The sequence below is a fragment of the Arachis ipaensis genome, chromosome B07 (genome assembly GCF_000816755.2).
Source record: "Arachis ipaensis cultivar K30076 chromosome B07, Araip1.1, whole genome shotgun sequence".
NCBI classification, from domain to species: domain Eukaryota; kingdom Viridiplantae; phylum Streptophyta; class Magnoliopsida; order Fabales; family Fabaceae; genus Arachis; species Arachis ipaensis.
The window spans coordinates 22,335,943-22,408,031 of NC_029791.2; the positions used below are offsets into that span (position 1 = coordinate 22,335,943).

Sequence of the window (72,089 nt, forward strand, 5' to 3'; positions counted from 1 at the left end):
ACTTCATCTCAAGCGCTTGACGTATCAATGATACCTCACCTCTATGTTCTTTGATCTGGAATGAAATGTCAGATTCTTGTTGAGATGGATACCACTCTGACTGTCACAAAATAACACAAACTTCTCTTGCTTGATACCTAACTCTTGTAGAAATTTCTTCATCCACAAGAGTTCTTTAGAAGCTTCAACAACAGCAATGTATTCTGCCTCTGTAGTAGACAAAGTAACACATTCTGAAGTCGAGATTGCCACGACACAGCTCCCCCTGCAAAAGTCATCATATAACCAGAAGTAGACTGATAAACAACTATTTTATGGTTTATCTCGTGCTCAATTGAGTGAATTTTATCAATCTTTACCCACTTATTCATACTATTTGTATGTTTTATATTTTCCTTTCCGATTTTGTGCTATGATTGAAAACATGCTCCCTTGACCTTAATTTCATTAATATTAATTCTCCCTTTATACCATTCGATGCCGTGATATGTGTATTAAGTGTTTTCAGAGATTACAGGGAAGGAATGGCTTGGAGGATGGAAAGGAAGCATGCAAAAGTGGAAGGAATACAAGAAGTTGAAGGAACTGCAAAGCTGTCAGCTTGACCTTCTCGCACTAAAACGGTCATAACTTGAGCTACATAGGTCCAATTGAGGCGGTTCTAGTTGCGTTGGAAAGCTAACGTCCGGGGCTTCGATTTGATATATAATTCGCTATAGTGGCCATAACTCTAGGCGACGCGAACGTGTGCTCCACGCGAACGCGTCGCAGTGGCGAAAATCAGCGTGGCAGATTTCTTCTCCAGCGATTTTTGGGCTGTTTTCGACCCATTTTTCGACCCAGAAAACACATATTATAGGCTATAAAGTGGGAAAATCCATTCATTCATATTCATCAATTCATAATTCATAATTTTAGGATTAGATGTAGTTTTTAGAGAGAGAGGTTCTCTCCTCTCTCTTAGGTTTTAGGATTAGGATTCCTCTTAAAAGAATTAGGATTTCTTATTATTTCAACTTAATTATTTCAACTTCTTCTCAGGTTCAATATTCCTTTTATATTTTTATTTATTCTAATGCTTTTATTCATATCTGACTCATGTTACCAATTTGGCTTATGAATTCTTCGTATTTAGATTTGAATGTTTTATTTAATATAAATTGAGGTATTTCAGATTTGATTTTGCTTTGCTTTATTTATATGAATGCTTTTAATTTAATTTAGATTTTTCTCTTTTGGCTTTGGTTGATTAATTGGTAACTCTTGAGTTATCAAACTCATCGTGATTGATAATTGTTATTTTTGCTAATTGAATTGAATTCCACTAACTCTAGTCCTTTCTTAGGAATTGACTAGGACTTGAGGATCTAACTAATTAGTCCACTTGACTTTCCCTTGCTTTAGTAAAGGTTAACTAAGTGGGATTAAAACTCAATTCTCATCACCATTGATAAGGATAACTAGGATAGGACTTCCAATTTTCATACCTTGCCAAGAGTTTCATTAGATATTAATTTATTAATTCCTGCAATTTATTTTTCCTTTTTCAAACCTTTCAAAACCCAAAATTCTACCTTTTCCATAGCTAATAATAAGTCATACCTCCCTGCAATTCCTTGAGAAGACGACCCGAGGTTTAAATACTCGGTTATCAATTTTATTGGGTTTGCTTAAGTGACAAACAAAACTTTTGTACGAAAGGATTCTCTGTTGGTTTAGAAACTATACTTACAACACGAATATATTTGTGAATTTCTTTACCGATAGGAAATTAGTTAGTCGAAATGGCGCCGTTGCCGGAGAACTGCAAACGTGTGCCTTATTATTGGTTATTGTAAATATTTGCTTTTTGCTTGTTTATTTATTTTTATTTTTGTTTTTATTTTTTTCTTTTTCGTAAATTAAGAGGTTATTGGTTTTTATTTAGTTATTAATTTTTTTTTTCAAAAATTTGTTCTTGGTGTTTATCTTGATCTTCAAGTTGTTCTTCGTGTTCATCTTGACCTTCAAGTTATTCTTAGTTGTTTTTTTTTCGTTTTGATTTAAAAATTTTAAGTTTAGTGTCATTTTATTATTTTTCTCTTTCCTCATTTAATTCAAAAAATATATTTTCTCTTTATTTTAATTGAATTTTTGAAATTTGCAAAAAAAAATTTCAGATTTTTATTTTAAAATTTTTATCTTATCTTATCTTAGTTTTAAATTTCAAAATTCAAATCTTTTTAAAAAATCATATCTTTTTTTAAAATCTTATCTTATCTTATTTCAAAAATCAAATTTTTAAAATTTAAAATTCAAAATTTAAATTTCAATAACCTTTTAATTTAAATTTGTTTTTATTTTCGTTTTTTATTTCCATTTGCTACTATGAATTCTCACCCCTCTCGCTTTGAGTTTGGTTCTAAATTTGTTGAAATGAGTGGAAACTATAACAGGAATATGCATCAAGGTCTAAGCAATCAAAGAAGGATGGAACCAAGAGGATCTGATCAACCCTTTTGGCAACAACACCCTCCAAGATATCATGGGCAAGGACCACTCTACAATGCATACCAAGCTGATAGATATGGTGGACCATCTTGTAGTTACCAACAAGCCCCACCCTGTGCTTATAGACCATCCTCTCAACGTAGCTTTGAACCACCACACTCACAAGTTTCTTTTCACCATTCACCACCGTATGACCCTTATCCACCACAATCCCAATCCAATTACTCCCAAGAACCACCACATTCTTATTATGAACCATCTCTCCCAACCAATGAACCCTCATATCTGCCCCAATCTCCAATGGATGACAAACTTCGAGTTCTTCTTCAAGGACAAGCAAAGATGCAAAGAGATGTACTGGAACTCGCGACTGCCTTAACCGAGTTAGTGAATAAATTAGCTTCCCAACATCTGAACACTCAAAGTACTCCCATGGCTACATATGGAGAATCAAAAGAAGAGCGTAGCATGAAGGAGACACTAGAAACTTCGGTGGACAATGAGGAACATGGCTTTGTATTGGAACACGTGGAGAAAGCCATAATAGTTGCAGAGGAAGAAGTGGTTGAAGACTTAGGAGATGCAGAACCTCCATGGGAAAGTCCAATCATAGAACCTCCTTCAAAGATGTTCGAAATTGATGTTGAAGAGGGTGTACAACCTCCAAGGCATATCATGGCTAAAGACTTTGAAGAGGTTGATCAAGAGATGGAGATTAAAGAAGAAGAAGCACAACCTCCCATGCCCTTAGTGAGCAATGAAGAGGAGATTGAATTGGAAGAAAGCTACCAAGAGGAAGAGGTTAAAATTGAAGAAGCTTACAATGAGGTGGAAGTTGTCCAAGAAGAGCACAAGGGAGTGGAGCATAAAATCACCTTGCCAAAGTTGCTGGAGACCACTCCCCCAAAGCCATCACCATCCATCCCTTCATTCAAGTGGGTAAATCTCTCATCTCTAAGCTTAATCAGCTCACTTGAATATGCTTTACTTGAGACAGATGGTCAGCTTAGAGCTCTTTATGGCTTTAAGAGTAAGAGGGAGATGGTTAGTGGTAGGAATCGTCATGCAAGATTCAATATGGTGGAAAGCTCAAAGTTTAAATGCAAAGGTTGGTGTAAAGCTCAACTGAATGGGTATAGGAAGTTGTTTGGCCGCTTTAGTGAGAATTCAGATTGCTTGTCACCCGTATGGAATCATGATGATCAACAAGAAGATGGGTGCAAAAGCAAGGTTTGGGACCCCGAAATTCATTCTGGCAATCAACACTCTTGGGGTCTTGTCACTTGCTTTAACTTGCTTGAAGGCTTTCTGCGCCTAGTTTGGGATTCCGGAGGCCATTGGAATTACAAACATTGGTGGGATTCAAGGATCAGTACAAGCATAAGCCACCATAACAAAAGACTCCCCAAATGTCCAACTTAAGGACTTTAACTAAAAGTGCTAGGTGGGAGACAACCCACCATGGTATGATCGTTCCTTTTTCAATTTTAATTTTATTTCGTTTTGTATGTTTTTAAGTTTTATTCTATTTTATTGAACCTGGAATTATTCATAACATCCATATCAGCATTGCATTTTGCATTTTGCATTTTTCATGCATAAAAAAAATCGCATACGACGCGCGAGCGTCGCTGACGCATACGCGTCACCTGTGCATACGACAAAATAAGGGATTGAACAGAAAGTCACGCGGGAGCGTGGCTGGAAGCGTGCCTTTGGCACCAACGCATCCACGCGAACGCGCCCCTGACGCGTCCGCGTCGTTTGCGAAAATAGCTCTCCACGCGTGCGTGTCACCCACGCGCACGCATGACCATAAAAATCGATGTCAATGGTGTTTAGTCAGAGAGTTGAGCTGCCCTTGAGCTGGAATTGCGCTGGAAGCACAAAGTGACCCACGCGTACGCGTCCCTGACGCGCGCGTCCTTTTGCTTCCAAGACCACTCACGTGTATGCGTGGGCGACGCTTACGCGTCACATAGTAAATGCAATTTTCGCGCGCACGCGTACCCTGCGCGCGCGCGTCGCTTTCCGTTTTCAATTTCCTTCCCTTTTCTTCTATCTTCTCTACTTCTTTCTTTTCCGTACCCTCTTCTTCTTCATTCCTTTACACTCTCATCCATACTCTCTTTCATTCTATCTTCTTTATTGCATTTACATATTTTCATTTATTGCATTTTTTCATTTTGTGCATATTTTTATTTTCTTTTCTAAAATTATTATTTTTCTATTCGTGTTAAAAATTTAATTGGGTAATTATTTTTTGTGGATTATTAAAGGAATTGTTTGACAATTATATATTACCTTTTAAAGGGTTGCTTGCATGTTCAATTTAATACTTTCAATAGCTTATTTACCATGCTTGCTATGTGTTTGTGAAAAAGTCCGTATGGCATTGTGCACTATTTTTCGATTTCTTTCTATCTACTACTCTAAATGCTTGCTTTTCACAAAACTAGTTTTATATTTTATTACTTAAATATAATTGTTATTACAAACTTGTTGTTAGTTTGAAAGACTTGGTAATCTAACTTGGACATTGAATGCTTGATCTATGCTACTCATGCCTTTGCCAGCATGCCAATAAACGTCTTGCATTTAATTGTCATTACATGCACTTGCTATATTTCCATTGATGAACTTTTCACATGTAGTCATGACCATGTGTTAACGTCATTCTTCTTTATTATGCATTGATTACCACCTTTCCTGCTCTCTTCCTTGCTCTAACCCTTAACTTTAAAAGTTACTTTCTTTTTTTCCTTTTTAGGATGGCCACCAAGAAGGGTAAAGAGAAAGCTACTCTCAAACCACCGGCAAGAAAAGGAACAAAAAGAGCCCCAGCTGAGGAACCACAACCCCCATCCACTTGTACATCTTAGCATGCACCGAGGACGGTGCAATCTTTAAGTGTGGGGAGGTCGATATCGATCTCCATGGGTTAGTTACTCTTCTATCTCAACACCAATGGTTTATTTTCCTTGATAGTTGTTGCATTTACATGTTTGATTACATATTTGTTTGATTTTTTTGTGCATATCTTACCACCACTTGGTTAAAGTAATATTTTTTTTCAAGAAACTTTTTAAAGTATTTCACTAATTTGAATAAAATTTAATGTTAAACTTGTTTGAAGAAATATTATACTGGAACATGGTTTAGAGCTCGAACATACAAAACCAGTGAGATTTTTGAGCCTATTTGATTGGTTGCATTTTATCAACCAAAATTCTATTTTAGTGTGTATTTTTGTCTCTAAAATTGTGATCTTTGTCTTGCTTGATTCTATATTTCTATTATTTGATGTATGCATACACTTACATGATTGAGGCCTTTGTTTCACTGAGCTTACATACCCATATGGCCTTACCCTTTCATTATTCTTTGCAAACCAATATTGAGCCTATTATACCCCTTTGTTCTTTACTTTAGCACATCATTAACTCTAAGCGGAAAACAATAATGTCCTTAATTTGAATCCTTGGTTAGCTTAGACTAGTGAGAGTGCTCATGAATTAAGTGTGGAGAAGTGAATTTGGAAACATTTGGTTTGAGAATTGAGTATGTTAGAATTTTCTGAAAATGTGAAAGAAATGTTTAGGACATGATTCATGCATCCAATAATTTAATCATATGCATTGAGAAAAATAAAAGAAAAGAAAATATATATATATATATATAAAAGAAGTGAGAAAAAGAAAAGAAAAAAGAGCAATTAAGCAAAAAGGGGACAAAATGCCCCAAAGTAAGTGGTGAAAGCAATGCATATGTACTGTACTTGAAATTAGAATTCATGAATATGTGAAAAACATGGTTAATGGATAGTTAGATGTGGTATTATGATTACATGGATTGTCTAAAGTTAGGTGGAAAGTTTAAGTTAATTAAGGATTCAGATTTTAGTCCACTTGGCCAAATACAATCCTACCTTGACCCTAACCCCATTACAACCCTTAAAAGACCTCTTGATATGTGTATCTGTGCATTAAATTTATGTTGATTGTTAGATGAAGAGCAAGCCTTAGAAAGCAAGGTTAGTAGAGAATTGAGAGAATCGAACCTAAAACACTTGAGTGATTAGAGTGCATACACTTCCAGTGAGGGATCGATGCTCAATTCTTTGTTCCCGGCTTTCATGAGCTATTTTCTTCTACAAGCCTATTTGTACTTCATTTTTATGATTTGAATTAGTGAAATCCAATTCATATTTATTCTTGGAGAATTTATTTACTTTTAAACCAAGTAGGAAAAAGCATTCTGCATGTAGTTGGATTCATATAGATAGGTTGCATTTCATACATTCTACCATTCCTCTTCACTCCTTTATAGCTTCTCTTGAGCTTAGCATGAGGACATGCTAATGTTTAAGTGTGGAGAAGTTGATAAACCACTATTTTATGGTTTATCTTGTGCTCAATTGAGTGAATTTTATCAATCTTTACCCACTTATTCATACTATTTGCATGTTTTATATTTTCCTTCCCGATTTTGTGCTATGATTGAAAACATGCCCCTTTGACCTTAATTTTATTAATATTAATTCTTCCTTTATACCATTCGATGCCGTGATATGTGTATTAAGTGTTTTCAGAGATTACAGGGCAGGAATGGCTTGGAGGATGGAAAGGAAGCATGCAAAAGTGGAAAGAATACAAGAAGTTGAAGGAACTGCAAAGCTGTCAGCCTGACCCTCTCGCACTAAAACGGTCATAACTTGAGCTACATAGGTCCAATTGAGGCGGTTCTAGTTGCGTTGGAAATCTAACGTCCGGGGCTTCGATTTGATATATAATTCGCTATAGTGGCCATACCGCTAGGCGACGCGAACGCGTACTCCACGCGGACGCATCGTAGTGGCAAAAATCAGCGTGGCAGATTTCTTCTCCAGCGATTTCTGGGCTGTTTTCGACCCAGTTTTTGACCCATAAAACACAGATTAGAGGCTATAAAGTGGGGGAATCCATTCATTCATATTCATCAATTCATAATTCATAATTTTAGGATTAGATGTAGTTTTTAGAGAGAGAGGTTCTCTCCTCTTTCTTAGGTTTTAGGATTAGGATTCCTCTTAAAAGAATTAGGATTTCTTATTATTTCAACTTAATTATTTCAACTTCTTCTCAGGTTCAATATTCCTTTTATATTTTTATTTATTCTAATGCTTTTATTCGTATCTGACTCATGTTACCAATTTGGCTTATGAATTCTTCGTATTTAGATTTGAATGTTTTATTTAATATAAATTGAGGTATTTCAGATTTGACTTTGCTTTGCTTTATTTATATGAATGCTTTTAATTTAATTTAGATTTTTCCCTTTTGACTTTGGTTGATTAATTGGTAACTCTTGAGTTATCAAACTCATCGTGATTGATAATTGTTATTTTTGCTAATTGAATTGAATTCCACTAACTCTAGTCCTTTCTTAGGAATTGACTAGGACTTGAGGATCTAACTAATTAGTCCACTTGACTTTCCCTTGCTTTAGTAAAGGTTAACTAAGTGGGATTAAAACTCAATTCTCATCACCATTGATAAGGATAACTAGGATAGGACTTCCAATTTTCATACCTTGCCAAGAGTTTCATTAGATATTAATTTATTAATTCCTGCAATTTATTTTTCCTTGTTCAAACCTTTCAAAACCCAAAATTCTACCTTTTCCATAGCTAATAATAAGTCATACCTCCCTGCAATTCCTTGAGAAGACGACCCGAGATTTAAATACTCGGTTATCAATTTTATTGGGTTTGCTTAAGTGACAAACAAAACTTTTGTACGAAAGGATTCTCTGTTGGTTTAGAAACTATACTTACAATGCGAATATATTTGTGAATTTCTTTACCGATAGAAAATCAGTTCGTCATAGACTTTCTTGAATCAAGATCCCCAGCCATATCCGCATCTGTGTAACCATCCAACACAGGTTGGCCACTCCCAAAGCATAAACAAAATCTGGAAGTACCATTAAGGTATCTGAGAATCCACTTCACTGCTTGCTAGTGTTCCTTGCCAAGATTAGAGAGAAACCGACTAACAACTCCAACTGCATGAGCAATATCCGGCCTGGTGCAAACCATAGCATACATCAAACTTCCAACTGCAGATGCATATGAAATCTTCTTCATTTCTTCTTTCTCTTTCTCACTTGTAGGACATTACTGCGAACTCAGCTTGAAATGACTAGCAAGTGGAGTACTAACAGGTTTGGAATTACTCATGCTAAACCTCTCTAAAACCTTCTCAATATACTTCTGCTGTGACAACCACAATTTCCCATTCTTCCTGTCACGAGTGATACTCATACCAAGGATTTTCTTTGTTGGACCCAAATCCTTCATAGCAAAGGATTTGTTTAAGTCTTTCTTAAGACTTTCAATCTTCTTAGTGTCATGACCAAGAATCAACATGTCATCAACATAAAGCAAGAGAATTATAAAATCACCATCAGAGAATTTCTTAACATATACGCAATGATCAGAAGAAGTCTTACTATACCCATGACCTTCCATGACGGAATGAAACTTTGTGTACCACTGCCTTGGTGCTTGCTTCAAACCATATAAGCTCTTCTTCAACTTGCATACAAGGTGCTCCTTTCCTTTAACCTCGAAAGTCTCTGGTTGCTCCATATAGATTTCTTTATCTATGTCACCGTGAAGGAATGTAGTCTTCACATCAAGCTGCTCAACCTCTAAATTCAAGCTAGCCGCCAATCCAAGCACAACTTGAATAGAGGACATCTTCACAATTGGAGAGAAAATCTCTTCAAAATCAATACCTTTCTTTTGCTCAAAGCCTTTCACAACTAATCGAGCTTTGTACCTTGGCCATGAGACATTTTCATCCGCTTTCAATTTGAACACCCATTTATTCTTGAATGCTCTCTTACCCTTCGGCAACTTCACCAATTCAAAAGTATGATTCTCATGCAAGGATTTCATTTCTTCTTGCATGGCCTTCAACCAATCTTCCTTATGCTCATCAGACATAGCTTCCTGGTAGCTCTCTGGCTCCCCAGTCTCAATGTTCATCACATACTCATGAGGAGAGTATTTCTGATAAGGATGACGCTCTCTAGTAGATCTTCTCAATTCAGGTTCAACTGGTGGTTCAAGTGGAACTTCAACATCTGGCACCTCAGGTTGAGGTGTAGGTTCATCATGCAAATCATCACCATCATTATCAACTTGTACATCTCCCACATCAACAGGAGGTCTAGTGGAAGGACCAGGTTCATCATCAGCAGAACGTCTAACAGTTATTGTTGGCTTATCTGTCTTCTCAAGGTCTTCAATAGTTTGGTCTTAAAGAAAAATCACATCTCGACTTCTAATTATCTTCTTGCTCACCGAATCCCATAATCTATAATCAAAGTCTTCGTGACCATAACCCATGAAGATACACTGCTTTGACTTTCTATCCAATTTGGACCTTTCATCTCTTGGAATGTAAATAAAAGCCCTACAGCCAAACACTCATAAGTGACTAGAGGAGACATCTTTCCCTCTCCAAACTTTCTCTGGAACATCACCATTAAGTGGAACTGAAGGAGAAAGGTTGATCAAATCCACTGCAGTCTTCATTGCTTCACCCCAAAAGGATTTAGGCAACTTTGCATGAGAGAGCATACACCTGACTCTATCATTGATAGTGCGATTCATTCTCTCTGCAACTCTATTATGTTGAGAAGTCTTAGGAACTGTCTTCTCAAGTTTGATCCCATGTCCTTTATAATACTCTTCAAATGGACCCCTGTATTCACCACCATTATCTGCTCGAACACATTTCAATTTCCTTCCTGTTTCTCTTTCAACACTTGCAGAAAGTGTTTGAAGATACCGAGCACCTGGTCTTTAGATTTCAAAACAAAAGTCCACACTTTTCGAGAATAATCATCAATAAAAGTAACAAAATATGATGCACCACCTAGTGTCTTAGGATCCATAGTGCAAACATCAGTGTGAACTAAATCTAAAACATGTGATCTCCTATGAGGTCCAGAATTACGAAATGATACTCTAGCATGCTTTCCAAGAAAACAATGAGTGCAAGTATTTAAAGTCGTACCTTTCACGGGAAGTGAGTGCTTCTTGGCTAAGACGCTTAGTCCTTTCTCACTCAAGTGACCAAGACGTATATGCCACAAATCAGAAGAGGAATCATTAGCTACATTCACATCTTTTTTGCACAACTTTGCTTGCAACCGGTAGAAAGTAGTGAGATTATTGTCTTCTCTAGCAACAATGAGAGCCCCTTTGGTAATCTTGCATTTTTCACTACCAAAGGAAGTGCAATACCCCTCTTGATCCAATGCCTTCACTGAAATAAGATTGAACCGCATATCTGGCGCATGCCTAACATTCTTCAACTGAAACTTGCATCCCATGTTGGTTTCAAGCCACAAATCACCCATACCAATGATATCACACACTCCTTTATCTCCCAATTTGATCTTGCCAAAATTTTCAGCAGTATAGGAAGTAAAAAATTCATGCCTCGGAGTGATATGACATGAGCCACCAGAGTCCATAATCCAAGTGGAATAATCACAGACAAGATTCACATAATTTTTATCATATGTGATAAGAACATCTTCATAAACAATAGCAACAGTCTTTTTATCACTATCTTTACCTTTGTCTTCGTTTCTTTCCCTTGATTGTTCTCTTTTCAAGAACCTACAATACCTCTTGATATGCCCCGTCTTTCCACAATGGTGACAAATGAACTCTTTTCTTGGCTTGTACTTTCCTCTTGACTTGCTTCAACTCTCTGACTCGTCAGAACTGTGAGGTTTTCTACTTTGACTTCTCCTCCATGACTCTGAAATAAGTGCTTCTGACTGTGAGGAGGCATTAGTCAAACCTCGCTCTCTTCTTCTGTCTTCTTCATTCAACATGCTCTCTTTAACCATTGCTAACGTTAACTTCCCATTTGGAGCTGAGTTAGTCAGTGTCACAACCAGATTTGGTTTTAGATTGTGAAATATTGCTGCATTTTTTGTCTTCCATATAGCCCAGATCATGTGCCCCATGCTGCTCCATCTGTCATCCCCCTCTTCTTTGCTCCCTTCCTTGATAATACTTTCTGCTTGCATTAGCTCTTCCCATCCTGAAGGACGAATGCTACTTTCAACTGGATCATTTATCTTCATTCTTGCTGGTATCGTGAAAAGATATTATCATTCCACTTTTAATAATATAACTTAAATTTGATAAAGTTTTTGTTATAAATGTGATTTTTATTTTGAAAAAAAAGGTATTTTCTAAATAAAAATGACATTATCAATTTGAGAGTATCATAATAAAAAATGCTATTTGTTTTATTTGATGGAACTAGTTAGTAGTTAGCAGTGACCTGGTTGAAGATTTTTCTTTCTGTTTTTTTTAATGCTCAAAAGGGGGATTTAGTAATAGTTTCCTTCTTTCTACTGTGCTTAACTGCTTATCCATTTTTTTAGTACATAAATTTTCTTTTGGGATAACTGAGGCAACTCTATTGCCAACCAGTGTGTGGTTTTGACCCTGTTTGGGTAGCAATACAAGCAAATTTATATAATGTTGGGCAGTTGCAATTTTTAACACATATTCTGATCTGTATTGTTTGGGTGGGTGCTAAAAAGTCTTGTTTTCTTAAGCAGCAACATGCAACTGAGAAAACAACATTAGAGAATAAGGTTGATGTGATGTAAAAAGAAGTAGATGAACTAAAATCGCTTGTTAAGATGATGCTGTAACAAAAAAGGTCAAGAGTGGACCTTGACATGTTAGCTGCTTAATTAGGAAGCACTTTAGGCAATCCGAACAATGATGCGCATGAAGAGGTATTATTTGTTGTTAAAGTTTCTATATGTTATCATATCTTAAATAACGGTTGATTATTATGATGTTGATTCAATTGTTTTGTGTATCTAAATAGAAGAATGTTATAATATATATGTTTGTCCTCTCTCTCTCAAACATTTTTATTTAACATTATTAGTATTAAAGATGTGTAGTTTTATATTTGATTTATTTATTTTTTTTGTTTACAGGAAAACTATGTTGAAGGAAAAATCGAACTTGATTAAGGTCAAATTTTTAAAAGCAAATGTTATAGAGTAAAAGTCATGAACTTGTGGACATGATGACTATTTGCTACTTAGCTATTTCAACTCTCTTTTGTTATTATATTTTTTGCAAACTTAGATGATATTGTGGATCTTACAACAATTTTTATAAGTTAAATTTGATGGGAAATGTTCAATTATTTTTCTTTAGTGACTTGATTCAAATAGTTTAGATTATTTATTGACACTAAATAATTAAAAAAAAAACTGAAATTAATTTCATTCATGAGAAAACTATTGTAAACGAAAAATTATATATTACAAAAAAATCGTTTTCAATAGTTACAAAAGACAATGGTGTTAAAACCATTGTCAAAGATGACTACATAATAAAACCGTTGTCAAAACACGACTCCAACAGTAACGTTTTAAAACCGTTGCCGAAAACGATATCAACTGTAACGTTTTAAAACCGTTGTCATAGATGGCTATAAACTGGCAACGGTTAAAAAACCGTTGCCAAAACCTGGCACCAACGGTAACGGTTTAAAACCGTTGGCTATGTGAATAATAAAACGACAACAGTTTAAAACCGTTGCCTATCCAGTTACGGTTTTAAACCGTTGTCATGTTAATAGGAATGGTTCGAAACCGTTGCTTATTGAGTAACGGATCAAAACCGTTGTTTAAAATTTTTCGTCAAAACCGTTGTCTTAGGCACTAACTGTGGCAACGGTTTTTCTGTTACCGTTGCCTTAGGTAAAAAACCGTTGCCTTTGAGCATTGGTAACGGCCGCATATACCACAGGTCAAAAACCGTTGCCAAAGCGTTGCCTAAAGTTTTGGGAACGGTTTTTCAATCTACGGCAACGGTTTTTGACCGTTGCGAAAAGCCTTGTTTGTTGTAGTGTTCCCAACTATCAGGCAAAGAGCTCAACAACAACAAGGCTTGCAACTCATCATTCAAAGTAATTTCATTATTTGTCAGTTGGTTCACCGTATCCTGAAAAATTCTCAAGTGCTCCGACATTGATTTACCTTCAACATACTTCATATTGACAAACTTTCTAATCAAGAATGCTTTGTTTTGCACATTCTTCCTCTCATATAACTCCTTCAATTTCTTCCACATCTTTTCAGCATTCGTTTCGGTGTCAACTTGTGAATACACACTAAGATCAAACCATTGCCTAATCAATACAACTGCCTTCCGATTAAGCTTCTTCCATTCAGCATCGGATTTAGTACCTTTGGATTTAGCCCCCTCCACAGGATCATACAAGTCCTTGATATACAACATATCTTCCATGAGGGTATTCCAAATTGAATAATTTTGGGAATTCAATTTGACCATATTTGGTCCATGAGTATTTTCCTCCATTTAATCAGCACAGAGATAAACAACCAGAGCTCTTATACTACTTTGTTGGGAAAACTCAACAAAGGTTCAAAACAAGAACCTGTCTAACAGCGAAAGCACCAAAAATAGTTTTTTCACAACCTGTGTGATTAAATAGGCAATACCAAAGATACTCCAAGCAGCAAATATAATGGCAAAAATTAAATAATCAAACACCAGAATTTTAACGTGGGAAAACCCGCAAAAGAGGGACAAAAAACCCACGGAAAATTTTTCACTATCAGAATAATGAGTACACAAATAGTCTTTCTAGTAACACTAGGGCATCTCAACAATCAACAAAATACATCATCAAAACTGATGGAATCAACATAAACCCTCTACAAAGTGGGTATCTCAAATCAGGCAAAAGAGAAGGCAATACAACTAGCAAGTTATATCCTAACGTTCATCTCTACACCAGGAATAACATACTGAAATTTCATAAGAAATGGAGCAAGTTTACCGATTCAATCGGATCAAAGATGGCTTGCCCTTTTCCCCCAAATTCTTCTCCTCTTTGACGCCATGCTCTTTGTTTCCTTCTTTCTTTCTTTTTCAAAAGTGAGAGTTACAATTCTCACTTTCTCTCTCCCCGTGGTTATTTGGCCACATCTTTTTTTATTTTTTTTGTTTTAAAATTGTGGGCCCCACTTAGTTGGAGACCCACCAACAGTTTTTTGATACTATCTAGCTACATTTTTAACTATAGGTTATCCCTCATTAGCAGTCTTTTGGTATTTAGTTTAATGATATGAACAACTTTCTAGCATCTAATCAACTAGCTTGTGTTGCCTTGTTTATCTTTCCAAAATATAATTCATTTTGAGTTACCGTTGGATGGAGTAGATGGCCAAATTTATTTTGCATCTTTTCATGCATGCTAATTTTTAGGGTGTGATAGTTTGAATCAGTCATTTGACTTCCTAATATGTGAATGTATATTGAGTTTTTTTTTTCTTTTTGTTGGGTTAAAACAATCTATATGCTTTTGTTGTCAGACATATTATTGAATACGGGGCACATTTATGGCATAAGAGTCTAGAACACTTGAGATAAAAAAACGTTTAAAATGGCACTTGGTATGGCTAGGGTGACACGATGTGTATTGCATAGGTGGTTCTAGTGATGGGAGTAAAGCACTCTTTGAGTTGCATCCCCCTCCTGTTGTGTCCATCATGCCAACTGATGAAAGTTGCATGGAGAATAGATGAATCAATCTTGAATCTTGACCAAGAGGTTAATCCAATTGTGACGGCGACTAAGACAGTTCACACGAGGACTACAATGATATTTGACTAAGTGAAAAATATGTTAGTCTACATATGTGAAGAGGATCTACCTTTTTTAACTATTGTGATCTTATTTTCGTCAACCCCCTTTAGAGTTGGATGAGAGTTTCTAATGTTAAAAGAGTTATATCATCTAGTTATATCTTTGTCAAACAGATTGTTTAAACTCAGTCATGCTCCCAAAGAGAAGAAGGGTGTGATTCCAAGCTGTTCAAGTTTATTGACCTCTTGCTATAAAATTAGTTAGTTCCAATAAAATGCTGAATTAGCATTATTGCTGCCAATCCATGACCAAGGACTCATGAAAGCTTGAATGCAAGTTGCAAGCCTGTACAGAAGACGATTTTCCTTAACTGAATTGAAATAGAAAAAATCACAATATTTCTCTTCTTTATATAACAATAACGCCTGGCTCAATTCAACAACAATGAAAGAAGCTCAAATATGAGAACTTGCTCATGAAATATGAAAAATATAAAGGGGCATATATAACTCACCACTTTGGGAGGAGGTGGAAGCAAGTGCTAGAAAAAACAACGAATCTTACAAGAACAAGAAGTACAAGCCAAACCCTAAACCTCAATCCTTATGCGAAGAAGAGTGCGGTGCAATAGAACAAAATTGAGGAACACAAGCTCCATGAAGCTAGTGGCAGATGTTGCCCAATATTGTAATGTCGTATAGTGAACCTTTACATACATGCAAAAATAAATAAAAATTCACCAAATCACAAATCGAAACAAAACAATCATCATCATCATACGTTAATTGTAAAATGCACAGAATTAAAATTGCAAATATGTAGAACCTTGAAGATTAACTTGTGCCATGAGAATCCTCTTGATAATTGCGTCAACTTGGAGAGTAGAAGTGTAAGGAGAGTCATGGCACCGAGGAGAATTCCAGAAGAAGCACTCTGTCTGAAACGAATTCACGTGAATTCGATGGAATGAGAAAAAAACGAGATTCGTGAGAATTTGGGTGAAATCGAGAAATTGAATAGAAACAAGTCAGTACCTGGTGTAGAAGAGGGAAGATGAAGAAGCAGCAGGGTCACTAAGGTCTTCCATGATGTTGTCTGAAAAAGGTTTTTCGGTAGCAACCTTATTTAAAATGAGGGCTTCATTGCCAAACTGTCAAATTTTACCATGAGACAATTTTAAATTATTGAAAAATTTGTTATATTTTAATGTAATTTTAATAAATTATTTATAGATTAAATATAAATCATTAGATCTTTTATCAATCTCATCTAATACTTTAATTTTATGGTGCATTAGAATTTTGTGGTCTTAATAGATTTGCATTTGTGAAAAAATATATATAGTTAAAATGTGAAAACATGAAAGTGCGATCTATTGTGTGTTGAAATCTTTTTCTCTTAATTGTTTGCTTTGGATTTTATTATTCCGTTTCTTTATCTTCTCAAGCTTGATAAGAATATTTGAAGACTTCAAAAGGATATTCGTAGGCATTATTACAAGACTTTTATCGGACTCACTCGTGTGAAATTTTGTGTATCAATGTCGTACTACTACCCACTTCAAATGTTTGTTCTTGATTCTACGCCAGTTGGGTTCTCCCATTGACTCGCTAACACATTACCATCAAGAGCTTTGGCCGGTGACAACCAAGGATATACATGTGCCATAAAAAATGTGGAGAGTAACTCCATCCTATAATGTATTTTTTAACGATAAATAATAATCCTTACACAACAACAAAGACAAAAATAATAGTAAATCCCTCCAGTATTTTATCTCATTGTAAATTGGTATCATTTTTTCCATTTGAGGAATGAAAATGAAGGGAATGTTTGATAACATGAAAATATAGGCCTAGAACAATAGTTTAAAACTTAAAAAATGTTGATAAATCATAAAGCCAGTGATGGAGTAAAGCAAAGTAATAACCTGCATATTTTCACTAAAATAATCATCTGATATATTATTGTTTATTACAAAAACGAAAAGGAATCCATCACAGATGTACATATGTTTTTTATTTGTTTGGTTTTTGGATCTAACAAAACAAGTACTTTTGGCCCAAGATAACCAGGACAATTGCCCTAACATGGATCTTAAAGGCTAAAGCCATAACCTAATATACGGATCATACAAAAGGTGGAGGAACCTAAGAGGGAAACACCCTCCAAATCAAACTTATGAATTCAAGTCCAAAAAAACCCTTATGAATTGGATCCAAACCCAAGAAAAGAAAAGAAAAGAAACTATGTTTCAATTGCACGAATTGCATTTCGTGTGGTTGAGTCCCTCCCCCCACCCCACCCCTTCCCTCTTCTCTCTTCTCAAACTAGAAAAAAAAAAGAGAAAACTAAAGAACACAAAAAGAAAAAAAAAAGAAAACTATGTTTGGTGTGAGAAGGAGAAGCAGCTCAAATTAGTATTTGGAATGTATACTACGAATTTCTGATATGTAAGCTTAGGAAGTAGGAACATGACAATGACGAGGCAGAGGCAGAGGCAAAGGGAAAGGTTGATTCTCCCTGCCTTTGTTTACTTAGGACGTACCTTGTTATTATAACAACAGGGACAAACAGCTTAATCCACAAGATTCCACTACCTAACCCTTTTTTTTGTTTCAATCTCAAGTCAGAACTCATTATTCAATTCATTTTGACAACCTCCACCACCAATTGATTGTTGACACAAAAACTATATTAGCCAATTTAATTTATGCATAATATTTTTTTAAGATTATAAATGAAATAACCACTTAGATTATGTCTAATTTTGAAAGCAAATTTGGGCCGTTAATAGGGGTGGCAAGCGGGGAAACCGCCCTGCTGCGCCAGAAGCTCGCCCGCTCAATCTAGTGAGGCGGTCCTATAATCTCACTCCGTCCCGCCTAACTGCGGGGTGGCGGGCTAGCGGGCTAAGCCCGCCAAAGCGCCTTTTTTTATTATTAACTACTAAATAATATATATAATTTCACAACCATATTAATAAATTTATAATTTCTAAAGGCATAAAAAATTATATTTTTTATATTCACAAACATTAAAGTCTTTGTAATTATAAATATTCTCTCCAAAGTAAAATAAACATAATTCAAAACATAATTATAAATATTGTCTTCAAAGCAACATAAACATAAATCCAAAACACTCAATTTTCATCTTCATATTCTTGTAAGTTGGGTTGGGAGATGTTGGGTTTTGGCAAAAAAATTACAAAAATACCCCCTTACAAGAAAAAAACTAAGCTCGGCGGGGAAACCCGCTAAGACCTGCGGTTTAAGCGGTGCGGATTAGGCGGGCTTTTACTCTTTGGCGGTCCCAATTTCCCAGCCCAATCCACCTTTTTTGGCGGGTTACGCGGGCCGGCCCGACGGGTTTAGCCCCGTTTGCCATCTCTAGCCGTTAAGGATGACCTTAAATTACGTTCGGCACGAGCGATATATCCCGTTTTGTGTGTGTGGGGGTGGTAATGATTGTTGATCCATTCATCCAGAGACAGAAGGCAAACGATCTAACGGTGAGGGTTGCAAAAGGTATATATACGAACATACTATGAGGGAGAGGGAGAGTGATGTGCACTATGTAGCACGTGGATGCATCCAGAGATCACGTGCACCAATAATTTTCATTTTTCAGGTCTGCGGTCCAACCAGCCAACCTATCATAGTTGTAAAAATCAGACTAGACCAACTGGTTCTACCAAAAAATCAGTGAATTAGATCTCCAACCGGTCCGGTTTAAAGATCGTTTAAAGTAAAAAAATCGGTCAAGTCGATAAAACTGGTAGAAAATTGGTCCAATTAAACCGTTTAAAAAAAATTCTAAAATTAATGAAGATGTAGTTTGAATCAGGGTACTCCTTGTAGTGCATGCTCCCTTGCCATTAAGCTACGGTATCCATTGTTATTTTATATGCTAATTAATTATATTTTTTATTAATTACAATATAATTATTTTTTTATGATTATATGATATTTATTAATATTATTTTAATAAATACATATAGTATATAACATACTAGAGTCAGACCACATAAGAATGATATGTATTTTAAATTTTAATTTTAGGTTTTTACTATTTTTTATTTTTTATTTATATAGGATCAGTTTTACTAGTTCAACTAATGACTCATCGATTGAACCAATGAACCAATAGAATAACTGATTTAATTACCGGTTCAATTCTTACAACTATACAATCCATAGTTGTAAGAACCGAAACGAACTGGTCAGTTCAACCAGAAAACCAGTGAACCGGTCATATAGCTGGTCTGGTTGAATTATCTAACTGTATAAAAAAAAGAACCGGTGAGAATCAATTTGGACTGGCCAATTTTAGCAAAATTGGTCAATCAGCGGTTTAAATAATCCGACCAATTTTGCTGATATTTTTTAAAAGAAAGAAAACCTTAATCTCTTTTCCAGCCTTACTCTCTCTCTCTCTTAAGTCTCAATTTCACTCGAGATCAGTTTGAATTGACTTTTAAAAACAATATTTATTTTTCTCATTTTTTTTTAAAAAAATTTTAACAGACAAAAATTATTTTATATTTGAATAGGTCTTTTAAAAAGAGTTTTTAAGTATTAAAAACATCTTTTGTTTCTGTTTGCTTTTAGGCATTATTAGTTTAAAAAAAAACAAATGATTTATTATTTTATTAAAAGTATTTTTTTCCTTTAATTGTTATGAGGTTGTTACTAATTATAATATTTTTTAGAACATTTATCCATTTTGGTTTTCAAAGAATTTTGAACCAGACATTCTAGTCCCAACTAAAATTAATTACTCGATTGGTCTCTAACAATTAACTTCGTCAGTCACTTAGATTCTTTGCTCGTCAACTCTAATGGAAGACAAAACAGTCCCTGAAAACTCTAACAGGGGACAAAATGGTCCCTGATATCCTCTGTTTGGAAACGACACTATTCTCTCCCAATTTTCATCATATCTCGCATGACACTAACAGTCTAACACTGTAACTTTAAGCTACACAATGCGCACTCTACAACTTCAATGTTTACTAGAAGAAAAATCCTCAACTTGTTCTCAACCTATTCATACTCAGGAAACTAATGACTATGTCTCTCAAGTACTTGTCGTCTTCAATGGATCCCATGAATTTAGACAGCTAGTCTAATGTGTTAAGATTTGTAATCGTCGTCGCCATCTCCCTCCTCCTCTGCCCTATCATCATGATTACACTGTCCACCACTCCGAGCACTTTCTTCAACTTTTTCTCTGAACTAATGTTCAGTAATCGCTTCAGTTTTCATATGAGCGACAACGCGCAACATTGCTCATTGTATTTATAGCTTGGATATGAGGTCGAAGTTGTCTGCCAACTTGGACTCCAGAAAATAATGAATGAAGCACTCGGGATCTATTTCAAATGAGAATTTACATATAATATCAAAGAAAAATCTTCTCATAATATTCTAATGTCCAACAATCTATTGCTTGTCGGAGAGTGGAGAAAGGTAGTTGTGAAACTTGGTCTTGAGGATGTGGTGGACATTGTCGGAGGTTGGAGGTGATGTTGTTATCGAGAACGTGGAAGTGGTTGCTTCTGATGGGTAAAGTGCGGAGGAGGTGGTATACCAGTTACAGAGATTTAGGGAGTGTGTGGTCCATGATATGTTGAGGTAGGTGTGATGTGCGTGGCAGTTACACCATGGCTTGATCTTGGAGTTGAAGAGGAGGAAAGAAAATATGAAAAAGAATATTGTGAAGATGAAGAAGAAGAGTATGAATGTTAGGGTTATACGAGATATGATGAAAATTAGGAAAGAACAGTATCGTTTTCAAACAAAGGGGTTAGGGATCATTTTGTCTCCAGTTAGAGTTGTCAGGGATTATTTTGTCTTCCGTTAGAGTTGACGGAGTTAAGGACCTAACTGACCGACGGAATTAATTGTTAGAGACTAATCAAGTAATTAATTTTAGTTGAAAACTAAAGTGTCTGATTCGAAATTCTTTGAGAACCAAAATGGGTAAATATTCTATTTTTTAACTGTCTCAGTTAATTTTCTCAATTTTCTCAATACCACGGTATACAAATACAAATATAATATCGAGTACTATTAGGTCTCGCAATGAGTAGGGTAAGGTAGAGTTTGAATTCTATTTTAATCCTACTCGCGGGTTAAAAATTTTATTAAAATTCTACCCTACTCTATTCGCGGGTTGAGAATCTCTCAATCCTAACTCTACCCGCACCTTAAAATTCTAAACCCTACCCTATCTTACCCTACCCGCAGAAATATCAAATTTTTTCAAAGTAAATATAAAATTCAATCATTTCAAATTTTATACATATTAATAACATAAAAAATAAAAAATTAATGCTCTAAATTACTAAATTAACTAACTAATTTAGTAGTTGATCACTTATTGTAAGTCATTACATAAGGGAGGTTGTGGGTTCAACTCTCACTTCCTTCACTATATACCTATTTTTTAATAAAATATGTGTTATATATGAGATGCGGGTAGGGTAGGGTAGGGTACACCCTAAACCCGTACCCTACCCTACCCGCAGGCATACCGGACCGTACCCTACCCTACCCGCAGCGGATCGGGTAGCCTACCCTACCCGAGCGGGTTAGACCGGGTTGGGTACCCGCAGGTAGGGTATGAATTGCCAGCCCTATTGTTTAGAGTTAATTTGTGTTATGTGATTGTTGTTTTGAAATGTGAATTATTGTTTGATGCAGTTATTTTAGAAATATGCATATATATTTGTTTAGAGAAAAATTCAAAATAGCTCCTGACAATTATCTCGAAAGACATCGAGGCTCTTGAAAAAAAAAACTCAACCCAACCCCTGACAATTACCTCGAAAGGACAACAAGGTTCTTGTGCCAAAAAAAGTCAATGTTATTTTTTTTGGTACAGGGACTAATCAGTCCCAAAAAAAAATATCAGGACCAGATTGGGTGTTTTTTTTCTTTGGGGCCTCGTTGTCCTTTCGAAGTAATTGTTAGGGGTCGGGTGGGGTATTCACTCTATTGTTTATGATGTTATTGTTTATCTGCGTTTAAACAGGTTTTATTGATTATTTTATATTTTTTATCTATAACAATATATAATGGCAATACATAGGTTCGGTGTCCAAGATTTCATTTCAATATTACCCTTTCTAATTAACTTCTCCACTTAACGTCAGTTATTCATCTCTTTAAAATTCCCATAAATTTCTTTCACCTTATTATAGCAACTTTGCACTTCTTTCTAATATTACCCTTTCGAATTAACTTCTTTCTCTACTTAACGTAAGTTATTCATCTCTTCAAAACTCCCATCAATTTCTCTCACCTTATTATATTCATGTTATTAGAGCAACTTTGCACTTGCTCCACTTGGCCACCTTCACGTCACTTTCACCCGTTATTGTTTAACTCTTATCCGTTTCTCTCTTCTCATCTCATCTCTGACGGATAGAAATTTTTTTATTTTATTTACTTTTAATCCAATTTATTTTTTCTTAAAGATATCACAAATAAAAATAGACACATATCCAAAATTACTGACCTTCAATATTTTACTTGAGATATTCTATCTAAATTAATTGTTATCTATAACAATATATATATCTATAACAATATATTTTACTTGAGATAGATAATTTTAAATTATTATTTATACTATAACAGAATAACAGTATACAAAAAAGATATGAAAGTTTAATGTTCAATTTTTTTAATATAATGATTATTTTGCATTAGTTACTACTTTCAACGTATAACATCCACTCATATCTTTTCTTCTAATATATTCAGTTTAGTTAACAAAATAACAATATATTCAATTTTGCAGTAGTTTACTTATCTAATCTATATTTTCAGTCATTCCTCTACTTTTTTAATTTATTCCCAATTTTTATAAAGCAGTACCATGTCTCTTTTTTTTTTTATATCAATTTAATGTAGGAAAAAATAATTTTTTTTGTCTTATTAATTTGATGCAGAAAAAAAAACATTTTCTTTTTATTTGATATGTGTTTTTATATTTTTTATACGTCTTTACCTATCAATGATTGAATGAAAGAGTCCCTTAAATATTTTGTTAACTTATTTTTTTTAAATTGCTTTGCAATAATTTTTTTTTATTTTCTAAAATATTGATTATGTAGAGTATTATGTTTGAAATTTGAATACATAAATATTTGCTTTGAAACTAAATTAAATTGTTAATTTTGTCTATCACAATATTATTTGTATTACATATTAGCTAAGTTATTTGACTGGTATATATACTGGGCGCAAAAAAGTTCACACCTATCAAGAATTCATTAAAAATATTAATATGTTAATTTCATAAACTATCTAAGCTATTAATGATGTAAAGTACTGAATTTGATATTTAATTATATAGAGTACTAGGTTTGACATTTATTAATTTTCTAAATTGCAAAAAAAGTGTTCTATCATGAAACATAATATTAAAACTTTAAAGTGAGTCATGTTCTATAAACTATGTACAATTACTCTCACTGTAATAGTATTAAGGGATGCTATGTAAAACAAGATATCTAAATTCTACAAAGTTTAATTGAACTAATTGAATTCGTTCCTGTAATAAAGAATCAATTTAATTGAATAATCTTGAATCGTTTATGTAGTTATTTTTATAGTCAATAAATGTGACCGTTTTTCAAGACTAAAAAAATTATTGATAAGGAAATGTACGATGAATTACGAAAATTTTTTTCTAGATACATTATTTTTATATTCTCCTATTTTATTTATTAATTATTCTTATAGTTTGATATTCAAAAACAAAAAAGATAAGTATTCTCGTTATTTAAAAATGAAAAAAAAAATAAACATTCTTATTTCTTTTGTTTTTTCACTACTTCCAGAAAAATGAAGACCTCTTTAGATTGAGAGCTATATTTTGGCCTATTACTTAAAAAGGTCCGATTTTCTAATTTGCATCCAAAATTACATCGTTTTGACGACAGAAAGAAAAAAAAAAGAATAAAGTATATTTTTTGTCTCTGAAGTTTGACAAAGGTTTCAAAAATATCCCTAAGTTTTATTTTGTTTCAATTTTATCCCAAAAATTTTCGATTTGCATCAAATATACCCTTGGTGGCTAATTTTTCAAAAAATTTAAGACCAATTCAACAATAATTTCACAAAAACAACCCTCAACACAAGCAAATCAAACATAATTTTCATGCATTATTGTTAGATTGATCTTAATTTTTTTGAAAATTTAGCTGTCCATAGTATATTTGATGCAAATCAAAAACTTTTGGAACAAAATTGAAACAAAATAAAATTTAGGAATATTTTTAAAACTTTTGCTAAACGAACAAAAATCACCAACCCATCAACACACGGTAACCCACCAGTCCCCATTCCCAGTTGCAATGCCTCAAACAGAGGCTGAGAAATCGCGGCGAGAACGGAGGAAAGAATCCCGTTTGGCAAAGAATGCATCCAAACACCAATCATGGCTTCTCCACCAGGTACCTTTCTATTCTCATTCTTTTTTCTTTTCTGAAACATAAATGAATATTTATGCCTTATTTCTCACTTGAACAATGTAACCTTTTTTTTCACGATTATTGTTTATGTATAGAAATCTCGAGCTATCAAAAGAAGTAAAGATGATTCGGATAGGAAAACTAAGACAAACTTGGAGCAACCAGTTAGTACTAGTTTTGAGGAAAAAGAGGGTTTAGGGTTTGATTCGGATTCTGAGAAACATGTGAGAGCTGAAGAGAGTGTTGTATCAGTGGCAATTTGTGGCTCTGATACTAAGAAAATGAAGAAGTTGAAGAAGGGTTCTAAGGGATGTTCCAGGAAGAAGAGTGGCAAAGAGTTTTTTGGGCTGGATGCTGATATAGCTGCGAAGAAGGATCTTGAGTTGGAAAGGAAGCTTTCCAAGAAGCTTAAGGTGAAGGAAGGGAAATTAAGGGGTTTGGATGATGGGTTGAACATATTGCTCGAAGGAATGTTGCCTGCTATGGATTTATTTGGAGAAGAGGATACTCATGGTGCTAGTGAATTGCCGAAGAAAAGGTTGAAGAAGAGCTTGTTGAGTAAGAAGCATAAGGAGGAAATATTGCCAAATGAAGGGATGGAAGTAGAGACAATAGATGGAGCGTTTGAGCTCATGAGAACTTCTGATCAAGATGGAGCATTAGGAGATGTTGCTGATTGTGGAACTGTGAGGAAGAAGCATAAGAAGAGAAAGTTGTTGAGACAAGAGCAAGAAGACAATGTGGTGGATGATGATTTGTGCATATCGAATACTGTAGAATCCATGGCAATGGAGGTGGCATCAGAGCATGTTTCTGCTGAAGTTCCAGCAAAGAAAGAAAAGGGAAAATATATTGCACCTCACTTGAGAGCTCGTGCTGGAAATGAATCTGAAGAGCATACTCAGATACGAAGACGTATACGAGGTATGGAGGACAGGCTTTAGTTTTGGCTTCACATGTCTAACTGTATACCATGTATTGATTTTCTTCTAAATTGAGCTCTTTTGTAGGACTTCTTAATAGGCTTTCTGAATCTAATGTTGAATCAATTACTGGAGAATTGTCAACAATCTTTCAGGTTCGCTGCACCATTAGTTGTATTGAAAATGAATGCTTAACTGTCTCTTTGTGGTGCGTTATCGAAAGAAACTTTGTTATGTCATTTTGAAATGGGAAAACAAAGAGTTGCAAAGAGAGGGAACTTGGGTAGACACTAGGAAATCTTACCAATTGTCTCTTTTAAAAAAAAAAAAAATATCTTACTGCATTTTTTAAAATGAAGATTCAATGATTAATCTCGAAGAGCAATACAATGTACTCGTTCTTTTCAAATTTGGAATATTTAAAGGTAAAGGGTCAAATGACCTTCTGCTAACTCTAGCATGAAGGTTGAAATTCTGGTAAAAAATTTTTCTTATAAGTAGAATATGTTGTTGCTGCTTCTGTTGGCTTTTTTTTTTAAAAAAAAGGTCTTGGTGATTTTCTCTATTTAAAGAATGGATGTCCACTGTCAAAGCATCTGAACTGCTTCTTTGTCCCTTGTGTATGCTTCAAATTACACCATATTGTACTAATGCACAGTGTAGTTGCTACCCAATCATTTAACTTGTTTATTTAGTTTTTGTTTGCTTGACAAGTTGTTTCTATGAAATCTAACCACATAAGAAGTTGTACTATTCTATAAAGTTTTGATGCAATTCTCTTCCAGTCTGTTGCACGTAGTGTAGCTTCACACATTATGATTGAGGAGGCTTTGGCATCATGCTCAGGTGGGCCACGGGGCAATGAACAGTTAAGCATTTGAGCCTTTCTATTTTAGTTACCTTCCCTGTTGAATTGCTATTTGGTGGATTTGTTGTTTCTGTATTTAAAATAATTTGATTGGGAAGCATTGTATTATCGATGAAAAATTTTCAAAATGATGATAATAGCCATTAAAATTAAGATCCTGAACCAAATTCAGTTTTAGCCTTAAATGAAGAGATAAATATTATTAAGCCATTAAAATTAATTGTACAGGGCTTCAGTCAATTACTCAAATTTAGTTATAGCCCTACTGCTAGAGTACCCAGCACAGAAGTGGGAAAAAGGCAGATAATTTTTTTTGTAGAGCTTAGAAGAAATATATGATTGAAAGGAAAAGGTTGTGCACAAATCGGTGTTGGTTTAGGACAAATTATTTTCATATTTTGAGTTTAGAATCATATATTTTTCTATTTTAAATATTATAATACTAGTTCATAATGTCGTGTTCAGTCCTTGAGTATGTCAGATCCCTCCTCTTTGATCTTACATTGAATACTGCACAATGTTGCTTTTAGTTTAACTGACATCCCTCTCCCCTTCTTCCTCTTTTGGTGAAGGTACGCTGCTGTTTTTGCTGCATTTGTTGCAGGGATGGCCTGTTTAGTTGGTGTTGACTTCAGTGCAAAGTTTATGGCATCCTTTGCCAAATGCTTTGAGGTAATGCTTGAAAAAGAAGTCCAACATGCTGATTATATATATATATATTGCCCTTTTTAGTTTTAGTTTCTTCATCAGATCACCCTTGTGCTCTCATTGTATTGTGCAGACTGACTGTAGTTTATAATCTTCACATATTTCATTCCAGGATGAGTACCTTAAAGAGGACAATCTCTCTCTGCGGAATCTTACACTTCTCTTATCCTATTTATGCATATTTGGGGTCTGTTCTAGGTGGGTATACTGCACCAAGCATTTTGAAGTATTAAGTGATTTTTAACTGTACCCTGACAGATATCTTCTTTAATGCTTTAGTGATTTAATATATGACTTTCTAGTCATGTTGAGCAAGCGATTGACCGAGATAGATGTCTCTATCATATTGGCAGTTCTACAGTGTAAGATTTTTATTTTTCCCTTGGGTATTTTTCTAGTTTGTAATGTTCCCTTCTGCAGTTTGTTTGTTGTTTGGTGGGGAGGTGGGACAATTTGACATTAAGGGACTGAATGCTATAAATTTTCAGATTTTAAAGTCAGTTTAAGCTTTTGCACTCTTCAGAAGCATTTTTTACGCATTTGGCCAACTTTTTATTGTACAAGCCATACATGCATCTTATGAAATATTCCATAGGTGTATTGAGCACTTGGAGTTTTCTTATCTAATTTCTCTCTCTTCAATATTAGTAGGATAGGTCTCATGTATTTGTTTTAATTTGTTTGTGGTGGTTGACTTGTTGTATCTTTGGTAAATTGCGCTCACACCCTTTAAGATTTATCAAAACTACTTGCACCATCCTTCTATTTGACCAGTATACATTCTCCTCCCTTATGTTATACCAACTGCACGTCTAAACAATACACTTAGATCCTCTGGTGTTAATGTAATTAACAGATCCTTATACATGTGTGTCACCTGTGTACTAATACGAAAAATACCCTTAAATAACAATGTTAAAAGAACAAGAGTCTTTATAATTATTATTCTATCTTTATGTGTTCTCTATGCATAATGAGATTGTGGGGGGTGTTAAAACTGACCTTTTTTCTCCTCGTTTTAATACTAATTCAGTGTAATGACATAATAGAGGAGAGGTGAGTGTATACTGGTCAAATAGATGGATGGTATGTGTAATTTTGATAACCTAATGCAGTTTACCATTGTCTCTTTATTCTCTTCGGTCTTTGGAGTTGGTCTTATATTTCCTTATTTTAATCCTTTTATCTCCTTTGCTTATGTGAATTTATAATTGTTACTAATGTACTTCTCTAGATATTTTTATAAGAAATTCCCAATGGATGAACCATATCTGACTTTGATCTTTATTCCATTTGTCTTAATAGGTTGTGGAATGAAAATTAGGGCTGATGATCCAATTTCCATGAAAAATTTTATCGTTAGTGTTCAGAAGACGACAAATGACCTGAAGGCTTCCTCCAGAGATAATCATGAAAAGAGAAATAGTAAAAGAGTGAGCATGCTATATTTTATTATCAGAGAAGTTCTCTGGTTTTTCTGCACATAGTTCAGCACTGATTACTTGGTAACACTTGTAGATGGAGTTCATGCTTGAAACCATATGTGACATCAAGAACAACAAGAAAAGACAAAAGGAGGACCCTGCACACCACACTCGGATTAAGAAGTGGTTGCAGAAGGTTGCATTCTTATGTGGCATTGTTTATTATTCAATCACCTTTCTCTGTAGATATTACTTGTAAAAGATAATTACTTTTTTGGCGCGGGGTGAACGAATTTATTTTAAGACTTTTATTTTTAAAAGATGTGAAGAAAAGAAATGTGTTCCTAGTGACTATTCTTTTGTTCATTCCCAGTGACTTCTGTTTCATTTGTGTTATTTCCAGTTAAGAGTGGATGACATTTTACTTAGAGGTCTTAAATGGAGCAAGTTACTTGATCCTGATAAGAAGGGTCAGTGGTGGTTACCTGGGGATTTGGCTTCTGCAACAGATAATGTTGAAGAAGTTGCTAACAGAATCGACAAAGATGTTCTTGAAACACAACGCATGCTTCAGCTTGCCGCTGCACAAAAGATGAACACAGATGCCAGAAGAGCAATCTTCTGTATAATAATGAGTGGTGAGGACTATATTGATGCATTTGAGAAGCTTCTTCGATTGGAATTACCTGGGAAGCAGGTCAGCCTTTTTTTTTTAAGTTTACTGAACTTTTTGTGTTCTTTCAATTATGAGACCCTCCATGTTGACATATCTATTTTCTTAATGCTACAGGACAGAGATATAATGCGGGTTCTTCTCGAGTGTTGCTTGCAAGAGAAAGTTTTTAACAAGTATTATACGGTGCTGGCGACGAAATTGTGCGAGCATGACAAAAATCACAAGTTTACTCTGCAGGTAATGTTCCTCTCCTTGTTATAAAACTGGTATGAATGCTAATTTGAAACAGAACTATATATTGCTATTGTGTATGGAAAATATGACAAGAGGTAGGTGATTATGAGAAACTATTGGACTGTGTTCAATAGTTGCACCAATGTGGGTGCTTGCACAGGTGTGACAAAATAGTGCTGAGGAATTCTCAAATGCTTTGGATGTCGAATGTGAATTGCATTATTTTGCTTGATTTATGTTATCATAACAGCACTTGATATTGATTTATGACTCATTTTTACCCCTACCGTTTTTGCAGTTTTGCATTTGGGACCACTTTAAGGAACTTGATTCAATGCAGCTTATGAGGTCAATGCACCTTGCCAAATTTGTGGCTGAAATGGTTTCCTCTTTCACCCTCTCCCTTGCAGTGTTGAAGACTGTGGAGCTCAGTGATCTCAACCTGTTATCCCCAAGAAGAGTTATGCATTTCCGCATGCTGTTTGAGGCCATCTTCGAGTACCCTGATAGCACCGTCTGGAATGTATTCACACGTGTGGCCGTGGCCCCTGAACTCGAGGGTCTTCGACAAGGCATTGAATTCTTCGGTAAAGAGTACATTGTCAAATCCAACAAAGATCTAAATCAGAAGTTTAAGTTGGTAAAAAGAGCCCTTAATAATGTAGAAGGAGTTTTGATGTGAATGAAGTGTTGAATTATATTCCCAATTTTGTTGTCAGTTATGCTAATTTTATTTAAATAATTCTTACATATCCTTCTGAATCGACATGTTCTGGTCTACCCGGGACCGGAGGTAAAACTAAATAAGAAAATTTTGTTTATTAAACAAGCATTACTATTAAAATCCTATTACTGAGCATGAAAATTTTCTATGCTGATGAGTTGCATGTGAAACAATGTTTATGTAACTAAGAAATGAGGTTCCATTTGTGGCGCACCTTCCAAAATAGGTGTGCTTACACAGGGCACTCCATAACGTCTACTGGCCAGGTTTAAGAGTGCTTTTGTTTTTGGATAACTGATTTTGAAATAAAGTGACTTGTGTTTAGTAATTGTTTAAAAGATTAACACAACAAATCAATTGTGAACAGAAATGCAAAATCTCATTCTTGGTGAAACCAATTTGACAATCTAGTATGGAATTTTGGTTAACCAAACAAAACTAAACACCATCTGAAAAGCACATAAGTTTATTTTTTCAGTATTATTAATTTAATCTTGTTACGTGTACATTTTTATAATTGATACTAATTTGATACTTGTATAAAAATATGCAGGATAAATATTTTTCGAACTTCTCTTCAAATCAAATTATAAACAAATTTCAAAATTAAAAATAAAAAACCTCAACTAAACCTCCTATAAAAAAAAATCAATATTTCTTTTGAAAAAAAAAAAAAAAAGCTTATCTCGCTTGATAAGTCACTTCTTTTTGTATGGTTCGTCCAGCCCAGTTTGTCCTTGATCAACTTTGGATGGATGAAATATACATCGGCCAACGAAAAACATGGGGGTACCATGTAGAAGATAATCTGACATTGAAGTCAGTTTTTGTAAGATAATATCAATGATTCTAATATTTTTACTCAACATACCTCTTTGTTCTACTCAAAGGTTTTTTTATTAGCAATTCATACCTTCAAAACTGTTGTTTAGGATGATCAGTTACAGGTCAAATAATAAACAGCTATAAAGAGGGGATTAATTTCATAAAGAATTAAAGATTGATATAAAAACACTCATTTTAAATAAGGAAGGTTTTAGTTGGTGCATTGGGGATTTGGAACAGAACTTTTGGTTTTCTAAATGGAGAAGAGAGGGGCGACTATGTCAGGAGATGGATTATGTTCACATTTCTGATTCGGATCTCAGGATCTTGGACCTTTGGTCATCTGGACAGTGGAACCTTGAGAATATCTATTCTCATCTGAATCAGTCTCTGCAGAGCAACATTAACTCTTACAACCCAGATGTTCAAACTGGTTCAGAGGTCGGTTGGTGTTGGACTGGTGCGGCCTCAAAGATTTATGATGCTCATAGTGGTTATTTGTGGCTCAGTAAGAAGATGTTTAGTTGGGAGGATAGGGGTAATTGGCTTTGGCTTTGGCGTCAACATGTTCCAGAAAAGCACAAATTTTTGGCCTGGCTATATCTTCGGGAGGCTCTTCCTAACATTTACTATTGTCAATAATTTACAATATTGCTCTGGGTTTATTAATCCTTTGGTGTTAAAAATCCGAGATATCATGTCTTGAAAATGGCGTGCTGATCTTCGGTTGATCTTGAGAGATGCAAATATAGTAGCAGACATCGTGGCAAAGACTGCAATGAGGACTATTTCTCCCCAAGTGGAGCTTCCATTGCCTTAGAAGGAGTTTGAGAGTAGTATTCAGCGGGACTGCCTTTCTTAAGCAGTTTCTTGTTTTTTTTTCTTTCTTAGTTTTTGTTTATTTTCTTTTAAGTCACAAAAAAAATAATGAAATTCGAGATATAGTTCGGTTTCGACCGAGTTATAATGGACGGACTAAAAATTAATTAAAACTTTTAGATTTGACCACTTTAGTAATTAATAAATCCGACATAAAATAATTACAATTCATAAAATCTGAAGAAAAATATAATACCAAAGCAAAGTGTGAATGATGTAGCAACTAGCAAGTAGCAACATATACGATTATATACAATAAGACATTAACTTTCTTTATGTAGCAAAACCTTTTCAGTTTAATTTTTAATCTAAAAAATTTGATGACACAAAGCCACGAAAAACAAAATCTCACATGCATATATGATCAAATTCATATACCACTACGTCATATATATTTCGGAAAAGCAAAATCACTAATTCTTTTATCATTATTCATTATCATGTAGTGTATATATATGCAATAATGTATTCACACATACTATCTTGCTTCCACGGTGTTCCGTTCGAGTCTAGCCGAGGTATATCTCTCCCAACGAGGCTGCTTATCTATTGGTGGAGCTATACATCGTTTGGAAGGTAGTCTTCAGGAATAACCTCGGCACGATGAAACACGGCGGCGGGAGCATTTGCAAAAAGCACTCCGACGCTCAAGTAAGTATGTAAATTATAAGAGATGAAAGTAATGAATTAGAGTGAGTTTTGTGACCTGTTTTACTGAGCTGTCTTCGTTTGTTTATATAGATGAGTGATGTGTGATATTTTGGTTTGTTCTGAGATTTTGTGCTGTTGTTGATAACGGAAGAGACGTTGACAACGTTTATCTGAATTGGTTTGGTTTATCCGTGCTTTTAGTGCCTCCAAATTATATGGTTGGTTATGATCTCCAGGTGGTGTAGCCGAACTTCGTGGTACATGTCATAGCCCCAAGCTTGTCTGTTATCTTTTAAAAGATGGCAGGCAAGCTTTTATTCGTGCGTTCTTTTCGCGTGTTATATTTGTGATTTTTTGTTCATTATTGTGGACTTAGGCCTTTTATGGATTGTGGTGCGTTGAAGACTTGTTGACTGTGTTTGAATAATTTTTTGAAGTGTAAGGGACCGCCTTCTTGGTGATTCGTGTCGTAATTAATGCCTCCTCTTGCCGTTTTGATTTTCGATGTTGCTGAGAGGTTATTACTTACATTACCCACGACACTTAGTGGGCTTGCAATAATATCTGGTTTGTTTTGGAACTGTCGTTCAGTTTTCCTTTGTATTCTTCTTCCAAGTATGACTTCCAAAGGTTAGCTCTCTTCCCTTATCTTTTGTTCTCCGTTTTTTGTATTTTGTAAATGGCGAGGGAGAAAGAAAAAGTAAAATTTGTCGAAGAGAAAAAGGATAACCCGTACCATTGGGTGCATGACGACGTGAGGACCCGTTCCTTTTCGTACGTTGATATTGATTCGGTTCGTGAGCTTCAGGGCTTGAAGGTAGTGAAGGAGGGTTCGGGAGCGAAAGTTGAGTTCCTTTGGTGTTCTGGCGAGGATAGGGTTTACGAAAGGAGGGGGGATTGGCAGTATTTTTATTTTTACACTCATTGCCTTACTGAACTTCGTGTTACCTTTCCCTTTTCTCCGTTTGAATGTGATATTCTGACCCAGTTGAATTGCGCTCCCTCACAGTTACACCCTAACTCTTGGGCCTTCCTGCGTGCGTTTCAATGCTTGATGGATTTCCTGTCTGTTCCTTGTTCTCTTCTCATTTTCTTTTCTCTTTTTCAGTCGAAAGGGGTTCGGAAAGGGTTGTGGGTTTGTTTAAGCAGTTTCCTTGGCCGTTCTCTGTTTTTGTTGTATAAATCCTCCTTTAAAAATTTTAAGCAAATGTATGTGAAAGTGCGCTCGGTGGAGTCAGAGTACCCCTTCTATTTGGATGATGAGCTTGTGGAGAAATTTCCTTTATATTGGTGTTTGGAGCCGCTTCAGATTCTTGAAGCTAACGAACGTAGCGAGGAGGAATAATTGTTGTTGGATTTTCTGATAGAGAGCTTTGCTGGTGGGGAATGTTTGTCGATTAGTGACATGCTTGGTTTTCATGATTCTGGTGATAGTGTGGGTCTGAAGAATTATATAGGTATTATTTGGCTGTTTTATTTTTGCTATTCGTTTGTCTTCTTTATCTGATTTTTCGTTCTGTGTAGGTGGGCGTGTTCCTCTTCTTGACCCTTCTCGGTTTCAATCCTTTTTAAAGAAGAAAAAGGAGTAGAGTGTCGGTGGCTCTGGGACCTTTAAGGAAGGCGGTGGGGAGGCTGCGCAGTCCGCTGCTCAGCCTGCATCATCATTTAAGAGAAAAAGAGATGAGACAGATCAATCTCTGGAGGTTATTTTTGAGGGTGATAAGGATGTGGCGGGTAGTGGCAGGTCTGTGTTTGATCGTCAGAAGAGGCTTCATGGCTTCATTCCTGGTACAAGTCCTCACTCCCTATGGAGCGATCAATTCCCTATCGCCGAGCTCTCAGATAGGGTTTCTCAGTATCCAGGTGACATGCTGATGACTCGTTGTATTGGTATGAAGAGCTTGGAAAAATTTGTTCAGGTCGCTTTTATCTTCTTCTGGGCTTTTTTATTTTTTCTTTGTGCTTCTTTTGTCCTTATGTGGTGTGATTTTTGCAGATTGTTGCTTCTCGGCTGATGTGTGTTGGCCGTACGACCGAGCTTATAGGTGCTGAGTAGCAGGAGGCTATGAATAAGGTTTCTGAGCTAGAGAAGTCTTACAAGGCGAAGATTGCTGAGCTGGAGAAATCATCAAAGAAAAAAGATGATGCAGTGGTTAGTGCTGTAACTAGGGCAAAGGAATCTGAAGAGGAGGTGGCTCGCTTGAGGGATCAAGTTCGGTTGCTGCAAGCTGATATTTAGGAGAGTGACGTCTCAAAAGGGAAGTTAACTGCGAGGGTTCATGAGCTAGAGGAGGTGGGAATGGAGATGTTCTCCTCTGGTTTTGATCGTGCTGTTAGTCAGATCTCCTTCTTGGCTCCTGATTTTGATTGCGATCGTCTGGATGTGACTAAGATCGTGATTGATGGAAAAATGATTGTAGATGGCACTGTGGAGGAGCATGATGAGAATGCTCCTTCTTGATTTGTTTTTTGTTTGTTTTGGATATGCCAATGTATTGATAACTCTTTTCTTTTTGTTTGACTTTTTAGTTTTGTTGACCAAGCTTTGGTCAATTTGACTGCCCTTTTGTTCGTTTTGTTGTTACTTCAAACTCGGATAGTGTTTGTTTTGGCCGAGGTTAGGCCAAGTTTGACGATATCCCTTGTTATTTTGGCAGCGTATGCTTTATTGTTTTTGTTTGTTAGAATTTGGATTGTTTGAAAGAATCAATCACGTTTATTTGAATATATTGGGCGTCCGGCCTCGTTAAAACCCTCCTTAGGCAAAACCCTCTTTGTTTGGGAAAAAAGTTCTAAGGGGGAAAAGAATACCTTCATCCGCTGATTGTACAAGTTATAATCTATACATTTTTAGTGAAGAAACATTCCAATTCCCTGATACCGGGTTGCCTTGTAGTGTTTGGAGTTGATAGGCCCCCATTCTGAGTACTTTCGTTATCCGGAATGGTCCTTCCCAGTTTGCGGCGAGCTTGCCATGCGAAGGAGGTCGTCTCGCCTCTTCTGTTCGTCTGAGGACTAGATCGTCCTTACTGAATGTTCTCGGAACGACCTTTTTATTGTGTTTTCTCTCCGCCAGTTGTTTCTTGGCTCTTTGTTTAATTTCCGCGATGTCTCTGTCCTCTTCCACGAGGTCAAGCTCGGCGTTCCTCATGTTTGTGTTATGTTGTTCATCATATAGCTCGGCTCTCAACGTGGGCACTCCGACCTCCACAGGAATTAGTGCTTCTGACCCATATACTAGTTTGAAGGGTGTTTCGCCCGTGGTGGTCTGTATTGTGTTATAACTCCATAATATTTCTGGGATTAGTTCTGCCCATTCTCCTTTTGCATTATCGAGCTTTTTCTTTATTGCCTGCAATATAACTCGGTTAGCAGCTTCGGCCTGCCCATTGGTTTGTGGGTGTTCGACCGAGCTAAAATGATGCTGTATATTAAAATTTTTTAGAAATGAGCCGAGCTTATTGTCTGTAAATTGTCTACCATTGTCTGATATTATTTCCTTTGGTATTCCAAATCGGCATATGATATTTTTTCATATAAAAGATCGTACCTTTTCGACTGTTATTTTTGCTAGCGGCTGTACTTCTATCCATTTTGAAAAATAATCTATTGATACCAAGAGAAATTTTACCTGGCCTGGCGCTATTGGAAATGGGCCGAGAATGTCGAGTCCCCATCTATGAAAGGGCCAACTTACCTCCATGCTGTGTAATACTTCGTGGGGTTTTGTAGAGATGGCGGCGTGCTTCTGACATTTGTCACATGTCTTGACTTTTGTTATGCAATCCCTTTTTATGGTCGGCTAGTAGTTTCCTGTTCGGATGATCTTTGCGGCGAGAGCTCGTCCTCCAATGTGGTTTCCACACACGCCTTCATGAACCTCATCCATTACCTCTTTTGCTTCGTCTTTGTCTAGGCACTTTAGCAATAGTTGTGAGAAGCCGCGCCTGTATAGTTCTCCCACTATGTTTGTGTAGAGACTTGCTTTTCGTTTGAAGTGTTGTCGGTTAAGTTCGTCTCTAGGTATGATACCTGCATTGATGTATTCAAGGAAAGGTGTTCTCTAGTCGTGGAGGTGATTAATGCTTGTTATAGACAATATTTCAATGCTAGGCTTTTTAAGTGTAAGTTGTGATAATGCCGATGTTTGTGTGTCTGTTCTAGTGGCGACAAGTTTAGATAGTATGTTCGCTCTAATATTCTTTTCTCTATGCACATGTAATATTATGAACAAATTAAATTTTGAAATGAGATCATTTGCTTTAAGCCAATACCTCTCAAGCAAGGGATCTTTTACCTGGAATTCTCCTCGGATTTGTTGAACCACCAAGAGGGAATCACAATATGCTGTCAGGCTATGTACTTGGAGATTGAGGGCGAGCTTGAGCCCTACTATGAGCGCCTCGTACTCGGCCTGATTGTTACTTGCCGAGAAGTGGAACTGGAGGGATTGCTCGGCTATCACCTTGTCTCCCTCTTTCATTACTATCCCAGCTCCGCTTCCCCCTCGGCTTGATGCCCCATCGACATGTAATTCCCATGCCTTGCTGTGGTGGTGCTCGTCAGGTGTTAGCTCGGAGATGAAATTTGCTAGGATTTATGCCTTCAGGGCCGGCCTTGACTGGAACTGGATATCGAACTCGGAGAGCTCGACAGACCATTTGGTTAGTCGTCCGGCTAGTTCTGGCTTTGTTAGTATCTGCCTTAATGGTTGGTTTGTTCTTACAATTATCATGTGGCTTTGGAAATAATGCCTGAGTCTTCTTGCTGTTACCACTAGCGCCAAGGCCAGCTGTTCTATTCTCAGATATCTTTGTTCTGTTTGTTGCATGACTCTGCTGACAAAGTATACTGGCCGTTGTATTTTTCCTGTCTCAATGACAAGAGCCGAGCTTATAGAGTAATTAGAAGCGGATAAATATAAGTATAAATGTTTACGGGCTTCTGGTCTTTGTAGCACTGGTGGTGATGATAAGATGGCTTTGAGTTCGGTGAATGCTGTCTCGCACTCTTGTGTCCACTCGAACTTTTTATTCTTTGATATTGTCTGGAAGAAGTGATATGATCGGCTTGATGCTTCTGGTAAGAATCGTGACAAAGCCGCTACTCTCCCTGCTAACTGTTGCACCTCCTTTATTGTTCTAGGGCTCGCCATGTTGAGTACTGCATCACATTTTTCAGGATTTGCTTTGATTCCTCGTGAGGTTAGCATGAATCCGAGGAATTTGCCTCCTTGCACCCCAAAGGCGCATTTCTCTGGGTTTAGTCTCATGTTGTATGCTCGGATCTACTTGAATATTTCTCTGAGGTCGTCACAGTGGGATCTTCCCGGGGTGGTTTTGGCGACCATATCATCAACGTAGATTTCTATGTTCCGACCTATTTGGTCGCGAAAGACCTTGTCCATTAAGTGCTGGTATGTTGCCCCTGCATTCTTTAAACCAAATGGCATTACTTTGTAACAAAAATTTCCATGTTCAGTTATAAAGGCTATTTTGCTTTGGTCTTCTGGGTGCATGAGAATCTGGTTGTATCCAAAGTATGCATCCATGAAGCTTAAGCTTTCGAATCCCGATGCATTGTCCACAAGCTTGTCAATGCTTGGCAAAGAGTATGTATCTTTAGGGCATGCTTTGTTCAGATCTGTAAAGTCGACGCACATGCGCCATTTACCTGAGTTTTTTCTTACCATTACCACGTTGGATAACCATGTGGTGAATCAAATTTCCTTGATGAAGTTTGCGCTGAGAAGCTTTCTAGTTTCTTCTAAGGTTGCCTTTGATTTTTCTGCTCCGAGGTTCCTCTTCTTTTGAGCTATAGGTCGGACTGTTCTGTCAGTGGCGAGTTTGTGGCAGATGATGTTTGGGTCTATTCTTGGCATATCTGCCGGAGTCCAGGCGAAAAGATCGGCGTTTGCTCGCAATACCTTTATAAGTTCTGATATTTCTTGTCCTTGTAGCGCTTGGCCGACGTATGTGACCTGCTCCGGTTTTGATGACCTTCTGGAGCTCGTCCGCTGGCTGAGGTCTTTCTTGGGTGTCTTCTCTGGGGTCAACCTCCACTAGGGATAATACCTCGTTTGTGCTGTGAATTGCTTTGACCTCTTGTTGAAACTCCTGTCTTGCAGCCGACCTTTTCAGACTTGCGTTATAGCATTGCCGAGCTTGTTGGTGGTCTGAGTGGAGTGTAGCTATCCTGCCGTCCTGTGCCTGAAATTTAACACATAGATGAAAAGTGGATACTACTACCCTGAACATGTTTAGAGCAGGTCTTCCGAGAATAATATTGTAAGGGCTTGGGCAGTCAACTATTAGATATTGTATATCAATGGTTCGCGGCAATGAGTCCTCTCCCATCATCGTTTTTAACCATATGTAACCCTTAATCGGGATCCTTTCTCCAGAGAATCCTACCAGTTCTCCATATGAGGGTTGCATGATTTTTTCAGATAATTTCATTTTTAGGAAAGTAGAGTAAAAAAGAACATATGCACTGCTACCTGGGTCCAAAAGGACTTTTCTTACCAGTAACTCGCCTGTTTGGATAGAAATTACCACCGGATCATGCAAGTTTGGTGCTGCCGAGCATATATCTGCCTGACTGAAAGTGATGTTGAGGTCGGGCACACCTTCGTTGTTTTATGGTGCTGTTTCTTCGATTTCCAGCATTGCGCGGTAGCTTTGTTTTCACGCCGAAGTTGTTTCACCTCCCCTGGCGAATCCTCCAGATATACAGTTTATGATACTTTTTGGTGGAGTGTTGTTTGACCATTTGTTGTCCTCCTTGTGCCCTGGAGCTTGATGGCGTTCTTCTCGGTCCTTGTTACCTTCTTTATGCTTTCTTCCTTCGATGTATTTGTCTAGGAGGCCTTGCCGAGCCAGTCTTTCTAGCAGATCTTTAGCTATCACGCACTCGTTAGTTGTACGTCCATACTTCTGATGGAAAGCGCATTGTTTGCTTTTGTCGACAAATCGCTGGTCTTGGTAGTTTCCTGCCCTTGCTGGTGGTTTTATGATTTTAGCGTTGAGGATTTCTTTAATTATCTTCTCCCTATTTGTGTTGAATTTGGTGTAGTTGTCGAATTTTGGGGTCAGTCTGAAGGGCTTTCTGGAGTCTTTGATATTTACCGACCTTGTGGTCTTGTCATCCTCTCTCCTCGGTTGTCTTTTTTCCATTTTTTCGGCTTCGCGGAGTTCTTCAATCTCCATCTGTCCTGCCATTCTTTCTCGAAATTCTTCCAATGTCTTCGGCTTAGTTACTGCGATTGTCTCTCTGAATTTTCCGGGTCGGAGTCCGGCCTTTAGGGCATGCAGGTGTACGGTGGGGTCAAGATCGGGTATTTCCATTGTTGCTTCTGCAAATCTGGTCAGATAGTCTTTCAAGCTTTCTTGGGGACCTTGGCGGATGGTGCCGAGGTAATCTGATCCGTGTACGTATATCCGTGCTGCAGCGAAGTAGTCTATAAAGGACTTTACCAGTTCTTCAAAGGAAGAGATCGAACCTACAGGTAATTTTGAAAACCAAAGTAGCGCAGCGCCGTCGAGGTAGGTAGGAAAAGCTCTACAAAGAACAGGTTCATTGTTAGGGCCATTGAAAAACATCATAGATTGAAATTTCTTAATAGGAGCCTGGGGTCACCAATCCCCTTATATGGCTCAAGCGAAGAAGGTAGCGTGAAATTCTTTGGCATCTGATAGTTGGTGATTTCCTCTGAGAAAGGGTTGTCTAAGGTGAGCTTCTCCTTCGGTGGGTTGACACTTAGTAGTTCTGTACTGCCTTTGGTTGGCCCATTTTCATCATGCTTACTGGCGCTGTTCTGGGTGGACAACTCAGCAAGTTATTTGAATTCTGCTTGTAGTTCGGCCATCTGGGCCAAAAGTTCGGCCTGAGTGAGCTGGTGAACTCCGTTGTCGGCCATGTTAAAAGGTTGGAGAAACCTGTGTAAAAGAGAAAAAATAAAGTGCAATATATAAGAAATAGTGGGGTCAGATTAACTGCTTCGGGCCCCACGGTGGGCGCCAAATGTTCCATTCGAGTCTAGGTATATCTCTCCCAATGAGGCTGCTTATCTATTGGTGGAGCTATACGTCGTCTGGAAGGTAGTCTTCAGGAATAACCTCGGCACGATGAAACACGGCGGTGGGAGCACCTGCAAAAAGCACTCCGACGCTCAAGTAAGTATGTGAATTATAAGAGATGAAAATAATGAATTAGAGTGAGTTTTGTGACCTGTTTTACTGAGCTGTCTTCGTTTGTTTATATAGATGAGTGATGTGTGATATTTTGGTTTGTTCCGAAATTTTGTGCTGTTGTTGATAACGGAAGAGACGTTGACAACGTTTATCTGAATTGGTTTGGTTTATCCATGCTTTTAGTGCCTCCGAATTATATGGTTGGTTATGATCTCCAAGTGGTGTAGCCGAACTTCATGGTACACGTCACACGGTATGGTCATGCTTAGTTAATTTTGCATTTGAACTATTATTATCGTTATATATATAATTATCATTCATGGAAAATCATAATTATCATAACCTACCCTCTGATACCACATAAATTTAATATAATTTTTTGTGTATGTTATAAAACTGCTGCTCATGTTCATGTTACAAGAATCTTGAAATTCGTGTCTTTTACAAATAAAAATGGGCAGAGAGTTATTAACCTTAGTTCATAAGTGTAAAAATGGGCCCAACACTAATATGGAAGAATTCATTGTCTATTTATGTTTTCTTTTATTCTTTTTTCAACTCTTAGTGGTGAATAGAGAAAAAAGAACTTCATGGCAAAAAGTGAGAAGACTGAATTTTTTCATTAGAAACTAACTTTCATCAAGTTGATTACTTGTATAATAATGAACTTATTTCTGTTCCCAACGGTGCCCTTCGTTGGGAGGTTAGTTACTAGTCTTTACTCATGGTGGCTATTAATGTACACATCTACAATTTCCAAATCCTGTAATATTCATTTCAGACAAAAAGTGGTTATACCAACTAAAAACTTTCTTTTGCTCCAATAATTGTTAGGAGCGATTGCATGTGCAGAGTTTATCACGGTTGCCTGATTTTTTGCAATGTGCTATTGTATCATTAGGATTGAAGACTCGGACATTATACTCTCCGAGCACACCGACAAATCAAATACTCGTACGATCAATAGATTTAGATGCTCTTGGTTATATGTTTAGTGGGAACCTCTATAAGTCTTATGACACGTTCGAGGAAGCTTCTATGGCATGGGAACAATTTCTCGGTGCTGGACGATTACATCATCAGAATTAACTCATCGACAATGGTATTCTACTGCATCAAAATCAACCACCAACCATTTAGCGGACCCCACCGCTGCTTGTTGACCAAATACTCCCCTTGGATGAAGACATACAGGGTGATCATCTGAATGAACATGCAGACAACCACCCAATTCTCTGTCAAACCAACCAACCTAACCAAATACAGCAGCAACAAATTTTCTACCCGTGTATTCTAATTTTCTTCATTACTATTTTGGTCCTTTACTTAGCTTATGAAGTAGGCTCTTAAGCTTAAACCACCTACCACAATGTCTTACCTGCATTGAAGTAGGCTCTTAAGTTTTTAACCATATCTTGTATCAGTTTACATAATCTTCAGATTATGCATAAAATCATATAGTTATTCCAGCTTAAGTGCCATAATTTCAGTATTATATAATTATTTAAAAGTCATTTTAGTTCTTTCTGTTGTTAATCCATTTTTCATCATCATAAACGGTAGGGGTGAGGTCGAAGTGGTCCTCATCCTCTATTAATGACACCTGACCACAACAGAACATGTATTGCAAAAGCAAGCCAACGAAAATTTTCATCTATACGCTGTGTAACCACAAGGTTGTGTAACAACAGGTCTAGAGCAGTGGAAGAAAAAAGACAAAATCACAGTCAATGTGATCTTCTTCTGATGTGAGGCATATCTCTACTAACATTTAAGACAACCACTGTCCTCTACAAATAACGACAAAAAAAATGCAGGGGAAAATAAATTCATTTTGACAGCAACGGTACTTCATTCAATTATAAACTAAGCCCCTTAATCATGCCATCATCATCAATTACCACGCAATTTGGGGATTATCTACTAAACCATGCCATTCAACAACAAAATAAAGCTTAAACAGAGTTCTTTTGTGCTTTAATCACCAACATAAAAGACAGACAACATAACTTAACAATTACAACATAACCAGTAACCAACAACACATAAACAACACACAGATCACATTCTTTCTCCTTCCACATGGCGTCGTACAAGTGATTTGTAACTGGCCTTCAGCTTCTCATAAGATTCTTCTAGTTGACTTACCTTGGCCCGATGCGCATTATTTGAGTCGCCAAAAAGTTTCGCCTTTGTGTAGTTATAATCCCGAATCTCTTTTCCAGTTACATCAAGCACGACGCATAGCATCTCATAAGCAGCATCTTCTCTTGCAGCTTTTTCCACTATCAAAACAACCAGTTGCGTGCAGTTCTATCTCAAATGGATGCCCATGAATAACAATCATGAAGCCAAAAAATGGCCCTTGGTGTCTGACAAATCGTTCCACTTTGAAGAAGCGTCATACAAGTGATTCGTAACTGGCCTTTAGCTTCTCGTAAGATTCTTCCAATTGACTTACCTTGGCCCAAAGCACATTATTTGAGTCGCCAAGAAGCTTCACCTTTGTGTAGTTATAATCCCGAATCTTTTTTCAGTTACCTCAAGCATGACGCATAGCATCTCATAAGCAGCATATTCTCTTGCAGTTTTTTCAACCATCGAGAAACGACCAGTTACGAATAGCTCTATCTTAAATGGATGACCAGGAATAACAACCGTGAAGCCAAAGAATGGCCTTTGGTCTCTGACAAATCGTTCCACCTTGAAAAAATAGGGGCAAGAAATCTCTGTATCCAAGCAAACTTTCAGCAACCACTCCTCCATGCTGCTCACAATCGCAAAATCCGCATTAAGCTCCTTGGCCGAATTTACAGGAAGCCCTTTTGCAAATTCATGGCACAAAAAACCCAAAAATTAATTAATTTTCAATCCTAAAAAGAATAACAACAGAACATAAAATGTCCAGAATAAACAACACTTACAAATATGCAAATTGAACAACATCACATTCCATTACTACATTGAATAATTTCATAAATACACTACTGAACAAAAAATGAAAGTAATTTCATGAAACTTACATGATACGATTGGTTGTAAAGGATTGCCTCCACCGGAGGTAGCCAATTTCTTCCCACTGCCGTCGGAGGTAAAGTCTACAACTTATTGTTTCGTATCCTCCCAACTCGTGTATACACCAGGCTTATGACCCTTTGTAACAGCAAAGAATAAAAATCATTGCATATTCTCCTCCATCTCTCTTATACTTCAGACTGAACTCTTACCACTCTTACAATATGAACTATATGCCCCTATATATAACATGAAAAAGTATGAGGAGCCAATGGAATATTTGTACAATGTGTACAATAGAGGTTTAGGGAGTATTAGAGATATAACCATTAGTGTTACCTTTTCCCATCAGCTGAAGCTTTTGAGATGAGTGGTATCATGACATGGTATTAGAGCTCTAGATCCGAAAGGTCAAGAATTCAATCCTTAGTGAACCCCAAAATCAGTTTAAGTTTTTGGAAAGATGTTTATTATCCCTAGTACTCGGATAGTTATTCTAGATAGTATGGGTGATGTTCATTTTGTAACTCAATAGTCCATTGTACACATTGTACAAATAGTCCATTGGCTCCCTAGCGGGACTCATATAACATTTATTGTCCATTCGAAATTAGGTGCATGCTTTTTAAGGGTTTCAACATATTCTCTTAAGTTTGGGTTCTTATAAGTCATTTTCCATTTTGAAAAATTTTTTCCCATTCACCTCTGTAATTTTATGTTTTCGGATTCAAAAAAATTAAGCCCACAAATTTTAACACACTATAGGCCCCAAAGTGGACCAAACAAATTCGGCAGCCCACCAAAAATCGGGTTTCAACCCTTACCCATGAATTTTTAACATTTGTAAACCAGCGCCCAATGGGAGCTAAATTATAATTAACCCACAAACCACTCTCCCCATTCACCGGTCAAAAGAGGCCCTAACACATGCCTTCTTATCGCTCATCTTCTACACGTGGCACTCCATCAGGTGTGATAGCACTGCAGAAAGGACGAGGAGCGTCCTTCTTTTCATGTTGGCAGGTGCAACATATAACTCACCTTGGTTTGGGTACGATTTTCGGCCAATAAATTATTGACTTATTTTGATTGGACTTGGTTATTAAAAACTTAGTTGATGTTATTACCTAAAAAAATTAGTTCATGTATAATATTTTTGATATTTGCTTATAAAAAATAAACTCAATTGAAAAAAAAACTCAATTAAAAGAATTATATTCAATAAATATTAAATAGTAATATGTTTGTGATGAAAAATCTTAAATTAAACTTTTATCACCATCATTGAAATTAAAAAAGTTGAATAATGGGATATAGAAGAACAAACTAATTTTTTTAGGAGGGCATTATTGTAATTTCATTTTTTATGTAGTTATAAATTTAGGAAAGAAAAAAAATCACATTGAATAGTTACTTATTATCTACTATGTATAATTCATTCAATATAATTTATATAAACTATTTTATTATTTTTAAGATTTGAATCTAATACTTTGTAATTAAAAGTTAAAATAGTTATCACTTTAATTAATCTCATATTTATACATATTTATAGAAAATTAGATTGATGATTATGTTTTTTTTTTGGTGTACAAACTGATAATTACGTGAGTCTTTTTAAAATCTGGTTTGGTCCGTTTGGGTTTGGTGAAAGCCGGTAACTTAGCCGATTTTTGAAAATCGGACCAGATAAAACATTAATTGTTTTTTAGAAAAACCTGCCAATATTACGTCATTTTAGTTTTAAAAAAACAAGAGTGAATACTTCATCCGATCCTTGATAATTATCTCAAAAGGATAATAAGGCTCTAAAAAAAATACCCAACTCCGGCTCCTAATTTTTTTTAAACTGATTAGTCCTTATACAAAAAAAACATTAATTTTTTTTGACACAAAAACTAATTAATCCCATAAAAATAAAACTCAGGAGTCGGGTTAAATTTTTTTTAAGGACCTTGTTGTCTTCCATGATAATTGTCAAAGCCGTTTAAAGTTTTTTTTTTTTTTGTCAAAAAACAAATACCCTAACTTGCCAACGGCAAACCTAAGGCCCCAAGCATCCCGAAGCTCACTTTCTCGGTCTCTCCTAAGAAGCACAGATTCACTCACTCTCGCTTCTCCATCTCACTCACCGCAGTTCCGCACGATCACTCGTCGCTCCCCTCGCCGGCTATTCTGCCTCATCCCCGAGACGCTAGTGTCTGCTCGCCTCTTCCTTCTCCGTCTGTGTTGTCCCGGCCGCCTTGTCTCTGCCGTGCCTCGCCTGTCTCTGCCTCCGCTTCCACCTCGTGCCTCGTCTGCCTCTGCTTCCTCTGTCGTCATCGTGTTGGCTCTTCTGCAGGCTCTGCTCTGCTCCTCTTCGAAGCTCTGCTATCTCTCGTCGGTGGCTTGCTCTGCAACTGCCCCAAGTTGTAAAATTGTTTCCGACTCTGTTTCTTCTTTTCTGCTTCTGCTGTGTAGTAGTACATAATGAATTACATTAGGTATAACAAGTTGTTCTTATTAATTTTTTATACTTGATTTTTTATGTTTTAATTTATTGATGCTAATTGTATTTGAATGTAAAACTGATTGATTTAATTTGTATTAGGTTTAGATGAATTGTATTTATATGTAAAACTAATTGATTTAATTTGTTATTCTTTTTGTTCTTTTTCCTTTTTGAGGCTTGTATACTAAAGTTGGAGAAACTGAGAGAGATAATAGAGTAGAAGACATTTTCATTTACACTACAAAATTTGTCTCCTAGCTTGATAATCAAATGATGACGATTCAATAAAAGAGTCTTTCTTCTGCTATTGTGTGGCACTCTTTAATTTCCTCAGTGGATTAATCACTTTGCAATGGTTTGATTTGGCGGTCAGTGGTAATAAATAAGAGTTTATTTTTAAAAAGAGAGAAAATGGGAAGGTTCTAGCCGTTTAAGTTTCAAGATGGAATTTTCATTTGAGCTGAAGTTTTTTTGTTATATCCTTCCAACCCATCAACGCCCAGTCCCAATTCCCTCACTCCCTACCCATAGCAGAGCAAACGCCATTGCCATCGTCAGCCCTATCACGTCTGCTCGTCGTGAAACCCCACCAGCAACCGTGAGTCAGTTAGCGGCTCCTATGTATTAAAAACATAACAATCATCAAAATAATGCATTAAAATTTATTCACAACCATAAAAGGGTCAAAAGCAATTACTATTTAATCAAAGTATTATATGATCATAGAGTATAAAGATAAAAATGCAATTTGGGGTGTTTGTAAGCATAACATCCAAATGCTATTTATATGATGATAGATTTTAAAGAGAAAATTGCATTCCAAGTGATCATACCAAAGTGAATTCTAACATACCTTATTAACAATTTTTCCTCCAAAGACTCTATCCACAGGATTAGCATCCTCATCTGCTAAACAGTTTTTAATCTTATCAAAGGTAGCATGCATGAATTCATGAGCATCATCCTACTTGTCCTTTTCAAAATTAGGTGAAAAAACTGTAAAAAGGGTAATCATTGATTCACAAACATCCCCAAAGAGTAATTTAACTAATCAACAACACGGTGAATGATAAAAAAAATAAAAAGGATTAAATACAGTATCCTAGTTTCCCAATTATTAAAATTCAATAGAAAAGAATAAATAAAAATTGAAAAAAATAAATAAAAAAGATACAGCTCAACTTGTCAACAAGCCTTGAAAATCACTCCCTAAAATCCCACATTATTTAAGACTTCAAAATCCAATAATAAAGATTGATTTTGCTACTACATGAACAATGCCATTGTTAGAGAATAAATTAGAATCAATATTAGATCAATTAATATCATTTATATTTATATAGCACATTTGTATATTAATTGTAGAATTGTATACTTTTATTATTCTGATTTTTTTAGTACTTATATATACCCTTTATACATTGTACTTTTTCACACAAACTGAATAATATACTAAAATTATGGTTCTGAAAATCGAACCGGACCGGTCAGTTTAACCGAATTAACCGGGAACCAGTCACCTAACCAGCCGAGTAAGGTTAGAAACTGTCTGGAAAAAACCAGTGAAAAAACCAGTCGAACCGGCAGTTAACCGGTGAACCGGGAGAACCATCCAGTTTTTTAGCGATTTTTTGTTTGAAAATAAAAGTGCTAAACGGCGTCGTTTTGTCTCTTTTTTTTTTTAAAAAAAGCACTAACTATACTAACACGGTAACCCACCAGTCCCCATTCCCTTCCTTCCAACCCATCAACACCCAATCCCAAATCTCTCACTCCCTAACCCTAGCACAGCAAACGCCGTCGCCATCGTCAGCCCCCAGCTCGTCGTGAAACCCCACCAGCCACCGTGAGCCCTTAGACGCCGCCACTCTTTTCTTCCTCACCTTCTCTGTGCTCGTCGCGAAGCCCCACCAACCGCCGCTACTCTTCTCCTCCTCACCGTCTCTGTGCTCGTCGTGAAGTCCGCCTCTGTGATCGTCGTCGTCGGCAGCGACAGAGGGTGCCGTCGTCGGCCTTGTTCTTGTCGCCGTCCCGGACATCTCTGCTTGGCTTCTATCTCTTCAAGCTCGCTCTCTCTCTCTCTCCGATCTCACTCTGTCTCACGCGAAACGTGAACGTCTCTGCTCGCTTGTCCTCCTCGCCGTCACCTCCGTTTAACTGCTCGGTTATCACCTCCTCTTGGACGTCTCTGTTGCTCGGCTGTCTTGTCTTCTCTAATGAGCACTCCTCCGTTGCTTCTTCAGTCCTAATTTTTTTTCTGAAATTAATTATGATTAATATATACTTCTGAGTTAATTATTCTTGTTAATTTGTCTGGTTTTTGATAATTTAAAAATAATTTTGTTGATTGTTGATGGTAATTGTTAATTCTGGGATAATTAGTTATTTTCTGAGTTAATTTTTTTCGCTGTTCATTGTTGTTAACAGAGCTGGATTATTGTTGTTGTTTTGTTCTGACCTCTGGTTAATTATTGTTGATTATTGGTAATTTTCTGAGTTATTTTTGTGTTATTTTTTCTAATTCTGAGTTAATTTACTAGTTGTTGGCTTGTTGCCTAGTGAAATTAGTTAAACTTAAGAAAACTTGGCTTGTTATATTGATTCTGATTTCTGAGTTTCGTTTTGTTATACTGATTTTGATTTTTGAGTTGTTGGTTCCTGATTTTTTCTAATTCTTCTAATTCTGAGTTGTTGATGGTACTTTACTGGGAATAAATGTGTCAATTGTGTCAATATGCAATTAAGATATTTGTGCTCTTCAACTGGATTTATCTCTGATTTGATATTGGAAGAAGAGTTTTCAATGGATGATCTTGTTATGAATGAATAATCTTGTTTTCAATTGAAGATAAGTGTGTGTTCAATTGTTTAATCTCATCGTTGGTCCAAACCCTATAACAAAACTTTGCTATGAACAAATGATCTTATTTTCAACCGATGCTGATTGCTTGTGTGGTTTGTTTGTTACAGAAAGTACAAAAGGCTCTTTTTTGCAATTTGATGTCCACTCAAAATCTGCTTTTCAGTTTTTATTTTTTATTTTGAATGCTATATAGAATATTTTGGATTCTAGATTCTGTAATTTTGGATCTTTGCATGTTACATCAAATTTTGTAATATGGATTATCTTTATGATGGAAACAATGGAATACTTAATGATGATTATGATTACTAACGAGGAGTGTCTTTATTTAGTTGAAAACCTATTTAATTTTTGAATACTATATTCAATTTTTGATTATATATTGAATTTTTTTATAATTTTTCTGAATATTTAATTAAACCGATTCGACCACAGTTCGACTTCGGTTGGACCATTAAATTATTGAATTAGTTACTTGATCGGTTTAATGACTGGTCTGGTTTCACAACCTTAAAGTTAGTAATTTAACCGGTTTAATCGCCGGTTGGATTCTGACGACCCCTAGCTGCTACCATAGCATATCCCACCTCTGCTGGAAGAAGAGAAGTAGAAGAATTACTTGTTGAATCGAGGATCAGGATGGTGAATTTGCTTAGCGCGTTAATGGTGACTCGGATGTTGACTCGGGACCACCCTCAGGTTCAGGCGGCGTCAGCTCTTGGCAGCGAGATTCCGTTTGGCGATGTGTGGTGGTTCGTGTACGCCGGAATCTCCTGCTTCCTTGTGCTCTTTGCAGGAATCATGTCCGGCCTCACCCTCGGTCTCATGTCTCTTGGTCTCGTCGACCTCGAGATCCTTCAGCGCAGTGGTTCTCCCTCCGAGAAGAAGCAAGCCGGTACTCTACTACTCCTCTTCTTCCTCTTCTCTTTCTCTCTTTTCTGTTAACTATTCTTATTACTACGGTGTAGCGGTTATACTTCCCGTGGTTCAGAAACAGCACCAGCTTCTTGTCACTTTGCTTCTCTGTAATGCTGCTGCCATGGAGGTATTGAATTTCCAATCCCCTTTCTACAACTCCTTCCAATCAATTTCTATTCGGTGAATCTCATTGTATATATATGTATCTGATATTCGCAATTGTGTATGTAGAGTTTCGTACTGATTGCTAAACCCTGCCTAACTCTTAAATAGCTGTTGGCTTTGGAACTTGCAATCTGCAGGCTCTTCCCATATACCTTGATAAGCTATTCAATCAGTTTGTTGCCATCATTCTCTCTGTCACTTTTGTTCTCTTCTTTGGGGAGGTTTGTCATTTCCCTCTCAATGTTATTTCAGAGTTTTTGTCCCTAATCAGTGTTTTCAAGTTTTGAAATAGTGCTTCTTTTGTTTGATGGTTTCAGGTTATTCCACAAGCAATTTGTAGTAGATATGGTCTTGCTGTAGGTGCCAACCTTGCATGGCTTGTGCGAATTTTGATGTTAATCTGTTATCCAGTTGCCTATCCCGTTGGAAAGGTATAGTCTTCTACAGAACTTATTGCAAAGATGTTATCTAGATTATGATGTGTGCACAGATTAAGATCTTCTTGCAGTTGTTTTGTGGACAGTTAAACGATCTTGGTTAGTTAAGAAGAATTCTCTAGTGTGTTAGCAACCATGCCTGCAAGGGTTTAATTTTCTGAATAACAATTGTTCCAGGTTCTGGACTACCTGTTGGGGCACAATGAGGCTTTATTTAGGCGTGCTCAATTAAAAGCTCTTGTATCCATTCACAGCCAGGAGGTATATATTGTTATTGTTCATCAATCAACCCAACTGTCTTGTCTTTCTGTTTGATTAACAAATATTGAATTTGCTTGTTGTAAGGCTGGGAAAGGTGGTGAGCTTACACATGATGAGACTACAATTATTAGTGGAGCGCTTGATTTGACCGAAAAGGTAAGTGCTCTAATTCACACAACATATTGACTTCAACCTCTATATTAGTGTTTTGTTACATGGCAATCCAATGCGGTTTTCAATTTGTCATATCAATGCGGCAGAATTTGAGGTTTCTTAACTATTTTTAGTTTTATAGCACACAGTGATGGTGGAAAGTGGAAACATGTGAAGGCTACTGCATGTACTGGTAAATTCTAACTAGGGTCTTGTGTTTTCTTCTTAATTTTGTCTTCGAACAGACTGCTGAGGAGGCTATGACTCCTATCGAATCAACATTTTCTTTGGATGTTAATTCAAAATTGGACTGGTTGGTTATCTTATATTCATGGTCATTATTCTTTTATCAATAGGGTGTAAATAGGTAACATAATTGTTTTTAAAATGTCTCTAATTTTTAAGATGAATTCTTGCTATTCTTGCTGCTGAAGATATATTTTCTGCCTTTGCTTGCATGTTAGAGCTAGAAATTCTTAGGTTGCATTCAGGTAGAATTCTTAGTGTGTATACCTTTTTTCCCTAAAAAAAAAAAAAAAGAAAATTAACCTTAGCAACCTAAAACCAGGGAGGCAATGGGAAAAATTCTTGCTCGTGGGCACAGCCGAGTTCCTGTCTATTCTGGAAATCCAAAGAATATTATCGGTCTTCTGCTTGTAGGTTTTAACCTTGCCAGAATTTGACTTTTTTCCCGATTATGTAGCCTCTTTGGGTTCTTCTTATTTACATTAATTCTTTTTCTATAAGGTCAAAAGTCTCCTCACTGTACGGCCAGAAACAGAGACCCCTGTCAGTGCTGTATCCATTCGGAGAATTCCACGGTGCGCTTGTCTTTATTAATGTATTATCTCGCTTTGCAAATTTGGCATAATATCCGTTGTGTAACGGTTTATTTATATGGACAGGGTTCCATCAGATATGCCTCTCTATGATATTCTTAATGAGTTCCAAAAAGGAAGTAGTCATATGGCCGCTGTTGTTAAAGCCAAGTCGAAAGGGAAAGAAACTCCGCAGATAATTGAAGAGAAACAAGAAGAAAGCACTATTTTTGATCGGGATTCACAGTTGACTACTCCATTACTTCAGAACCAGGACGATAAATTGGAAAGTGTAGTTGTTGATATTGACAAGTCTTCAAGGTCACCCAGTATCAATAAACTAACTGGTTTGCAACGTAGTGACAGCAAAACAAATTCATTAGAAAATATTGAAGAGGGTGAAGTGATTGGTATTATCACTTTGGAAGACGTATTTGAAGAACTTCTGCAAGTAAATTTCTTTTCTGAAATATGCCCCTCCTTCTCCATTTCTCCAATGTTTTAATCATCCCCGCCCTCTGAAGTCTAACCTCTCTGCTTATTATAATTGTTTTACCATGCAGGAAGAAATTGTTGATGAGACTGATGAATATGTTGATGTTCATAAGAGGTAAATGGAGAACGAACCTTCAAAACTTAAGTGGTAGAGATGGATGAAGCTAATGCAAATCTGAGTTCTGATGTTCGTGCAAATTATATTTTGCAGAATACGTGTGGCTGCAGCTGCAGCTGCTTCCTCAGTCGCACGAGCTCCATCAACTCGAAGATTGACTGGTCAAAGGGGAGCAGTAAGTGATTAATTCTTCTTCTTCTTCTTGCCATAGTTGATATATGAAGTCAAATTTCCACTTTCTATAGGGTTTGGGTTTTGAATTATCACTTAGGTAGCTTGAAGTATCTTATGTAATTCTCCAGCATGAATGCTAGCTCATTATGTTTGTGTTTTGTGGTCTTGTTTCTTAAACATCCAGGGAGGCCAAAGTAAACCTGGGCAAACTCCTAAGAAGTCTTCAGAGGATCATGGATCCAATTCTACAAGGTAACAAGAAGGAACTATGTGTTAAACTATCCAGATAAAGAGCCGTTAGTACGGAGTGGTTGCCTTTTGTGTCAACAATATGATGTTTACAAGGAAAAGCTCTGGATAGTTTTTATTTATTTATTTGATTTTGTTATCTATAAGTTTTACAAGTTTCCCTTCTGAAGGGGAGTATTTATATATGCATGTATGTTTATTGATATCCTAAAGATAGCTAAGATTATTGGAGTAATTCTGCCAACTTTTCTGCTGATGGAGCCAAAACGTACCTATCAACTCTATCAAGGCAATTCTCAAACCAGCCCTCACTTTAAATGCTAATGGAAGGTTATTGTAACATGTATCCTATCCACATTTCCGTTTAATTATCGCTTCATGGATTGTACAAATACCAGTTTTAATTTGATCTAGAAGGTAATTAAATAATCCAAGACACTGTTGTTGACTCTTCGTATTGGGTGATAGCATCCGTATCTTAGAACATGCAAAAGGGTTTTTGATACGGAATTATCTTCGTACTTATTCAATGGAAAAATTTTACGTGGCTATATAGGGTATGAAATATCATCATGATTAACACTATCATTATTTCTATAAATTGTACGCTGTTGAAGAATTCCGTACTCGATCGTAACGTATAAGAAATGTAGTTAGAAACCTAGAACAGAACCAAATAAAGTAGGCAGAGAGATATGTATGATCCGGTCCTTGGTGGCTTGGTGCACTAGCACAGAGTGTGGGCTATTTAATGTGCAGTACAAATTTGTCACTCATGGAGTGGAAAGACAGCTACACACACCCCTCCTCCCAGCATAACACGTTATGTGTTCCTTCAAGAGTTTTGCCAATGAGAAATAATTTTTGTACTATTATCTTTTTTTTTTTGGTTATATTTATGTTTATATCTAAAAATAAAAATGTATATCAAAATGCATTAAAAAGAAATTAATACAAATAACACAATTTTCTGTGGCGCGCTTGAACCTTGGCCCATATGTGCACTTCTGTTTTCTATTCTATTACCTGTTTTGAGATGTCCTATCCTATCTACACCGAAGCAGTGTCTTAGTTTTTCTCATACCACAAGTTTTTTTTTTTTTTTTAAGCCTTAAGTTCATTCTGACTTCTGAGTGGGTAAAAAATTGCTTTAAGGAGGAGTAGTACGATTTCTGTAAACATAACTTAAGAGAAGGGGATTGTTTTCTACAAATGGGTCTAACAAGAAAGGATCGGATTCAAGAAAAAAAAAAACGATGGTTCTAAAGCAAAATATACATACATGAAAAGAACAGAGAAAAGAAAACTTGGAAGCTTATTTGGAAAGGTTGAGAAGCTAAGAGAGTAAAAGAAAGATGAAAATATATAGAAAGAAAGAAACCATATGATGCAAGGGCTGTACATTCATGTTTGTTCATAATAAATGAACACCTTATTAGACACTTGATGAGCAAACAGAAGTTGGTAATTGATGAAGCCTTTCAACTGCTACGTACTCTGCACTTTTTTTTTTTTTTAACAGAGTAGCATACTAGCACTAACAAAAAAAACAAAGATAAAAAAAAACTCGCTATACTAGAATGTATATGGTGCCACTCGTAATTCGTAAACTTAGTCCTCCCAGCGTAGAAGGAAGACGGTACACCTCCATATGATATAAAACCTAGTCTTTTGTTCCCTCAACTGCCTCGAACACCGTCTCATCAACTCATGAGTTGGCTTCCCAATTCTCATTGACAAACATTGTCGCCTTGCCATCACGTAAAAGCTAACAATAAGATAGAGATAGTTTTGATAGAGTTTGATGAAGCAACTAACTAACTTGATAGAATGAAGCACCAGAGAACTTGGTTGCTCTCTGATCTCTATATATATACAAGTTATAAGGTTGTAATGAATGGCTTAAAAAAACTATTGGTGGCCCCTTATAATGGAACGAAGTAGTGTGTGTCACAATAATAATGTCTCCCTTGTGCCAAATCATCAAGAAAACGACTTGCCATTAATTAAGAGTGCTTAACCTTGTCGTTATTAACCCTCTCTACATTATCTATGCATAGCATATTCGCAAAACAAGCGCATTTGTCCCTCATTTTCAGGTCTGCCTCCATCTATTCTCTCTTATCATTACATTATTTTATCATAAACTTCTCAATAATCCCATGTAATGTATACAAGCTAAGCAATGTTACATTATTTTATTTTGCACCACATTTTAATTTGTTCAATATGCAGCACAATGTTGTGATTATCACCTTTATATACTAGATCATCATCTTACATATTATGTGGATTGTAGAAAATGAAAAAGTGTTGCACGTTTTGAAAGCCGATATTAACAATGTTAGTTAACCAGTCTTGTCTAGCATCAATTAACAATGAGTTATTCATTCTAGAAATTAGTAGTTTATTATTTCATTTCCAAACAAATTAAACAGGCTGCGAGACAAGGACAAACAAGGCATTTCAATTTATTCAAAGACACGTACGTTTGGTAATTAATTATATATTTATATTGAGACAACACAACAAACCACAGACATGCATGCACAAAAATAAAAGTTGGCCACAGGTAGGGAGGAAGAGATCGAGGAGAGATTTTAGATTAGATCATTGTATTATAATATTCAGCACCAACTTTGATACACAATTTCATCATTGATGATAACATATAGATGATGATACCTTGAAAAATGGTAAAAAATAAAATACTACAAAATGAGTAATGCTTGCTTAAATTAGTATCATATTAGGCTAAGAGTACTTATGCCAATTAATAAGCATAGAGATACAGACCCTCATGATATAAAACTTTCCCCTTTGTTGTCTTACCATTCTCTAACTCAAATTGCACCTAAACATGTTGCTCCTCCAATTCAGGCAAATTTAGTCAAGTGAGAACCTGGCATGATATAAAACCTTATTGGACCACGTGTAGAGTTGCATGACCTCCAATATCTAAGGCTCCACTTGTACTTGAATTTCGAATCAAAGTCACGTGACATCTCTTCCCAAATTCAACTCACAAGTTCTAAGTCCAATCATGCCAGCCAGCGGCCATTAGTGATTGTCCATTCTCTCCTGAAAGCGATTAGCAAGTACAAAAACATCACCCTTGTCTCTAAGGCTGCGTTTGTTTGCATAGACAAAACACTAAGACAAAGACACAGAGATACAAATAAAATCGTGTTTAATATATAAAGACATAAATAAAGGCATTGTGTCAAAAAATAATGTATTTTGTATCCCTCCTAATAGAAAGAATATAGAAACATTAAGAAGAGACACAATTTATTTTTTATTTTTTTGTTCATTATTTTTTTAATTTTTTATTATTATATTTTATTTTCAAATTTTTTGAATGAAAAAAATAAAAATAAATTAAATTTTCATATTTTGTTTTAATTTATCATTAAATAGAATACAAAAATACAAAATTTTATGTCTGTATTTATTATATCTTGTTGTCAGAAACAAATGCAGCTTCGCTAAAGCTCATATCATTATCCTATCAAAAATGAGGGTCAAGCATGAGACACAAGTGATGAGGGTTTATTATTGGTTTTCCACTTAACCCTTTGGGATGAACCCAACAAAATAAACCAGAACTTTAGCATCACCCCCTTTTCTTTCGCCAGGCCACTTTGGATGAGATTAATTTGCTCTACTTCTTCAAAGTTTCAAATCAAATGGGTGTAGCATGTGACTTACAAGTTACAATCTTGTCAAATAATAATATCGCAACACTATACTAATACTGTTCGGAAAAGAAGACTATGGCAAATTGGCAATAATAATGAAACGCTCCCACATCTTATCTTTAGACAGATAAAGTATTATCAAAGATAAGATCTTTAGAATACATATATAGAGATCAGAAAACACTACTAAACTTTTGATTAGAGTCACTTTTAGAGGCCTAGCTATATGTAGGTATTAGAGTAACATTAATGCAAAGCAATGCAAGTTTGTAAGATCCAAATGGGGACATATTATTTCAGATATGTTTGAGTTTCTAACTTCTAAGTTTATGTGAAATGAGAGTAAATCATTTTCTTCCAAGCTGGTAGGGAGTCTTGTATGGTAGATATTTCTGCGAAGACATCTTTACATAATATTGTAAGAAAAATATTGAGTACTGTCGAATTTAGTATCACACATTAGTATTAGTTTTACCGGTGGATTTATTGACGGTTTAGATGGGAAATTCGTCAAGTAAAATCATTACCGGCGGATTTTCATTTTCGACGGTAAATTCAAGGATAATAATTAGATTGAGGTTGGTTGGATTTGTGGGAACTATAAAGATGGATATATGTCCAATTTTAGGGAAATTTATGTAAATTTTTTTTAAATAATATAAATGTTGAAGAATTTGTATTGTATATATGCTGATTAGTGTTAATTTGTATTTTCTTTGCAAACATGACGACAGGTAGCAGAGGTGTCATGAGTCGATCTTGTGGTCGTTAGGGAGAATTTTCACTACCGGTATCCCAAGGACTTCTCAATCATCACCCTCTACCTCGACTACCCCGTCGACCCTTGTCACATCATAGGCGGGTCCATCAAACCAGCAGTTCATCATGGTCTTGAAACCTAACTACGTGGCTCCTTCTGCTACGCCCCCACCTCTGCCCCCTACAACTTCAGTGACAGAGACTGCGGTGGGTGATTCCTCTAATGTGTCCCAGCCAGATGATCCTCCACTATCGCTTGTCATACGGACGAGGATTTGACTTGATGGCATGCATGCGTGAGTACTATTTTAAGGTCTTTTATCTGCAATCTATTTTGAATTTGTTAAGTTTTATGTGTTTTTATGTGTTTGTTAATTTTAAGTTTTTCATTGATAGGTTTGCACCAAACAACAATGCATGTACACAGGAGATCTCCAATGTGATTAAGTCCATGTACGACAACCCATGGCCATGAGCTACACGAAGATCCCTACTGAGATCAAAGAGTGATGGTTTCAGAAGTAGACGGTAAGAACCCAATGTTGTTGAATTAACTATATTTATTTTAATCGTATTTTAATTCGACTAATTAATGTTGTTAAATTACTTTATGCAGGAGAAATTTATATGGGATAGGGAACATAATATCTACTACCACCGGATAGCTAAGTGACTTCAGCATGATGCAGGACGTTCATCAGGGGAGCGACCACCTCACGATTTGGCTCCATCCAGATATTAAGAAGGAACTAGACGCCCATTTTAGTACTGATGAGGGGTTCAAGCGTCGCCGTCTAAAGAACAGAACTAATATGGCTTTGCTGAGGTTGTCAAAGTATACCGGTGGGCTCTCATGAAGACAAAGAACAGCCTGGTATGTAGTTTACTAATATTTTATTAATTAATACTTGAATTAATTGTTACTTGATGCGTGAGCATCTTTCCTATCTTTTTCTAGTGAATTTGCATTTGAATTGTTAAGTTTAATCAAGATTTAAATACTTTTTAGCCACTATGAATGCTACTTTGAGTTGTGTGTAATTTTATTTATTTCAGGTAGCATTCGAATGGATTTGACGGAGTTTTATAGAAGAAGAGAAGAAAGTGAATGATGCTGTCAACCCTAACCTCCTTGCACTCCAACGAAAATAACTTGAGTTACAGAGATCCAATTGATGTGATTCTAGTGGCATTAGAAAGCTAACTTTCAGAACTTTTCAACAATGTATAATAGTATACACTTCTTTTCCAACCTGTATGGCCATATTGGCGCCTAACTTGGCTATTCCCAAGTTAGGCACCGGAAGAAGAACCAGCGCTCCAAAAGCTTGCTGCCAGGGCAGCGCCTAACTTCAAAATCCCGAAGTTAGGCGCAATGATCAAAGGATCTTCAATATGCACGCTGCCAAGGGAAAGCCTAACTTCAATTTCTTGAAGTTAGGCGCCAATCCAAGGAAAAGGAATGGTCCGTGCATCCATCAATTATTATGCTCGAAGATTTTAATTAATTTCGATTAAACCTTATTTTATTTATAAACAGGAAAAGATATTATTTAGTTTTAGAAAATATATTTTACATTAATTATGATTAGATATAAAAGGAGAAGAGATCTTGACCTAGAAAATCTTCTAATTTTTCCACACTTTCATACTTTTCTCTACTAGGGTTTATTTTCTCCATGAGGAACTAAGCCTCCATTGTTAAGGTTAGGAGCTCTATTTATTTTGATGGATTAATAATTATTTGTTCTTCTACTATTGATTAATGTTTTTATTATTGTTTAAGAATTGGTTTCGTTCTTAATCCTAAGAATTAGTGATTATTGGAAAATAACTCTAATTCAACTTGAATTCTATTTGAATCTTGGAAAAGTTATATCATTAGAATTACATCTTGAAATCAATTCCTCACGACTCTCTATTTATCTAGATTTAACGCGATATGTGACATATAATCATCTTATTTTTGGGTATCTAAGGTTTGTGTGGCTCATAAACTAGTTTTGGACTTAACCCTCTAATTGGAATCAAGTGACCAAGAAATTGGCGGTTGATGAAGGTTAGAGGAGACTAAAAAGGTCTAAGGAATTAGGGTTTAGTCACATATAGTTTGCCATGAACATAATCTTTGCATGATCAAGGTAGTGAACATTGAATATTAATCTGGAAATTTAAATATCTCTGACACCTTAACTATTTTTATCATATTATTTTCTTAACCAATTTTAGTTTGCTCTTATTTAATTTTCTGTTTTTATGTTATTTGCTATTAAAACCCTAAATTTTGATTGTCTAAGTAGAATAACCAATTGACTATTGTTGCTTGATCTATTAATCCTTGTGGGATCGACCCTCACTCACCTGAGGTATTACTTGGTACGACCCGGTGCACTTGCCGGTTAGTTTGTGGGTTATAAATTCCGCACCAAATTTTTGGCGCCGTTGCTAGAGATTAATTGTGATTAACAACTACCAATTGATTGATTACCTAGATTAGACTTTTTCTTTGTTTAATTTTCTTATTTTATTTTTATATTATATTTTTTTCTTTTTCGAAATGTTTTTATATGAATTTTTTTTAAAAATTTAATATCTCTTTTTGTTTTTTTTCCTTTGGTATTTTGTGCTAAGGAAAATAATGGAAAGAGATCATATGGGTTACTACTCGCACCCAAGGAGTGATTCATATTATTGTAGATGGAGAAATTACCCAAATTTTGGTTGAAAAAGTCAAGACCAAAGAAACTTCAGTGCTCCATGTTCCATCTATCAGGAACCACCATCTTCACATTCATACCAAGAACCATCCTCCTCTTTTTATTCATATCAAGAGCCACCATCTCTTTATTCATATCAAGAACCATAAGCTCTTGAGATTCTTATGAAAGAATGCATACATGATATGAGGATGAGTGTAAAAAATATAGAGAAACATGCAGAATTTATTATCAAGCACCTGGACAAGATACATGCAAATTCTTTCCCAAGAGATACAATGCAATATCCTATGGAAGAAAGTGAGAAAATCAATCAAAAGAGTTCATACTCCAGTGAATTAGAGAACTCTTCACCCTCACACATGGAAGAAGAGAAAGATGCACAAACAAAGGAGGAAGCCATGCACACTCCATACTTGCACATTCTAATAATTTAGGAGAAAGCCATACAAGTCCCTTTAATTCTATGCATGCAAGCTCTTGAGAAGAAAAATATAAATGCACCACCCACATTTGAATTGAAACCTTATCCCCCAACACTTGAATATGCTTTCCTTGGTCCTAGTGAATTAAAGAGTTGTATGGGAGTTGCTTTTTGGTGGATATCATTTTTCTCCTTATGTCCACTGAAGTCATTTCTCTTAACCAACTGGAGAAAGAGGAAGAAATTCAAGAACCAACCGTCAAACTAGTGACGTTAAAGAAGCGCTTGTTGGGAGGCAACCCAACGTTAGGTAATTTATTTTCATTTATCTTTTTGCTTCGCTTCATGTTGCATAAGTATTTCATGGATCAAGTTTGGTGTTGTTACATGAACATGATAATTGCATTTCACTGGGTACTTGGCCCAGACTTTCATTGATAGTGTCACATTAAGTTTGGTGTTTGATAAACCACTATTTTATGGTTTATCTTGTGCTCAATTGAGTAGATTTTATCAATCTTTCATACACTTATTCATATGATTTGCATGAGTTTATGTTTTCCTTCCTGATTTTGTGCTATGATTGAAAACATGCTTCTTTGGTCTTAATTTTGATATGTTTAACCCTCTCTTATTACCATTCGATGCCTTGACATGTGCGTTAAGTGATTTCAGAGATTACAGGACAGGAATGACTTGGAGGATGGAAGGAAGCATGCAAAAGTGGAAGGAATACAAGAAGTTGAAGGAACTGCAAAGCTGTCAGCCTGACCCTCTCGCACTAAAACAGTCATAACTTGAGCTACAGAGGTCCAAACGACGCGATTTCAGTTGCGTTGGAAAGCTAACGTCCGGGGCTTTGATTTGATATATAATATCCCATAGTTTCCCTGAAGCTATGCGACGCGAACACGTGCTCTACGCGGATGCGTCGCAGTGACGAAAATCAGCGTGACAGATTTCTTCTCTAGCGATTTCTGGGCTGTTTTCGACCCAGTTTTTGGCCCAGAAAACACAGATTAGAGGCTATAAAGTGGAGAAATCCATTCATTCATAATCACCAGCTCATAATTGATAATTTTAGATGTAGTTTTTAGAGAGAGAGGTTCTCTCCTCTCTCTTAGGATTTATGATTAGGATTTCTCTTAAAGGAATTAGGATTTCAACTTTATTATTTCAACTTACAATTTCTTCTGAGTTCCAGGTTCAATGTTCTTTTTATTTATTTTATTAATTCAGTTTATGAACTCTTTATGTTTAGATTGAATTTCTTTTATTAATGCAATTGAGGTATTTCAGATTTATGATTCTTATTTAGCTTTTTATATTCTTGGCTTTAATTGATTAACTGGATACTCTTGAGTAATCAAACTTATCGTGATTGTTAATTGTTATTTTTGCTAATTGAATTGAATTCTACTAACTCTAGTCTTTCCTTAGGAGTTGACTAGGACTTGAGGATCTAACTAATTAGTCCACTTGACTTTCCTTTGCTTTTGTAAAGGTTAACTAAGTGGGATTAAAACTTAATTCTCATCACCATCGATAAGGATAACTAGGATAGGACTTCCGAATTTTTATACCTTGCCAAGAGATTTTATTATTATTAATTTACTTTACTTGTCGTTTAAATTACTTGTTCCTTACTTTCAAAACCCCCAATTTACAAGATTCATAACCATTAATAAGAACACCTCCCTGCAATTCCTTGAGAAGACGACCCGAGGTTTAAATACTTCGGTTTATAAATTTTAAAGGAGTTTGTTACTTGTGACAACCAAAACTTTTGTAAGAAAGGAATTCTTGTCGGTCTAGAAGCTATGCTTACAACGGGAATTTATTCGTGAAAATTCTAGACCGCGCGAGAGTTTCGTTCTTCAAAATGGCGCCGTTGCCGGGGAATTGTAAACGTGTGCCTTATTATTGGTTATTGTAAATATTTGCTTTTAAATTGATTTATTTTCGAAATTTTTTTTTTCAGATTTTTAATTTTAAATTTTTTTTATCTTATCTTATCTTAGTTTTAAATTTCAAAATTCAAAATTTTTTTCAAAAAATCATATCTTTTTCAAAATCTTATCTTATCTCATTTCAAAATCAAATTTCAAATTTCAATATTTAAATTCCAAAATTCAAAATTCAAAAGTTAAATTTAAAATTAAAAAAAAATCAAACATTTTCAAAATTTAAATCTTTTTCAAACCTTTTCTCTTATTTATTTTATTTTGTTTTATTTTCCTTTGCTTGTTTATTTATTTTTATTTTTAATTTTTATTAGTTACTATGAGTTCTCACCCCCGTCGCTTTGAGTTTAGTTCCAATGTTGTTGCAAGGAATGGAAATTATAACAGGAACATGCATCAAGGTCAAAACAATCAGAGATGGAAGGAGCCACGAGGATCTGATCAACCCTTCCGGCAGCAACACCTTCCACAATACCACATACAAAGACCATCCTACAATGCATGCCAAAACAATTGTTATGGTGGATCTTTTCGCAACAACCAACACCCACCTAACTGCTATAGTCAAGAGCCATTCCGAGGTGCATACCAAGACGATAGATATGGTGGACCCCCATCATATACCTATGACCCACCTCCTCAACATAGCTTTGAACCACCATACTCGCAAGCCCCTTACAACCAAACACCTCCAGACGACCCTAACCCGTATCTACCATACCAATCACCTTATGAGCCAAATGAACCATACACAGAACCACCCCCATTCCAACACAACTACTCTCATGAACCACCACCTCAATATACACCATCTCCTTATCATTATCAAGATGAACCACCTTCCTATTATAAACCCTCTCTCCCAACCAATGAACCCTCATATCCACCCCAACTTCCAATGGATGACAAACTTCGTGTTCTTCTTCAAGGGCAAGCAAAGATGCAAAGGAGTGTACTGGAACTCGCGACTGCCTTAACCGAGGTAGTAAATAAATTAGCTTCCCAACATCTAAGCACTCAAAGTACTCCCATGGCTACATGTGGAGAATCAAAAGAAGAGCGCAGCATGAAGGAGACACTAGAAACTTCAGTGGATAATGAGGAACATGGCTTTGTATTGGAACAAGTGGAGGAAGAAGTGGTTGCAGACTTAGGAGATGCTGAACCTCCATGGGAAAGTCAGGTTATAGAACCTCCTTCCAAGGCGATTGAAATTGATGATGAGGAGGGTGTACAACCTCCAAGGCATATCATAGTTGAAGACTTGGAAGAGGTTGGTCAAGAGATGGAGATTAAAGAAGAAGAAGCACAGCCTCCCATGTCCTTGGTGAGCAATGAAGAAGAGATTGAATTGGAGGAAAGCTACCAAGAGGAAGAGGTTGATATTGAAGAAACTTGCAAAGAGGTGGAAGTTGTCAGAGAAGAGCACAAGGGAGTGGAGCTTGCAAATTCGTTAGAAATACCTCCCCCTAAGTTGCCATCATCCTTCACAACATTCAAGTGGGTAAAATTCATATCCCTTAGTTTTATAATTCCACTTGAATATGGGCTACTGGAGACGGATGGTCAACTTAGAGCTCTTTGTGGCATTAAGAGTAAGAGGAAGATGGTTAGTGGTTGGAGTTGTCAAGAAAGGTTCAACATGGTTGTGTGCTCAAGGTTTAAATACAAGGGTTGGTGTAAAGCTCAACTGAATGGGTCTAGGAAGTTGTTTGGCCGCTTTAGTGAGAATTTAGATTGCTTGCTACCCAGATGGAATCATAATGATCAACAAGAAGACGGGTGCAAAAGCAAGATTTGGGACCCCAGAATTCATTCTGGAAATCAACACTCTTGGGGCCTTGTCACTTGCTTTAACTTACTTGAAGGCTTTCTACCCTAGTTTGGGATCCCGGAGGCTACTGGAATTCCAAACATTGGTGGAGATTTTTGGATGAATTCAAGCACAAGCCACCATAACAGGGAGCTCACCAAATGTCCAACTTAAGGACTTTAACTAAAAGTGTTAGGTGGGAGACAACCCACCATGGTATGATAGTTCATTTTCTTCCATTTTGATTTTATTTCGTTTTTGAGTTTTATTTTATTCTATTTTTATTGAACCTGCAATTATTCATAGCATCCACACTATCATTGCATGTTGTATCCTACATAAAAAAAAATGTACGCGACGCGGCAGCGTCGCCAATGCGTCCGCGTCATATGTACGTCAGGAAGAAAAAGAAATCAAACAGAGAGTCACGCGAGAACGTGGCTGGAGACGTGCCTTTGGCACAAATTGCCCCACGCGACCGCGTCACTGACGCGTCTGCGTCATGTGGGAAAAATGCCTCCCACGCGTCCGCGTCAAGCACGCGAATGCGTGCCCTGAAAATCGACGTAAGAAAGGGTGCACGACAGCAAGTTGTGATAGAGTGGGGCTGGAATGGCGCTAGATGCACAGGCCCTACCACGCGAACGCATGCCCCACGCATCCGCGTCATCTTCCAATATTGGCCATCCACGCGATCGCGTCCACCACGCGAACGCGTCACCCTGGAATTTGGCAACAATGAGTTTTGAATAGAGAGTTGTGCGAGCGCGAGGTTGTCCTCGCGCCAGTAGCACAGAATGAGTCATGCGTCCACGTGACCGACGCGTCCGCGTCGATTCATATAAGCGCAATTCGCGCGAACGCGTACCCCGCGCGTCCGCGTCGCTAGCGCCGCACAACATATCTGTAAGACCCGGTTAATTAATGGTTAATTAACCCATAAATGAGAATTTATTCTAGAAAGCCAAAAATGTTATTTTTATGGCTAAATGTGATAGAGGAAATTGAGACGAGAATTTCGGTACCAATTTTATAGAAATCGGACCAAGATTGGACCGAACGGGCCAAACCGGACCAACCGGACCCAAAGTGGGCCCTTGGCCCAACATAACTAAACCATATCTGCCAAAAAAAATCTTATCTGTTCTTCCCCAATCCTAATTTTTCCTCCCTCCTTTCTTACTTACTTCTTCTTCCCTTCTTTCCCTTCTCATTCTTCTTATCTTTCATTTTATTTTACTTAATTTATTTGCATATTTCATTCATTGCATCTTAATTTTGTGTATATTTTTATTTTCTTTTCTAAATTAATTATTTTTCCTTTGGTGTTAAAATTTTCTTATTTAACTGTTGCGTCTTCTCTTGAATTATTTTGGGTGCTTAGTGACTTGTGTTATTCTGGTTAGGTAATATTATTTAAATCAATGCCAATCTTTTATACCTGTATTACTTTTGCATTGACATGAATTTATATTATCTTTCCTTACCAACTCTCTTCCCCATTGTTGCAAATTTTTGCACTCTTGATTTGCCATGTACTTTTACTGTTTTTTCACTTGCATGTTGTAGCTACCATGTAATTGAGACCCTTATTATCTGGCATTAACACCCATATTTTATTTATTTTCTATCTTTATTTTTGGGTTACTTTTCTTCTTTTCCCTTTTCTTTTAGAATGGCCACATGAAGGGAGAGGAAAAGTCTCTTAATGGGGAGACAAGCCAGTCAATCTGCACAGAAAGGCATCAGTTGGAGCAGCCCGTCCACTTGTACATCTTAGCATGCACCGAGGACGGTGCAACCTTTAAGTGTGGGGAGGTCGATACCGATCTCCATGGGTTAGTTATTCTCTTCTCAACACCAATGTCTTATTTTCTTCATTAGTTCATTGTTGCATTGCATAATAGATTGCATGTGTAGTTGATTGTTTGCATTTAAATACTACTTGGTTGAAAAATAATAAGTTTCTTTCTAGGACCCTATTTTTGAAAATTTTTTTTTCACTAATTTAAATAAAAAAATTAAAATTTTCTATGTGTTAAATTTGTTTGAAGATCGTAAATTGGAACATGGTTTTTGAGCTAAAGAACACACAACCTATGAGATTTTGAGCTTATTTATATGGTTACATTATTTAACCATAAATATTTTATTCTTGTGTGTTTTCTTCTCTATAATTGCAATCTTTACTTTGTTCTACTCTATATGTCCATTATTTAGTGTATTTACATGCTTGCATATGATTGAGGCCATTACTTGTTTTCACTCACTTATCCCAAATAAGCCTACACTTTTATGTCACCCTTGTTAGCCACTTTGAACTTTTTAATCCCCTCTATTCCATAACAACATTACTAGCCTTAAGTAGAAAAACAAAATAAAAATCCCAAGTTGAATCCTTGGTTAATTTAAGATAGATATTGTGTATAATTTAAGTATGGAAAATTTTATGGGAACATGGGATAATAGAAAAAAAAGGGAATTAAATTGAATAAGTTATTTGAAAATTTGGGAAGCATGCTCATGTGAAATCAAAATAATTAAATTACCATGTGCATTGAAAAAAAAATATTAAGTAATTAAATAAGGGGATAAAAAAATAATAAAAAAAAAAGAAAAATAATATTACCCCAAATGCAAAATAAAAAGAATCAATGCACATGGGACAAAATTCAAAAATAAGTTTGATACATGAGCATGTAATAAAAAAGTGGAAAAAATTTGGGTAGCTAGGTAAAGCATTTTAAATTATATAAAGTATGTATATGTTAGGTGAGATCTTATACTAATCAAGGATTCACTTTGTTAGCTCACTTAGCCTTATATATATATATATCCTTACCTTTACCTCAGCCCCATTACAACCCTGAAAAGACCTCATGATGTTTGCATTGGTATACTAAATATTTGTTGATTGGTTAGATGAAGAACAAGGTTGAGAAAGCATGATTAGGGAAGAGTAGAATGATTGACCTTAGACACTTGAGAGTTAGAGTGATATACACTACCAGTAAGGGTTCAATGCTTGATTCTATATTCCCTGCTTTCACGAGCTATCTTCTTACAAGTTTACTTATTTTTACTGTATAGTTTGAATTACTGGAATTTGATTTATATTTGTCTTGGATAACTTATTTATTTTTAACCAAGTAGGTAGAAGAATTTCACATTTAGTTGCATTCATATAGATAGGATTGCATTTCATACATTTTACCATTCCTCTTCGCTCCTTTATAGCTTCTCTTGAGCTTAGCATGAGGACATGCTAATGTTTAAGTGTGGAGAGGTTGATAAACCACTATTTTATGGTTTATCTTGTGCTCAATTGAGTGGATTTTATCAATCTTTCATATACTTATTCATATGATTTGCATGAGTTTACCTTTTTCCTTCCTGCTTTTGTGCTATGATTGAAAACATGCTTCTTTGGTCTTAATTTTGATATGTTTAACCCTCTCTTATTACCATTCGATGCCTTGACATGTGCGTTAAGTGATTTCAGAGATTACAGGATAGGAATGACTTGGAGGATGGAAGGAAGCATGCAAAAGTGGAAGGAATACAAGAAGTTGAAGGAACTGCAAAGCTGTCAATCTGACCCTCTCGCACTAAAATGGTCATAACTTGAGCTACAGAGGTCCAAACGACACAGTTCTAGTTGCATTGGAAAGCTAACGTCCGGGGCTTTGATTTGATATATAATATGCTATAGTTGCCCTGATGCTAGGTAAGGCGAACGCGTGTTCTACGCGGACGCATCGTAGTGACAAAAATCAGCGTGGCAGATTTCTTCTCCAGCGATTTCTGGGCTGTTTTCGACCCAGTTTTCGGCCCAGAAAATACAGATTAGAGGCTATAAAGTGGGGGAATCCATTCATTCATAATCACCAGCTCATAATTCATAATTTTAGATGTAGTTTTTAGAGAGAGAGGTTCTCTCCTCTCTCTTAGGATTTATGATTAGGATTCCTCTTAAAGGAATTAGGATTTCAACTTTATTATTTCAACTTACAATTTCTTCTGAGTTCCAGGTTCAATGTTTTTTTTTATTTATTTTATCAATTCAGTTTATGAACTCTTTATGTTTAGATTGAATTTCTTTTATTAATGCAATTGAGGTATTTCAGATTTATGATTCTTATTTAGCTTTTTATATTCTTGGCTTTAATTGATTAACTGGATACTCTTGAGTTATCAAACTTATCGTGATTGTTAATTGTTATTTTTGCTAATTGAATTGAATTCTACTAACTCTAGTCTTTCCTTAGGAGTTGACTAGGACTTGAGGATCTAACTAATTAGTCCATTTGACTTTCCTTTGCTTTAGTAAAGGTTAACTAAGTGGGATTAAAACTCAATTCTCATCACCATCGATAAGGATAACTAGGATAAGACTTCCGAATTTTCATACCTTGCCAAGAGATTTTGTTATTATTAATTTACTTTACTTGTCGTTTAAATTACTTGTTCCTTACTTTCAAAAACCCCAATTTACAAGATTCATAACCATTAATAAGAACACCTCCCTGCAATTCCTTGAGAAGACGACCCGAGGTTTAAATACTTCGGTTATAAATTTTAAAGGGGTTTGTTACTTGTGACAACCAAAACTTTTGTAAGAAAGGAATTCTTGTCGGTCTAGAAGCTATACTTATAACGGGAATTTATTCGTGAAAATTCTAGATCGCGCGAGAGTTTCGTTCTTCAGTGTTCTCACACCAAGTTTGGTGTTGCCATACTTCACTTATGCAAGATCCACTCCCTCCAAGCCAATACATTAACAACATGTTTATTTTACTTTATTTTATTTTACCTTTCATTTTATTTTTAATTTTGTTTGTTTGATTTGAATGAGCTTCCGCCTTGCTTCCTTATATCCACTAGACATCATGATTATTCCGATTTCTATCACCACGGTTTTTCTTTGTTGTTTGAGGACAATCAACCATTATAAGTTTGGTGTTGGAGGCTATGCTCTACATAGTTTAAAAGGGGATAAAGAAGAAGATGATGAAGAGAAAGACAGAGAGAACTAAGGTTGTTTTCTTCCTTTTTGATTATATGCATGTGTGTCCTTCTTTTTAGATAAGCATAGTCTAGTTTTGAATTGTAACATATTACCTTTACATCATAACTATCATCTTGAAATTTGTGAGTCAAATCAATCAAGCATCCTGATCATCAACAAACAGGATAATTAAAGAAGAAACCAGCATGAGCATATGAGTATTAGAAGGTTAGCATGACTATTTTTGCTCAAACACATTTGAAAGGGGAATGAGAAAGCTGAAGGCTCTAAGTACTAATGACAACTCATTAGTCAAGTACTTGTGGTGTTTATGTATCAAGCAAAAAACTTTAAAACAAAACACGTAGAGTCAAGGCTAGGCTCAAGTTCAAAGCACTCCCTCAAAGTTTAAGGCTCTGAGCATCAATGATTAGAGAGTAAAGAAAAGAAACAAAAAGCAAAACTTAAAAAGTTCTCTAGTTATATGCTTGTGGTGCTTATGTATCAGGTGGTAATACTTGAAAACTAAGCATTTAGAGTCTAATCTATAAAATTAAATGGTGCAGAGCACCCAAGAAGCTAAGAAAAGAAATAATTGAAGAGCTTGTTTCAAGAAAGGAATATAAGAAAAGATTCCATAAAGTGATCAAGATAAAATCATCAATCATTTGAAATTCTTTTATGAGTGTTCCATGCATAGTAAACTAGCCAACCATGAACATTAAAATTGCTATTCTTCTCACCTTGGATTGTCAGTTTATATTGCATGATTCTTTGTTTGCTTGAGGACAAGCAAAGTTTAAGTTTAGTGTTGTGATGCGTGAGTGATGAACAGAAAATTGTCGGTATAGAATTTCACTAATGAAATCTCGTTGCAAATATAGTTTCTAAACCAACAATAATCCTTTCATACAAAAATTTGTTTGTCACAAGTACAAACCCCTAATAAATCTAATAACCGAAGTATTTAAACCTCAGGTCGTCTCTCAAAGGAATTGCAGGGTAGTGTTCTTGTTATTGGTTATGGAAATGTATATTTTGGGGTTTTGGATGAGAAACAAGAAAAGTAAATGGCAATGAAATTCAAATGATAAAAAGGTCTTGGCAAGGTTTGGTGGTCAAGGATCTCTATCCTTATCACTAACCACAATATGATAATTGCAAGGATCAATCCCATTAAGTCATCCTCTAACAAGTAAAGGAAAGTCAAATGAGCTATATCAATCCAAGTCCATAAGTCCTAGCTTTCCACTAATTGAATTAATGAGAGATAGAGTCAATGGCTACCAATTATCAATCACTTGGACATTAGTAACTCAAGAATACCTAAGTTACCTTCCCAAGCCAAGAGCACTAAAATCTACTCTAACATCCTTCCAAGCATTTTATCAAACACTTGGGAGGCATAAAAGGGAAGCATAATAAGATTGCAATAAAAGTGAATCTACACTACTTAATTGCAAGGAAATTAATAACAACAATTCAATTAAGCAATAGAGGAAATCGAAACATGAATTGCATTAGAAGGAAAATAGGGGAAACAAAAGTGCATCAATATAAAAATAGAGAATTACAAGAATTAAATGCTAAACTAGAGATAAGAGATGTAGAAGAACAAGAATTACAAAAGAAAAAGTAAATCAAAGCATGAAATTAACCTAGATCTAAGAATTCCTAATCTACCTCTAACCTAATTCTAGAGAGAAGAGAGAGCTTCTCTCTCTAGAAACTAACTTTCCCTCCAAAACTAAACTAAACTAAAACTAATGTGTTGTAAGATTTTGATTCTCCTTCAATCCTTGGGTTAAATAGCATCAGAGATGAGTTGGATTTGGGCATGGGAAGCCCAGAAATCGCCCCAGCGGATTCACTTTATGCGGGTCACGTGCGAGCACCGACGCGTGCGTACCATATATGCGTATGCGTCACTTGACACTTTACTATCCACGCGTACGTGCTATGTACGCGTACGCGTCGCCTTGCGACGTCACTTTCCATGCATGTGCGTCTGCTGCGTGTACGCGTCGATCTCAGCATCCTAAATCCTTGTTTCTTCATGAGCTCTCCACTTGCCTCTTCATCCCTTTGATCCATTCCTAGCCTTTCCATCCTGAATTCACTAACAAACATATCAAGGTATCTAGTGAAATCAAAGGTGAATTAATATTGACACATTAAAGGTCTAAAAAGCATGTTTTTACACTTAAGCACAAATTAGGAGACAATCATGAAATCATGCTATTTTCTTGGATAAATGTGGATAAAAGGTGATAAAATCCCCTAAACTAAGCACATGATAAACCCTAAAAATGGGGTTTATCAACCTCCCCACACTTAAACCTAGCATGTCCTCATGCTAAAGTCAAGAAGAAAACAAAAGGGTATTAACATTTATTCAACGCAAACTAATTAGATGCAATCTAGCTAAATGCAACTATCTAAATGAATGTAACTACTTGGTCAAATAAATCAATTCCCAAGGAAACATATATAAGCTTAAGGGCTAAAGCGATAGCAATCAAATCAAATCCACAATTGAATTGAGTTATTAAATATTTTTACAAACTTGCAAGAAAAGTGATGATCATAGGTGAAAACATGTAATTGAGCAATCGAACCCTCACCGGATGTGTTTAGACTCTAGTCGCTCAGTGTTCAGGGTTAATTCACTCAATTCTCTCATAATCATGCTTTCCAAGATTTGTTTTTCATCTAACAATCAACAATTATTCAATGCA

At 36.1% G+C, this 72,089-nt stretch overlaps 3 protein-coding genes across 3 annotated transcripts; 2 read left to right on the forward strand and 1 right to left on the reverse strand.

Annotated features, from left to right (window-relative positions):
- On the forward strand, positions 24,537 to 30,366 carry LOC107609094 (nucleolar MIF4G domain-containing protein 1). The gene is made up of 12 exons (XM_016310929.2): positions 24,537 to 24,686; positions 24,800 to 25,628; positions 25,715 to 25,782; positions 26,413 to 26,495; positions 27,068 to 27,167; positions 27,316 to 27,401; positions 27,483 to 27,565; positions 28,509 to 28,636; positions 28,722 to 28,823; positions 29,031 to 29,324; positions 29,418 to 29,540; positions 29,836 to 30,366. The coding sequence occupies exons 1-12, from the start codon at positions 24,588 to 24,590 to the stop codon at positions 30,217 to 30,219; spliced, it is 2,379 nt and encodes a 792-aa protein (XP_016166415.1). The 5' UTR covers positions 24,537 to 24,587; the 3' UTR covers positions 30,220 to 30,366.
- LOC107606910 lies at positions 39,303 to 40,217 on the reverse strand. The gene has a single exon (XM_016308913.1). It carries the CDS (start codon positions 40,215 to 40,217, stop codon positions 39,303 to 39,305), a length of 915 nt encoding a protein of 304 aa, XP_016164399.1.
- LOC107609322 (DUF21 domain-containing protein At4g14240) lies at positions 49,676 to 53,415 on the forward strand. Its single transcript, XM_016311236.2, has 13 exons — positions 49,676 to 50,072; positions 50,146 to 50,222; positions 50,398 to 50,481; positions 50,578 to 50,691; positions 50,875 to 50,958; positions 51,043 to 51,114; positions 51,357 to 51,424; positions 51,680 to 51,767; positions 51,859 to 51,932; positions 52,017 to 52,380; positions 52,493 to 52,539; positions 52,636 to 52,717; positions 52,901 to 53,415. Exons 1-13 carry the CDS (start codon positions 49,817 to 49,819, stop codon positions 52,970 to 52,972), a joined length of 1,482 nt encoding a protein of 493 aa, XP_016166722.1. The 5' UTR covers positions 49,676 to 49,816; the 3' UTR covers positions 52,973 to 53,415.

Excerpts from the sequence above, each read along its gene's own strand:
- LOC107609322 (XM_016311236.2), top strand. The coding sequence starts at position 49,817 with ATGGTGAATTTGCTTAGCGCGTTAATGGTGACTCGGATGTTGACTCGG. Across the intron at positions 50,223-50,397 it reads GTAATGCTGCTGCCATGGAG|GCTCTTCCCATATACCTTGA; the intron begins GTATTGAATTTC and ends TGCAATCTGCAG. Across the intron at positions 52,540-52,635 it reads TATGTTGATGTTCATAAGAG|AATACGTGTGGCTGCAGCTG; the intron begins GTAAATGGAGAA and ends TATATTTTGCAG.
- LOC107609094 (XM_016310929.2), top strand. The coding sequence starts at position 24,588 with ATGCCTCAAACAGAGGCTGAGAAATCGCGGCGAGAACGGAGGAAAGAA. Across the intron at positions 27,402-27,482 it reads ATATTTGGGGTCTGTTCTAG|TGATTTAATATATGACTTTC; the intron begins GTGGGTATACTG and ends TTAATGCTTTAG. Across the intron at positions 28,637-28,721 it reads AAAAGAGAAATAGTAAAAGA|ATGGAGTTCATGCTTGAAAC; the intron begins GTGAGCATGCTA and ends TAACACTTGTAG.
- LOC107606910 (XM_016308913.1), bottom strand. The coding sequence starts at position 40,217 with ATGTTTTTCAATGGCCCTAACAATGAACCTGTTCTTTGTAGAGCTTTT.